At 47.0% G+C, this 72,089-nt stretch overlaps 1 long non-coding RNA gene across 1 annotated transcript; it reads right to left on the reverse strand.

Annotated features, from left to right (window-relative positions):
• Positions 1-4,873: 4,873 nt before the first annotated feature.
• LOC309613644 lies at positions 4,874-45,496 on the reverse strand. Its single transcript, XR_014235829.1, has 2 exons — positions 23,719-45,496; positions 4,874-21,859 (listed from the first exon to the last, which is right to left on the reverse strand). It is a non-coding gene; the product is annotated as an uncharacterized lncRNA (long non-coding RNA).
• Between the last annotated feature and the right edge of the window lie 26,593 nt (positions 45,497-72,089).

A 72,089-nucleotide genomic window follows, 5' to 3' on the forward strand; every position in this document is an offset into this window, starting at 1 on the left:
AAACCAGCCATTAAGAATCCTGCCTGGTCCACAGGCCTGCTCCCTCTTGGGTTCCTGGGGAGAAAAATGAAAGAAAAGGGGTTAAGCCACAAACGCAGGGAACATGCAGACAGGCTGGACAAAAGTTGGCGAGGTTGGGGACTGTTCATTGTGCCGGTGGTTTGTGACTTTCCCTAACCCCCTCCTGGGTTAAATGCAGGGGAGCAAAATGCAAAGCGACACTGGGGCTCTGACACCCTGCAAGGTGATTGTCCTGCCATTTCCTGCAGCTGTGGATCTAAATGCAAGGGAGGGGGCATGTTTGCTGTTAGGGCAAGTACAGGGTGGGGATGGAGACGCCTGGGTTCATCTCTCCTCAGTAAGGGGGTCTCGTCTCTGTGAGCTCCTTCAGGCCAGGTCTGAGGGCTCTCCATCCCGGGCCAACAATTGTGCCGGATTCAACAAAAATGTCATGGGGAGAGCGGATGGCAGTTACCTGGAGCTTGTGTATTAAACTGAGAGGGATGGATTAGTAAGTGGTATTGTGTATTTAATCTCAGACATTTCAGAACTTCTCAATGGCATTTTCTTTAGCAGTTCATTTTCTCTCTTAAAAAAGAAAATGATCTTGTAGAAGGCATCCATTGTTTAAAAATCTAAATTTGATGAACACCCACACATAACAAAGAGATGTGGAGAAGGAGGGTTGTTGAAGCGTTGCTTGTTTTACAAAATCATCAGGAGATGTATCAGTTTCCTATTACTGTTGTAACAAATTACCCCAAACTTAGTGTCTTGAAGCACAAGTTTATTCTCTTACAGTTGTGGAGACCAGAAGTCTAAAGTGGGTTGGGACATATGTATACATATAGCTGATTCACTTCGTTGTACAGCAGAAACTAACACACCATTGTAAAGCAAAAATACTCCAATAAAAAAATCAATAAATAAAGTGGGTTGGCTTGATGGGACCATCTGTTTCCTTGCCTTTTCTGGCTTCCAGAAGCCACCTGCCTTCCTTGACTCATGGCCCATCTGCCATCTTCACACCCAGCAGTGTAGCATTTTCCAATCTCTCTCTCTACCTCTGTGGTCACGTCGCCTGTTTTCTGACTCTGACCCTCCTTCCTCCCACTTGCAAGGACCCTTGAAATTACTTTGGGCCGATCTGAATAATCCAGGTTAATTTTCCTATTTCAAGACCCTTAATCACATCTGCAAAGACCCTTTTTCCATGGAAGGTAACATATTCACAAGTTCTGGGGCTTAGGATGTGAACAGCTTTTGGAGGGGTTCATTATTCGGTTGACCACAGAAGAATTTGCATCTGTCAGGACAGGCAAGATGCTGCTGCAGTAACAAATAACACCCAACCCTGTCCCACACCCACCTACCCCCGGGCTTAATTAAACAGGCAGAAAGTCTTCTCATCAACGTTGTTCCACTTTTACAACCTGGGGAGAGGCCACCACGGGCCACACATCTGCAGAGAGGACAGGTGAACTTCAACCCAGTCCTTGACCTGACTCCACAGCCGTGACTTTCCCCAAACCTGCTGTGTCCTTCCCACTCCCGCCCACGTTGCTCCATTGCTCTTGAAAAATAAGTAAATAACAGAGTCAGGCTGAGCTGGTTGGACGCCCTCTGCTCTATTTTCCAGCATCTGCCACAAACCGTTGGAGGTCCACGTTAGTTTTCCTTAGTGCTGTTAACCTCACCTTCCAATTATGCAAAATGTTCCAGCAGAGCAGCCTTTATTACAGAGCCCGTCTTTGGCTGACATTTGGTGCTGTGGGTCTTGGCCTTGACTGACAAAGGCAGCGACTTCTCACGTTGGCCTCGTTTTCCCTAAAGTGCAAACGACCCCACGACCAGGCATCTGGGGGACCCAGGAGCTTCAGTGGCTGCTGGGCAGGCAAAGAAACGCTTATTAAAAAAAAAAAAAAAAACAGTCAAGGCTGATGAAAGTGTACTTACTTGGCTTCTTCCAAAAAACATAAAGATTGGGAGGTATTACACTTAAAAAGAAAAAAGGTTTCATAGAACCCTGTGGTTTTGGCTTTCTTTTTTTTTTATGGACACTTTAAAGTTCACGTAACCTACTTCGCTTGGCATTTGGGGCTCCCGTGACTGCTCTGTTTTGCCTGGTTTCCCAGTGAAACCCTGGATCTCTCATTCATTCATTCATTCATTCAAGAAGTTATTGTCAGTTATGTGTCAGGCACTGTCCTGGGCTCCAGGTGTAAAGCAGGGGATCAGTGAAGCTCCTGACACTAGGGGTTCACCTCTGGTCAGGGACAATCAGTAACAAGATACAATGTATCTGGAGGGAACCAGGAGGTGGCACGTGCTAAGAAGGAAAGTGAGGCAGGGGAGGGTGGGTTTGGGATGCAAGTGGGCTCCTCAGAGGACGCTGACATGGAGCAGAGACCTGAAAGCAGTGATGGAGGGACACGGGCTAATATGTGGGGAGAGAGTGTATTCCAGACAGAGGGAACAGCAAGTGCAAAGGCCCTGAGGCAGGAGCATGACTGGCATCTTTGAGTAGCAGAGCGTGAACAGTGTGGCCACAGCAGAGTGAAGGAAGGAGACAGGTATACAGAAAAGGCCAGAGAGGTGGGGAGACCAGACCACACCTGTAGGCCACTGTGAGGATTTGGGTTTTATCTGAGTGAGGTGGTATGAGTTTATCCAGAGACATACAGATTTCCAAAGAATTAGTTTTGTGTTTGTGGAAGTAAAGGTAGACACCTTCTCCTGCTTTGTGGTTTCTTTAAAAAAAAACTCAGTATATTGTTTATGCCAGATGGACACGTTGTCCCAAGGGGATTCCAAATTGTCACCTGTTATTTAAACCGACATGAAAAAGAGTATGAGATCTCTTTTCGCATCATCAGAATTTTTTCAGCTATTGGTTCCTGAAAAGAAAAAACCTGCAGTGCAGGAGAATCAGCTACAGTGATTTGTGAAAAGGGACATAAGTAGGCCAGGAATTAGTTTGCCTAATAGACTTCAACTTGAATTAGATGGAAGACAGATGAGTGGGTTTAGGCTGTTATGGAGCAGAAAGAATCGCAGCGTCAGACAGAGCAATAAAGAGGCAAAAATTGAGCAGAAACACGTGTTCTGGAGATATTAGCTGTTAGGCACGTGCCTTTCTCTTGTTGAGGTCATCAGTATGAAATCCAGTAGTATCCCGGGGAAAGAAAATACGGCCACTCACTGTCGGGTGGCGAGGTATGTTCCAGTTCAACAAGTCCCCTTGGTAACCTGGCACGCAGCTTGTACTGCTCAGGTTGGCCAGAGAGACTGAACCTCTGCTTTCCCTCAAGTGACAAGTTTTGGAAAAGAGGCCAGCATCGGCGTGCTGGCCATTCAATACAGGCAGCTCTTTGGCATATTTTCTGTATCTTTCCCAAAACAAAAACTCCTCGCTGCCCTGGGGACTGTCCTGTGGCAGGTACAGCAGGGTCAGCACCGTCTGTCCTCCTTCCTGAGTGTGACCAGTGATGCCAAGTGGGGCTACTTGATTTAGGGCCTCCTAGACGACTTTTTAATATAGATGGTTTTGATCATGACAAATTAGATTGGGGTACCATTTTTCTCTTCCCTTACAGCAAAAATGCAAAAGTTTGACAATATTCCGTGTTGATGAAGCTGCGGGGAAACAGGCATTCCCAGAAGTGGCTAGTGGGGGTGAAATGGTGCCGCCCCTTTGAGGACATTTTAGCGATATCTACAAAATGGACAAAGGCGTTTACTCTTTGAGCCAGCCAATCCGAACCCTGGGGGTTTATGTTGCAGGTATTTGTGTGCAAATACTTACTGATGAAGGTTACAAATCACAATATTGTTTGCAAGAACCAAACAGAGGCACCAAGAGAAATTTGCCACTACAGGATACTTGTTAAAAACAAAAACTTAAACAAACAAAAATGATGAACTGTCCACACACTGAAACATGGAATGGTTAAAATAAAGATACAGGATTATGGTATAAATATTGTTGGATATAAGATCTTGTAAACGGTAAAAAGCAAGATGCATAGCAATATATACAGAATGGTGTTTTTGTGTATATAAGGAGAGAATGTGAGGTTATGTACGTTTATAATGCTTGTGTTCGCATGAAGAACACTGAAGGCTACGCTGGAAACCAGGACAGTACCTACCTTTGAGCGAAGTGGGGTACTCAGAGTGGGGTGAACCCATTAAATGCGTACCCTTTTATGTTATTTTGATGTTTAAGCCTTCTGAATATATTGCCTGGAAACAACATAGGTTGATGGTTTATTAAAGGGTACTTTCTATTTTTGCAGTCAAGGGTGGTATTAGGACCAAAACTGTAGCAGGGGTCAGTGGAGGGCAGGATGCAGGAAGCCCTTGTGTGTCTGTAAATCAGGAAGCAAATGATGACGTGACCATCCTGACACCCCCAGTGATGCCCACTGCTGACCTCTTGGCCAGCCCTGCAGCCTGGTCCGGACAGCCTGGGGATCATGTGGAGATGACTTAACAATAGATAACAGGTTTGACTGTGTGGATAAGAAATCCCACCAAATTTCATTGAAGGCTCTGCAGAGGAAAGTCACGATAATGTTTCAATTTCAGAAGAAAAGTCGATGAGCATGGGAGGGTGACCCACCCCAATAATCTAAAAAAAAAAAAAAAAAAAAAGGTTCTGATGAACCTAGGGGCAGGACAGGAAAAAAGATGCAGACATAGAGAATGGACTTGAGGACAGGGGAAGGGGAAGGGTAAGCTGGGACGAAGTGAGAGAATAGCATTGACATATCTACACTACCAAATGTGAAATAGCTAGCTAGTGGGAAGCAGCTGCATCACACAGGGAGATCAGCTTGGTGCTTTGTGACCACCTAGAGGGGTGGGATAGGGAGGGTGGGAGGGAGACGCAAGAGGGAGGGGATATGGGGATATATGTATACATATAGTTGATTCACTTTGTTATACAGCAGAAACTAACACAACATTTTATAGGAATTATACTCCAATAAAGATGTTTTAAAAAAGAAAAAGATCACACAGCTAGTGAATGACCAAGCAGAAATGAGAAAAAAAAAAGAGCCGATCTGATCCAGAGAGGACGTGATGGGAAAGGTGGAGAGGGAGGCTGAGCCTTTTCTTGGTTCCATCCCCGCCGTCTTCCTGACCCAAGGATGACAGGTTTCCATCTCTAAGCCTCCTGGGCTGAAATTCTCATCTTAGAGGGACAGAAAGGAGCTCAAATATTAAACCACAGATGGCCTGCCATTTTTATTCGAAGTGCTGGAATTTTTCAGGAAATGCCAGAGGAAGGGAGGAGGTCAAGTCAGCTGTGCTCAGCAATCCGTCCTCGCCAGGTTTTACTGAACAAAAGCAAACACGGAAAACGTGATCACAATTCAAAGGGGCAGCTGAGCAGATAGCTTTCACCTGTGGTCCCTCCTGCAGCATCTGCTGCTGCCATTGTGGTTTTAGGTGTTTATGTCTCTTACTAACACAGTGAATGCCTCTAGGAAGGCACCTGTGCCTTCATGCCTTATTCATCCTGGAATCCTCTGTGCCCAGCTTGGGGCCCGGCACTCAGGATGCTCGGTACTGAGGGTGAGCATATGTCCTGGTCTGAGTGGGGAAGTCCCCGTGTGGGCCTGTTTGCCTCCTTAATTTATTAATAGCAGCCTCTTTCACTCTCCAAAGTGACCCAATTTGAATAAAAAATTCTTTTGTCAACCTATCAATAAGGCACAGAACCACCCTCTGGCTGACTTAAACAGAAGACATGATTGTGGGAATGTAGAGTAGCTTTATCAAGAACAGGATTTCTTGTCTCGTGTGACTGAGAAGTCAGTCAAGAGTTTGCCCAGGACAGCCCTGATTTATGCCTGCTAATTAATCATTGTAATAATTACAAATAGTGCTCCCATTTATTTCCACAAGTCTCTTGGGTTGGACAGTAAGGTACATGGTCATTTTAGGCAGGTGTCAGTTACAGCTGGATTCAGCACTCAGATCAAGTCATCAGGACATGTTGGTATTGGTTCAGGGACCTGCTGTGGGCAAGAGGTCCCCAGTGTCTGCATCCTTGCATCCATTGAGATTCTCAGACAAAAGGGTGCTTGTTTTCCAGTAGCTTCCACAAAAGACCTGGGATTAATTCTGACTGGATCACCTTCGGTTATACCCATGGCTGATCCAAACTAAATAAGTGGGAGGAATGGAATCTAAGAGATGCTTGGATCAGAAAGATTTGCGTAGAGGGGCAGGAAGCTCACCCCCACCCCAGGGAAAATTCTGGAATATCTATAGTTTTTTCTAGTACCAAACAAGGTTCTGGTGTGCCTTGACACCTGACAACTTCTATAAACTTTATCCCTACTACATAAGCAAATCTCAACTTTAATTAAAGTTCCTTCCAGCTCTTGATTTCCTGATTCTATGATGCCTCTTAACAAATGCATAGGAAGGTTATCTGAAGGCTGACTTGTATCAATCTCAGAAAAATAACAGTGAAATCTCCAGAGTTTAACACAGATGGCAACAGGCATCCCAGCAGGGGTAGCAAATTAAAATATATATCTATTCAAAAATTTGATGATCAGGAAATTACTTCTTGGATGAGCTCTTTAGTTACTGACTTCGACAAAGGATTTGTTAGTACGGTGAAATGAAAATTATACATTATAATTTGACATTTTCCATGCAAATGGAAAAAGTAGCAGAAAAATCTGTCATTTCAGTTCAAAAAAGAGTTCACCTGGAAAGAGAAGTACACACACTGTCACCTTAGTGGGTGGTTTGTTATGGGTGGTTGAAAAATAGAGATAAAGTTTCTTGAGGTTTACTTTACAAGTTACAGAGACGCTTCTTCCCAAGCCCCGTAATTTGGGGGGTTATTTTTCCTCAGGTCAAACAACTCTAGAGGTAGGCAGTCCTGGGATATTATAATGGCTCCATGATAATATCAGGGACCAGGCTCCTTTTGGCTTTCTACTCCTCTATCTTTAGTGTGAGTCCTGTCCTCATGGTCTCAAGATGGCTGCCAGAGCTCCAGCCAACAAGACCAAATTTCAGAAGACAAACAATGGCAAAGGGCACTCGTCTGCTGACTTAGCTCCCTTTCAAGAATTTTCCTAGGGTTACCACCCTGTAGCTTATGTTTAGTAACCATTGGCTAGATCTGTATACCCAGGATGAAAGGGAACCTGGTAAATGTTTTTAGCTGGGAATACTGCTTCTTGAAATAAAAATAAGTCTTAAGTTAAAAAGAAAGAAGGAAAGAAGGAATATTGGACAGGCAAGCAAGCTCTTACACAAACCTAATCAATCGTGTCTCTGCTCAGTTTTCTCTAATCAGCACTTTTGATTTTTCCTTCCCTCTTCCTCTTTTCTTTTTTTTTTTTTTTTGTAATGTCCTATCTTCCAGTAAAAGCAAACAAGCAGCTGCATATGTCCCTGCCTTACTTCTCTTACTCTTCCTTCTCTCCTTTAAATGTATAAAATGGGATCTGCATTACAGAGACCTGTGATCTTGTCCCTATGAAACACCATGGAACCAACATGAATACTGCAGGAGAACAAACCACCAGAGCTCTGCAATGGAAAACCCTGTATTATAAATCACAACCTCCATTTTTCCACCCCAAATTTTATTTTCCAAAAATTTTGAAATGTGACTACTTAGTATATATATTTAATTCTATGAATAAGTATTTTTTAGTCACCTGAATTAAACCAAACATCTAAATGAACTGTGCTAATTAACTAGACTGTCAATCACAGATTCAAAGCTAAATGTCAAACTTTCTTTCAAACCTCCCCCGCCAAACCTCAGCATCCAGCTCATTAAAGAATTAAATATGTATATTTTCTTTAAAGATTCAACTTTAACATGACAAGATCCATTCAAATATTCTTGAAAGATATATTTGGTCCAGATATATTTCTGAGTCCAGTAGCCCAGTTGAAACCAAATAAATCTTAAAATTTAAGCCACTGTTAATTCATGGTGTTTTAAAAAATGAAGACACAGCTGACGAAGTGCCTGAGGCTGAAAAGTAAGTATCATGGCACTCAACTATCCAGCCTGCAACCGTTCCCATCTTGAGGTGTGCAGACGACTTGACTGGTTTGGAGCCCTGAGCCAGGGAAACCTGATAATAGACCAGCTGTGCCATGGTCAGTCCCTGGGCAGCAACAAGATGTATCAAAACTCCCAACCAGTGACCAACTGGGAATCCAGAGGAGGCGTTTGTATCTTGGAGATGGGGTGTGAATCTTAGCATCTGGGGCAGCAGAGATTGGCATAATGGACTAAGGAATAGAGTCTGGACACAGTAGGGCCAGTGAAAAGGATATGGTGAAGCCTCTTAGGGAGACCCATGGTTCATCCCATGACTCTGCTAGGGATAGAGGCATTACATCTTAGAACTATCGGGTGTTGTGTACAGATGGATGGATGATGGAATGACGGTTGATGAAGAATGGATAGATGAGTGAACGGAAGGATGGATGGATAGATAGACAGGTGAGTGCACCTTCCCTGTCTTGTTCTATGCTTGGCACATGGGAGAGACTCAATAAATACTACTGAATGAATGAACATTCATTCTTATCTTTCCTATTATCTTACCTTTCCTATTCTGAGAAAGCAAAATAGTGAGATAGGGAGACTTGAGCTCTGAAACCAGATGGCCTGTGTTTAAATCCTGGATCTGTCACGATTTGTTGTGTGACCTTAATCACTCAGGTCCCTGGACATCTCCGAGCCTCATAGTTCTCTTCTGTGATGGAGAATGCATTGTCGTATCTGTCACCATCCTCCTCCTCCTCCTCCTCATCAGAAAGATTTGAGAATGAATGTGGTAATGCATAGTAGTGGTTTAGCAGAGTGCCAGGCACCTACAACAAAGTCCCTCAATAAAGGTCACTGTTAGTTTGCACCAGGTGAAATTGTCATCATACTTATCATAATATTGTGATTAATTCTGTTTTCGTAAGAGGAAGGAAAATTCCGTTAGTACTACTACTTTTAATAGTAATAGCAATACCTATTGAATGATAAATATGTGATAGGAACTCTTTTGAGCACTTTATTAACCCATTTAATCCTCAAATTAATGCAGCGAGCTGGGCGCTATTATCATCCGGATTTTACAATTGAGGAAACTGGGGGATGGAAAGTTGAAGTCACTTGCCCAGGTCACATGGCTGGGAAGGAGAGGAGCTTCGATGGCAACCCCGGAACTCGGACTCCAGAGTCTGTGATTTTAGCCACATCCCATGACGTGAGGGTGATGGATCCATTATACAGATAAGGAGACTCAGAGACAGGTGAAGCCACTTGCCCAGGATCTCACAGCCTGGAAGAGGAGGAGCTGGGGTCAGACCCTAGCAGGCTAGCCCTAGTGGGTGCTTCCCTAACCCTTGTGTTGCGGAAGCCCTGGCCCTGAAGGATCTTGGCTAATAGTGGTCAATTGGACCAGCTTCATTTACATTTAAGATGTTCTGAGGGATGGAAACAGAGGATCAATAACAGTTCCCAAGTCCTTTCCATTCGTAGGCATGGCTCAGCTGTCTGATTCACGTCTATACAGCAATTCATAGTGTCAACAAGAGGACAAGAGGACTGTGTGTTTTAGTGACCGTGAATGTCTGGAAGGAATAGGAGCTCATTTCATTTCGTAAGTCTTTGATTCAGTAAGTCCTTTAATTCAGGGTGGCCTTGGCCTCAGGCTGAATTTTCTGATGTTCGTGTTCACAGCTCAAAGTCAGTGCCCAAATACCACCTTGGAAGCAAGAAGGGCTTGTATCCTACAATTTTATCCTCATCTCTGTTGTCATCTGTCATTGATCTTTCACCAGCTAAGGTTTCCCTTAGAGAGTCTCTGAGGTGCTTCGGAAAGAAATTAACACGTGTGCCAGTGTGGCCAGGAACCATGAGGCCTGCTGAGAGTCTGGTCGGCGTCCTCTGCGTTGCAAATAACATGAAAACCCAACTCAACAGAAGAGGAAGGTAATTGCTCTTGTTGCTAAGTGGTTCAGAGCTGAGTGGGTGCAGTAGATTGGATTCGTGTTCCCAGTCCCTTTCCTCTGCCATGTGGCCTCTTGGTGCTTCCCTGGAGAGTGGGCGGAGCTCCATCCTCATCTTAGGGACTTTGGTCTTGGTTATGTGACTTGACCAATGGGATATGAGTGGATGTGACGTGAGAAGACCCCTTAAATATGTTTGTGTGGGATGCTTGGGCTGTTGTCCTTAAGGTAGGGCCATGAGAAGGACAGGCTCTGAGCAACCTAGGAGCCCAGGATAAAGATGTGGAGCTGAACCTGACCTGACGTCTGAAGCAAAGATGCATCAGTTAACCTGCAGATTCACGAGTGAGAAAAATATGGATTAGCTTTTAATGACCCAACAGGATTCTGGGACTATTCGTTACAGGGCTCTGTTAGGTTTCTATTCCTCTCTGAACTGAACAAGAGGCTGGGCAGAATGAAATAGGTTTCTGAACTAAGCCCATAATAATTCATTCCTGGAGCTGAGGGTAGAATCAATGCTTTCCAGTGTGGGCTGGGGATAGACCCCCAAGAAAGTAAAAGGGGTCATGATTTTATTAAAAGTTATGTGAATGAATGCTGGGGAGCAAAAACAACATTTATCTACTACACTGAGTTGATGCTTATAGTTTTAATGCTTCATACTCATAATTTTGGAACCTTCTCGCATTTATTCACAGCCTACTTATTATGGGAACAAAAGCAATCTACACTCCTTTGATTTCTGAGGCTGTGGTTAGTCCAGTCTCTTGTGTAGAATGTATTTTTTCTTACTGTCTCCTTCCTATTTCTTAAAAGATCCAAATAAAAAATATGCACCATAATGTGTATGATGGCAATTATTTAGCTCAAATAATTCCCAAATGGCACCAAGCACCTTAGTCCCGCAGGTTCATTCCTCCTGTTGTTTCATGTGAAATATAGACCTTGAAAGGTGTACATTTGGCTATTTTCAACTTTGGATCTCCATTGACAGAACCATTGAAGTGTCTGTTCTCAGTGACAGAGCGTTTAAATGCTCCTTTCCTTTTCATTGTGTTCAAGTTTGGGGGCAGCGTTTCCCGTTGGCTGAACTTAGCTGCTGTCTTGTCTGTAACCATTCTCTGTTTTTGTTTGGAGGAACTTGAGAACCAGTCTTAATTTGAGTCTAAGTTTAGGCGAAGTTGTGAGCTTTTAATGTCTCTATAACAGGAGACTGGGGTGCAGGATGCAGTCATGAGTCAGGATAGGCAAGGTGATGTTGCAATAACAACAGCAACATTTTGCACGACAAAACTCATTCTCTATGTTTAACAGGGTTGGTAGAGGGGCTCTGTTTATTATAAACTCTCAGGGATCTAGGCTGACAGAGGCTCCACCACATTATGATGTCACCATATCAGTATGTGTTCCCACGATCCCCATGGCACAGCCAGAGACTAAGGAGAATCATACATCAGCTCTTTAATGATTCTACCTGCAAACAATGTCACTTCCTCTCAGATTCCATTGCCCATGCAAGATCATGTCTACACATCACTTCAAGATTTGAGAAAGTGTGACCCTCCCGTGGGGCTGGGAGGGGAGGGGAAGCCAGAAGGTGGATGAGGGCTGGTGCTGTCTACCCTAGTGGAGTATTAGTTGCGGAAAGGAAAGAATTAACTTAAAAACAACTTCACTAATGTGATGGTTTTCTCTTTGACACCTTGGATCTCGGCAAACAATTGGGTTTCTGAGAGGATGGATTAAACAGAAGTACCATTTGAGGTTGGGCTTTTTCTGCACTCAATCTCTTATAATCTTATTTTTGTCTGTATGAAGGCATTAGCATGCATTTTCTGGGCTCTGAGCTAGGATGACTCATTTTCTTTGCCTATTTCCTCATCTCCATGGTGCCCTGGTCTTTGCCAGAACCAAACAGCTGCCCCAGTGAGAAACTGCTGCAGGGATCCTGAATCCCCCAAGCCTGGTGCCTGGTCACGCCTGGTGCCTGGTCACCCCTCCTGCTCATTTGGTGAAGCCCACCCTTAACAAGCATCCCCCTTCCCTGCAGGGCGAGGTGCCAGGGACAATGCCACTTGGAATCTGAGAAGTAACACTTGGGGCCATGCCCAGATCAACTTTTCATCACCTTAGAAAAGAGATGGGCTTGGGACATTTCAATCTCCACTGGAACCCTCAGGCATGTCTTTGTTATTACTGGGTGGGATTATTGTAACTCTGCTGGAGGGATGCACCCCTCCCCCACCTTGGGCTGTGTGAGGATTAGAGAGGGTGAAAAAGCAAAATGAAAATGTCAGATTTCTATTGGGGATTAAGAGGCACTCAACTCTAGCCAAGTTTTTTCCCCTTAAAGAAGGGAAAAAAAAGAAAAAAGAAAACCCAATCCAATTTTCCCATCCGCTTCAACATTCCATAAAATCATAAGTTAAGGGGAAAAAGACATAATTCAGCTAACAAGCGAGGAACACTTTGCCTGAAATGTCACATTTTCCTATGAGTTTGAGGCCAGCAAAGCAAAAGAATTTCTGTTCATAACCATTGTGTGAACAAGGGCTATTTCCAGGAGAGAGATCTCTCCTAAAATTGGGAAACAGAAGAAAATGCAATCTGTTAATTATTCACAATTGCGTCTAACAACTCTCCAAAATTTTGTCAGACATGGTGTGTCGGGCAGCTTCTAAAATGACTCCCATCCTGGTATTATGTCCTTGTGTGATTTCCTCCTTGAGTGTGGGCTGGACCTGATTACTTGTTTCCAACAAGTAGAATACAGTGAAAGTAATGAATGTCACTCCTGAAATTGGGGTTGAACAAATTCAGCCCCATGGGGTTCAGCCTTTCTCACACTCTTTTGCCCTTTCAGCTACTCACGCTGAGGAAGCCAGCTGCCATGTTGTAAGCTCCCTTTGGGGAGGCCCATGCGGTAAAGAAGCAAGCCAGCAGCCAGCAAAGAGCAGAGGCCCTCAGATCAACAACCCGTGAGGAAAAAATCCTACCAACAACCACTAGAGTCAGCTTGGAAGCAGATCCCCAGTCTCAGGCGAACCTTTCGATGAGACCACAGCCCCAGCAGACACCTTGATTGTAGCCTGTGAGAAACCCAGAGTCAGAGGACAGAGCTAAGCCACACACAGATTCCTGACCCACAGAACTGTAGATAATAATGTGTGTTACCTTAAGCTGCTAAAATTTGGGATAACTTGTTCTACAGCAATAGACAACCAATACACAGGGGCCAACTTTAGTGGGCATATGGCCCTGACCAGAACAATATTTGACTGAATTGTTCTGCTGAAAATGACTGTTTTTTGTTTTTTGTTTTTTAAAGATTTATTGATTGATTGATTGCTATGTTGGGTCTTCGTTTCTGTGCGAGGGCTTTCTCTAGTTGCGGCAAGCGGGGGCCACTCTTCATCGCGGTGTGTGGGCCTCTGACTATCGCGGCCTCTCTTGTTGCGGAGCACAGGCTCCAGACGCGCAGGCTCAGTAGCTGTGGCTCACGGGCCTAGTTGATCCGCGGCATGTGGGATCCTCCCAGACCAGGGCTCGAACCCCTGTCCCCTGCATTGGCAGGCAGATTCTCAACCACTGCGCCACCAGGGAAGCCCCAAAATGACTGTTTTTAAAATGAAATGATCTCAATTTAGACTGAAGCAGCTATTCGCAAAATTGCTAGGTGTGAAGACTTTCTTCAAATGAAATCCTACAGAAAAATCCATTTGTTAAACAGAGCTGCTCTGGCTGAACTGGGGGTGGGTTTCCATTTAACACCCCTGCCCCACGTTATGCCCTCGGAGGACCCTCCTGTCAACCTTAAAGTTGCCATAAGAACCATAGGTCAGCCAGTTGGGGCAGCCTCTTCCCAAGAATACTTGGTGACAGGAGGCGACAGTAGCTATAGACTTTGAGATAAAGCAGTTCTCCCCCCCGTTCCCCCTACCCCTCCCAGCATAGACTTGGGTAAGCGCCCAGGAAAGCCAGGAGGAGGGAAAGCTTGTGTGGGATCTTGAATGTACAGGCCTTTCTCCTTCCTCCCAACTCGCCCGACTCTGCCCTCTGTTCCACCCCCAGAGATAGACCCACGTCGCCCTCCAGAAGCCCCTGCTACAGTGTAGGGCAACATCACTCCACCCGCCATCCCACCAAGGAGAAGCGACTGGTAGAAAGCCAAAAGAGAAAAAGTCTCTGATGACGGAATTCCAGGCTCACAGCAGGCTGGGGGGAAGGAGGGGCGGAGATGGGTCCCCACCCGCCTCAATGAGGAAGATTTAGGATTCTGTCAGTCCAGGCCCGGAGATGGAGACAGGGTGGGGCACCAAGTCCCCCGCTGCATCTCTCCCTGTGAGTGTCAGACCTCCCCCCTCCCCACCGGCCTACTGCTGCCCAGACCTGCGGGCCCATGTAGATCCCAGCATGGATCAGACCTGACCATGATCTCCTGGTTCTGTGCAGCTGGACGATGTCCAGGTCCCTGCGGGGAGATGGCCGCGCCTGCAGTTCCTTCCTGAATCCTGATTGATGATCAATAGAGAAATTACAATGAGACAAGCGCCGTGGGCAGGAGGGCATCTTCACTCCCCAACAACACTGCAAAAAACTCCAAAGGGATCCTGAAAAGTGGAGGAGGGGTGAGCCTCCGCTAAGTGGGATCAGCGCGACAGCCCACGCCTCTGAGGTCGTCTAAAAAGATGTGCAGACTCACGGGGACGGAGATCATTTCAGGGCAGAGCAGACGAGACCCTGGGCGTGGGTTGAGTGCCCGTGGCTTCGTTCTTTTTTGTTGTTGTTGTGCCATGCGGCTTGGGGGGATCTTAGTTCCCCCACCAGGGATTGAACCCAGGCCCTGGCCAGCAGTGAAAGTGGCAAGTCCTAACCACTGAACCGCCAGGGAATTCCCTCTTTTTTTTTTTTTTTTTTTTAAGTATTTGACGCATGTAGAAAAGCGTTAGGCAACAAACCACTCCACAAAAGACATCAAGCTTTACACATACAGCTGAAGCTTCTCATGTAACCATCCATCGTCACATTTCCCTCCCTCCCTCCCTCCGAGAACCACCCCCTGAATTTGGTATTTGCTATGCTCATGCTTATCTTTTCTACTTTATGGCATTTGCATGCACGCCTGCATTTCCTGTTTATTTTAACCTCTGTCTAGTATTTCATGCCATTGCCTCCCACTGATGGACATCCACTGTCACAGATAAAGCTTCAGTGAATGTTCTGGAGCCTGGGTCCTTGTGCACGTGCTTAAGACTGGCTCTAAGGTGTATGTGGATAACGGGAAGGGAGTCACTTTTTCAGGCTATGTCTGTGCAAACCAAGAAGAGATGGAGAATAGAGGTGGGAAGCGAAAAGTGGTCAATGGTCAATCGTGGTTTACATCTAAAATATTTTCTTCCTTTCCTTTCCTTTCCCTTTCCTCCCCTCCCCTCCCTTTCCTTTCCTCCCTCCCTCCCTTTCTTCCTTCCTTCTTTCCTTCCTTCCTTCCTTTCTTTTTCTTTTTCCCTTTTGTTCTCAGGCCAGAATCTATGCCCTGAATCCCCTACCTTTTTTTTTGGATAACAGTACCTTGATTTTGTTTGAGGGAATTACTTTCTCCACCAACTGGGTGGCACCTTGGTGGGTCTGTGGATCAAGACTGCCTTCCCCTCTCCCACCCTGGCTACAGCTAGAAAAATCAAGCACTCTCTCACATGGGAATTGGATCTGAGGAGAAGAGACACACATTCCACTATTGGCTGGAACTCACTGTGGTGCCCTGAAAAGACTGCCCATCAGTTAATTTCCCCTAGAACTCCAGAGCTGACTCGGTTTTTATCTTTCTTGAAAATGTTTCTTCAGATTTTCCTTCCAGTCTGTGAAACTTCCATAACTTTGTTTCACTTAGGTTGGCCAGAGCTGGCTTCTGTTTCTTGTAACCAAAGGTCCCTGACTATGCATGGAAGATGTACCGAGGGGGCAGGTGGAGAAAAGGTGAAATTTGCTCACAGGGGAGGCTGGGTGCTGTGGACATTACCTCTCTGCCTCCCCACATTGCTTTCCCCTCATCGTGGGGAGATCACCTCTATACATTATCATTTGGAAAATCCACACTCCCATTCTCAATCTTGGTTAGTATACCATGTTAGGACCTTTTTGTTCCTTTCCACAGGGCAAACTCTCCTGTGTCCCAACACTAAGGGGATTTCTCTTTCCAAGGTCACAGGTACATAACTGGAGAAGTCAACCCAGGTAAATAGGTTCAGAAGGATAGTGAAACTTTGATTCTGTGCATCCCACTTCGGTTTATAAATCTGTTCAAGTCACACGATTTTTGTAATGAACATTTTGGAGGCTACCCAGAATCCATTGCACCACCTTTTGGTAAACAAACCCCAGTTTCCCTGGGAAACTATCCCGCAACTCTCACCCAAATGGCTTGGCCAACCCTTGGTGTCAGGTGGACTAAGACGGCAGGGCTTTCCTTTCCTGATGACTCTGACTGATTCAGGGATGGACATGTAACAAACTCAGGACCAATGAGATGCAAAGAGACTGTTGTCGTGGCTTCTGGGACTGAGGCAGTGACCCTTTCCCACTGGACTTAGTCTGTCCTACAGCCATGACAAGAGATTCTCTAAGAATGGACCTAAGACATTATTTGAGCATCTGGATCCAGCTGTGCCTGAAACTAACAAACTACTCCTTGCACTTCTTAGTTATCTGATGTTATAAATTCCTTTAATTTAAAGTTATTTAACTTGAGTTTTCTGTTGCATGCAACCAAGTGTCCTGACTGATACAGTCTTTCAGTTATATGTTTACATTTAAAAAGGGGTGTCCAGTATCTCAGCCCAGAAGGAGCAGTGACCATAGGATTGCAGACACATGGCAATGGGTTGTAGAGGGTCTCTGATGACATATCGAATAGCTGGTCTCTAGATTCAGCTGGTTCTGCAAAAAGGATCCACAAGTTATCAATTCTTTCCCTTCATTCCTCCAGAAGGTGTCCTTCTGTCCCTTTAAGATAGAGGAATAAAGTAGCTTTGTGTGGTTTCAATTAGGTCTACAGTTAAGAAATTGCGAGGAAAAATTAAAGCCAGAACCATTGGAATGTGATGATACAGACCCTTAAGAATTTTCCAGGAGAAGCTGACCTCATTCAGGACTTTGATGCTGGATTAGGTGCTCTGGTACCACTCAGAGTTTAAGAATGCTGGATCCCTGATCTGCTAAGGCCTCAGACAAATGGGGAGGCAATTGCATGCAGAGAGAGAAAAGTATCTTTCTAGTCACAAAGAGATTTTTCATTGTTCTGCAATGGATGATTATCTAAATTGGAGTGTGGGTATTTTTGTTGTTGTTGTCTTAAAGGAGTGAAGGTTCCCACCAGCCTTCAGGATTCACTAATCACCAGGTGAATGGACACGTGCAGGATGGCATCTGGGTCTGTCACAGCTTCATTGGATTACAGGTCATGCCCTTTGGTCTGGTTCACCAATTTTCCTGAGTTTCCAGGGCTGATGAATCTTGTTCTCTGGTCTCCATTAGCTGCACATGACATTTCTCTTGAAAAGACCTTCCTGTTTACATTCTTATTTAAATCAAATTTTGATGGACACCGGCTGGCTTATTGACCAGTGTCTCTGACCCTGGGTCAAAGCAGAAAATGGAATTGCCGAGAAATGTTACAGGGGTCCCGGCCTCCAGGATTAGTACCCTGAGCACAGAACCCCCATGGTCAAAGGGCTTTGGCCGGCAGCAGAATAAATCATGGTGGTAACTCCTGGGTCCTTTCTGAAGTCGTATACCAAGGAGAGAGTACAAGCTTGGCAGTTTTCAGAATTTGTTCCAAAAGGCAGAATTAAAATGCAGATCACGCAAAGGACTGAGGTTCTACAGGTGAAAAAAAAGCACAGTAACCAAAATAAAATGCACACAGTTGAACTCTTCAATTTACAGATTTAACAAGTTGTAAATGAAACTTTAACTAGTAAATGACTGTGTATTAGTCAGAATGGCCTAGCTTATGCTGCAGTAACAAAAGATCCCCAAATCTCAGTGGTTTAAAATAAGAAATAGTTAATTCTCATAAATGCTGCATTTCCACCTCTGTTAACAGCAGGGATTTCTGCACATTGTTTTCATTCAGGGACCCAGGCTTCATCTCGACAGGTGTTTCTATTAAACCACCATGGCTGGTGGATGATAATGTGGCTAAAGGGAATGACTCAAGAATAGCACACACCACTTCTACGCACGTGTCACAGGCAAAGCCAGTCACATGGCTGCACCAAACTTCAAATATGGTGGGGAAGTGCAATGCTATCCAGAGGAAGGATGCCCTTGTATATTTAGCAAATAGCTCTGATGACCATCACACCCCATCATAAGCAGCGATGTGTAGCTTTGCTGGGGCATGAATTTGACTGTCCTACAGCAAAGCTGGTGGGTGAGACAAGACCCCTTAGCTGGTGAATAAGGCTGACCCACCACTCAGCATCTGGAACCCGGAAAGGGCTGAATTTTTCTCCCATCTATGTTGTGTTCAAGTAAATAATAACTGATTAAAATTCAGATTCCTGGTGAACAATGATCTCTGAAAGGAAGTCCAACCTCCAGTCTGTTGCAACTTTGTTAATTTAACATTTGTTAAATAGAGTCCGGGGTGTTGGATGAAACAGATTCAACAGAAGACTGCCAGGGAAAGTGAAATACACAGGTTGATTACTCACAGGTCCTGGAGGTGGTACATGGTACATGGCACACCTGGAGGGGCCACCTGGGGAGGTCAAGGCAGGATGCAGACAGAGCGGGTACAGCAGGACCTGGGGCACGTGCCTTTATTAGGGTGCGCAGGTAGAGCGCTGTGGGGTTCCTAGACTAAGGCCAGATTGGTCAGTTTAAACAAAAAGAGCAGGGTTTTGGTAAGCTTCGGGGCTGTGAGGGGGTGGGGGGATTTGATCTAAACGGCGCATAAGAGGAAGGCTCTAGGCTGTGTTTATCATAAGGGTCGTTGGGGGAGTCGTATCAGGAACTTACATTTACTTGTGATTCTGCAGGCTGTCATATAGGGCATGGGGGAGGGGCCAGTGTCCATCCAAGGCCCCTGAAGGCTGCTTGGCCTCACAAAATGGATGCTAAGGCAGCAATATTATGGAGCAGTTGATTTCTTATTCAATTTTTTACCTTTATAGTCTATAACTGTGTTCATCAGATAGTTTCCCATATTTAGATGAATATTTGTTCGGATGTTTTAATTTTTATTTTTCCATGATAAGACCTGGATCCTGGCTATTGTTTGGAAGAGGGACTATTTTATAGAGGTGCTGGTGACCACGTAAAATACTATATACACTTAGTAGATCTAATTAACAGAATAGTGTGATACCAAACGGAATAAATAATACCAGACGCGTGAACTTGAGTGTGAGAGCTAAAAAAGGCTTCTGTGATATTTGTGTATAATAATGTAGTCTTTCAGGGGATGTTCAGTATTATGGAGTAGTTTAGCTAAACTCTCAGCACAGCCTTTGAAGTTGGAGAAGTCTAAAAGATGAATGGTCTTAGCCAGGAAACGGCTCTTTTGGAAAAAATGAAACAGTGAGATGCAAATGCAACAAGATGAATGAAATGGATGAGGCCACACATTACAGGCCGAATGGAAACAGAAAACAATTCATGAAACTGTTTCAGTGGGAAGGCAGCCTGTGACTAGCTGCATTTTAAGGGGACCTAATCTTGGCCACAGAACTATTTGCAAATATGGGAGTTCCCAGTGGTCTCTGGAAGTTGGGATTCACCCGCATGTTGAGAGACGAGTCTGTACAATCAGGTGGCCTGGGCACTTTGGGGCAGCTCAGGTAAAACAGATCTCTGTCCCTGTGGTCTTCAAATACATATGTAAATTTTAAAGTTTACTGTGAACAGAAGTCCCTAAGGGTTTAAAAATGTATTTTGGATTGAATTATCAGTAGTACTCAACTCATGAAAATAGTATAAATAAAGAGCAAAATGTGATGATTTTGAAACATTAAAAGAATATTTATATTGGAAATGCATCTCTTCAAAAGATGAATAGAGAGCATGGTGGAGTGTTGATGAGAGGGACCCTGGCCCACATGCCAGCGTGCTTAGTTGTCCCTTTTTTGATGCCTAGGAGGTAAGTACACCTAGAGGTAAAGCGCCATGGGAAGGGTTTTCATGGCTGGAAACTATGCCTTTCTTTTGCAAAATTCGAGAAGGAGTATTGTGAAGGGGGGATGGGAGAAGGGAACAGACTTGCTGACAACATAGCAAGAGTGTTCTCAGGCAGATCAGTTTAGGCAACAGGAACAGTTAGAAGCTTTTGAACCATCCCTGCCCATATATATACCCCTTGGAAAGCATGGTGGAGCCCTAGGTATGCCTTCCTCTGTCAGGTAATCTTTGCTCCACTCAAAAAATTATTGTTCTGGCTTCTTCTCTCTCTGCTCAAACTGTAAGTGTCGAAATTCTGTGAGCTGTATTTGACTCTTTCAGGATCATTGTCTTACTTGTGTCCTCATGGCAGTGCTGTGAGGTGCCCAGGAAAGGAACTGTGTGTTGCAGAGAAAGTCTAGTTTACTATGCCCCTGGCACTGAACTGTTCCTTCTTTCCTGCCTCCCTTCTCTCCATGACCCCATCTCTCCTCCACTTCCCTCTTCCTTCCCCTCCATCTTTCTATTTGTCTGCCACCTTGGTCATCTTCTCTCTCCCTGTCTTCTTTCTCCCTAAACATTTCCCCAGAATTGTCATGAAAGCTATTTGCATAAAACCATTACAAAGGGGGTGAGAGTGACATTTCTTTATGGGCCTGGGTCGATAGCTTTGACAAATGAGGCTGATATCAGGGAAAACAAATTGTTAGTGTTCTATGGAAATTTCGCTGTGGGTATTAAATATTTGCATGAGGTAACCAAGCACTCTAGGGGTTAGGCAGATGAATTCCATTCCAAAACCACTAAAATGAAAAGCCAACTGCAAATTAGGTTTGAAATGGACCTGCCTGTCCTCAGAGATTTCTCAGTGACGAATGGATTAGTCCCCAAGTGGAACACAAACCTACTTTGCTTTCATAGAAGCAAAGAAGACTAATAAAGGCTGTGTCTCTATGCAGCTCTGAGTCAACCGGGGCTCCGTCAACCTCTGTTTAATAGCCTGATGCTTCTCAGCTGAGCTTCTTAATTAAGTCGCAATAAGAGTTGGCCCTTAAGAAATCCCCAAACACCTGAGTTCTTGGCTTAATACCCTTTACTAGTGGTAGTGCCAACAAAGGCTTGGAAAGAGCATTCACCAGCCCCTGCGATCTCCACTAGGGCCCCACCAAGAAAAGATATGAAGTAAGAATAAAATAATCATTATAAAACTGTTTCATCTTAATTGTATTGACCTGAGACATACACTCCAAATAGAACCAGGATGCTCTGCTGAGGCATCTGCAAGACAAGTGTCCTCCACCCATCATTATAGCCCCTTATTAAACATATAGGGCTGGGGTTACTCTATAGTAACAACTGCCCCCAAATCTCAGTGGTAATCAATTCAAAAGTTTGTTTGTTGTGTATTAACTTCGATGCTTATTTTTTTTCTCATGTGAGGTTCACTGAAGGTCTAGGTGGCCCTCGAGGGCAGTGTCACTGAGTAGACTCAGCCATCCGGGGCTCCAGCTTGCAGCACCGGCTGCCCACATCATAGTGCAGGGCAGAGAGCCTCGGAGCTCCTGCACCTGCCGTGAAATGCTTCGGTGAAGTGACACACGATGCCTCTTCCATCCACACCGACCATCTCGAGTGTGTCCCACCGCCCCACTTAGCTTCAAGGGCGCGGGGAAGCGTCATGCCTCTGTTTCTGGAAGTGAAACCGTGGGTAATCATTAGTCAAATCCATTTCACCTGCCTTCACTAATCAAGGACTTGCCTGTCCTCCAAGAGGCAAGTAGCCTAAACAATAAGACGTTTGCTCAGGGTGTTTTCCAGGAACTTGGAGTCAGCTGTGCTTAGTTTGAGCTGAGCTGGTTAAGATTGGACCACGGACCCTCCAACTGGGCATGCGCCAGTGTCCCCTTGATGACCTTCTGACGTCAGAGGACTGAAAGCTCCACCCTCGGATTATGCTGAGTGCCTTCATTTGTGAACACGAGTCCCATGAAGAGGCCCGTGGTTTAGTGACGCCTGCGCAGAAGGACATGATGCACCTTTTTCCAATCACCTTCCCCCATGCTCCTCGCACGCCCCAGGCTCAGCCCGCCCTGCTGCTTTATTCCCTGACCCATAAATACCCCAGCCCTTGGCCTTCGGGAGGTGGATTTGAGATTGGTCCTTTCGTCGTCATGCTTGGTTGTCTTGCAGATAAGCCATCTGCTGCAAACCTCGGCGTTTCAGGGTTTGGGATTGCTGCACATCAGGCATAAACGAACCTGGTGCGGCAGCGGGAGGGGAAAATGCTCATCGGCGATGAAAGCTTCTCTCAAATCCTTTTCAAGCCAAATAGTCCTTTGCTATAGAATTCCAGAGCCACTAATAGGGAACTGAACTTTTTTTTTTTTCAAAAGAAAACAATTTTTTGACTTTTTTTCTAAAAGCGATGCTAGGATGGGAGTGAACCCCTGGGTCAGTCTGTGACCACAGAGGCAGCCTGGGGTGTCCTGGAGAAGTCTGCCCCATGGCACCTCCACCGCTGTCTGCAGTGAGGAGACCAGAGTAGCTGACCCAACTGCCCTGGGAATCCCAGCTCAAGGCCCCACTCCCTCACCAAGCTGAGTGACTTGGGCCGCCTCATCTTCTATCTGTTGATACCTCGATTATTGCCTGGCTCCCCCACTAGGGCTTGTCTTCATCTCTTTTGCTGTACCCCCCATAAGTATCTTTTAAATGAGTGAGTTCCCCAAGCCTCAGTTTCCCTCTCTACCCCGTGTACATGCTATTAAGAAGAGTTGCCTTGACGGGAATTAAAAAATTTTTTAAAACGCTTTGCAAACAGAAGTCCTATGCAGGGGTGCGTTGGGATCACTCTTAACTCTGTGCGTGAGAGTTTGTGCAGACAAGTGATCTTGATTAGAAACCAGCTCATGTTTCCCTGCCCTCACATAATTTTGCTCAGGAAACAGATTCTTTTCAAGCTCTGCAGCTTTCAGAATCAACATTCCGTTTAATGCCGAACCTAGCCCTTCCCTTTCTAACTGACTGTGGGAGAGTTCAACTTGTTACTGGGCTCAAATCCCAGGAATTTTTCTGCTTCTCTGTTCTTTGCTCTGTCCAACACCTCGTCCCTCACACCCACTGCTTATACCCTGCTCCCCGCTGGCCCCCATCACGGTAGCACCAGTGGCTGTCCCTGTCATTAGGGCCACATGGCGCTACATCCAAAGGAGAGCTCTTTTTGCCCCAACATTCCTAGCAATAAACCCCAAGTAGCTTTTCTAGGGGGATGGGCAGGTCACAGGCCCACTGCAAATTGAGCACTGTGGCCTGGGGTGAAACGCTTAAATTTACCTAGCTATGTAATCTACCCATTTATTGACCAAGTGTGTACTAAGGAGGTACTAAGTTCTAGGCAGTGTTGTAAGTGTTGGCAAAACAGTAGTGGAAAAGAGTTAGAAATCCCGGTCCTTGTGAATTGGATGTTATAGCTGGTTGTTAGTTTTCTATGGCTGTTTTAACAACTCACTATAAGCTTAGTAGTTAAGACATCACACAGTGATCTCTTACAGTTCTGGGGGTCAGAAGTCCAGAATGAGTCTTCTCATAAAATCAACGTGTCAGTGGGGCTGTGCTCCTTTGCGAAGGTTCTAGGGGAGAAGCTGCTTCCTGGTCTTTTCCGGCTCCTGCATTTCTTGGCTCAGGGTCCCTCCTCCATCCTCAAAGCCAGCAGTGTGGGTTGGGTCCTCCCATTGCATCTCTGACCATGCTTTCGTCATCACGTGTTCTCTGCCATTCTTCTGCTTCCCTCCTCCGCTCTCAAGGACCCTGTGCTTCCATCGGGTCCACCTGGAAAATCCAGGACAATCTGCCCACTCCCAAAGTCAGTTGATTAGCAATTTCAGTTCCCCCTTGCCATGGAAGGTCACATACTCGCAGGTTCTGGGGATTGGATTGTGACATCTTTGGGGGGCGTTATCTGCCCACCTCGCTCCGGCACACTCACTCTGTGAGTCCTCAACCCCTTCCATATATCGACTTCAATCCTGCCAACAAGACTAGTCTCATTTGACAGATCAGGCAGGCGGAGGCGTATTTTGCCCGAGGTGACACGGTAGGCGGTAGCGTCTGCCCCAGAAGCCACAGGCTCGAGCTTGCCTCATGCTGCCTTTGACTAAAGCAAACAAAACCTGCTTCCCATCACACCAGCAGTTTGAATTTCAGCAACTGTTTCAAGTTAAAGGGGTAAATCAGTGGGAATAATCTCCATTTGGAGGTTGTTCAGGAGGGAAAAAACAACTTGTCCAGCTCTGGTCCTATCTCTAGTACAAACCTGGGAGGGTACTTTGAATCCACCCATGTATTTGTTCATGTGACAGATACTTATGGAGCACTTATGTGGCAAGTACTGCTCTAAGCATAATGTGTCCTAACTTAAGTAACTTTCACCACAACGCTGGAGGCGGGTGTCCTGAGAAAGGTCCCTCCCCTTTTACAGAAGTGGAAACTGAGGCACAGAGAGGCGAACTCACTGCTTCTCTCCCCTCACCCACTCTGTGCTGGCTACACCTCCTCCCCGCCAATCACAGTACAAAGTCACGCCTGCCTCAGGGCCTTTGCACAGGCAATTTCCCCCTGCCTGGAATGTGCCTTCTCTGGGTCTTGGCCTGGCTCTCTATTTCTCATCAACTATGTGTTTGTGACAGGGCTGCTCAGAGAAACATTTCCCAGTGCCTTTCTGAAATAACTCACCATACTCCTATCACAGTCACTATTACTGTTTTTATTTTTCTTTGGAAACACATAAACCAGCTGACAGTAGACTCTGTGTTTGCCTGTATATGGTCTGTCTCCCCCAGGAACTGTGAGCCCCATGACGAGGGCTGAGTAGGTTCTATTTATGTTCTGCTCTATGTGTCTGGCACATAGTAGTTACTCAGTGCACACCTGCAGCGGACAAAGGAAGGAGTGAGGGAAGGCAGGAAAGAAGGAAGGCCTAACCCCCCAATGTGATTGCATTTGGAGATGCGGCCTGGAAGGAGGTCGTAAGTGTGAGGCCCTCATCCCATAGGACTGGTGTCCTTATAAGAAGAGGAGGAGACACCAGAGCTCTCTTCCTCCTCATGCACAGAGGAAGGACCATGTTCCTTCTGGAAGGAATGCTCCTTCTGTTCCTGAGACAGGCAGGGTCCCTTGAAGGGGCAGTTCAAGACCTCCCTCTGATTTTTGCCATGTAGCAGAGAAAAAGCAGAACACTCCTCAAACAGCAGAAGAGAGGGGGCATTACGGTAAAAATGCAGACCTCCACGTTTCTGCCATCTTAGATGAAGAGGCAGAATTATCCGTCCTTGGAGAGGAAGAAAACCTTTTCTTTGTTCTCATCTGTTTTGGGGCGTGGAATAGCGGCCGCTCTTTCTTCCTCACCAGCTGGGGAGTTAGTGAGGGCGGGGATCTCTTAAGAGGGAAAAGTATTTCTCTCCATTCCTGGGAATCTCAGTCAAAAGGAAACTCCCCACTCCGAGGCCTGTTTCATACCTTCTCTTGTCCACACTCCGGGCCCTGGGCAGGCTTGGTCTCAGCACGGGTACCATCTAAAGGGCAGCCCCAGAGCCATACCTACGAGAGTGACACCATTGCCTCCATCTGTGACCACGGACCTTCCAAAGTCTCAGTTTCCTCATCAGTAAAGGGAGACTGCTAATTCCTCGTCTCCCGAGGTTGCCGGGAGGGTCAGTGGGACCTAGCAGGCCACGGGGGCCCAGCAGATGTCTCCCTACAGGAGTGAGGCCCCATGCAGCCAGATCTCCCTCTTTCTTGAAAGACAGCTTAGAAATCTGGGTGTTTTATCTGGAGTCTGCCAACTAATTTAAAAATTCAATAGCCTGTGGTCTGGGTTCAGCCTGGGGCTATCAGTTTTCTGAACTGAGCGCAGGAGGAAAGAACGTGAACTAGGAGTTAAGATGCTTGTATCAGAGGCCCAGCTCTGCCACCTCCTAGCGGGGTAACTTTGCCTGTCACTTTGCCAAGACTCGGTTCTTTCCTGTGACTTGGGGATACTAATGACACATTTGTTCAATGGTCAATGGATTGCTGTGACATTCAAATGAAAGAATGTGAATGAATGGACTTTGTAAAGTGAAATTCATTCATTCACTTAGCAAGTAATTATTGAGGAGCTATTCTAGATCCCTGGGTGCCAAACAACGGAGGAATAATTGAAGGTGGGCACTCTGTACCCTACACATTTCCATGGGCCAAATCCTGGCTTCCTTACCCACTAACTCTGGGAGAGTTAATTAATAATAATACTTAAAGGGTTATTGCCAAATTTTAATGAGTTAATATTTGCACAGCATTTACATGCCCAGCATAGAAAAGTTGCTCTAGAAGCCTTTGGTAACAAAAGATTTCTTTGACATGAACAAACTAAGAAGTTGAATTGCCCTTTAAGGAGGCAGCTGAATATCTTACCTTAAAATATATCAGAAGAGGTAAAAGAACAGAGCAGTACACACCAGTATAACCAAATTCTTTAAATATAAAATGAAATTTTAGTCATTAATCATTAGCCATTGAAAACGCATATCTAGAATGCCTTAATTTACTAGGGTTACAGAGTAAAGGTTAATTCTACTGCCATCAGAGCATCTGAGGGTTCGTCTTATTAACTAATTACACAAGTGATATGTGCATATATTCCTTTATTAAAAAATAATGAAAACATTTAGATGAGGCTAAAGTTCCCGTTGATATCTGATGTAATTCTGCCATAACGTGTAAGGAAAAAACCCAAATCGCAGTAGCTTAAAGCAACGACGTTTATTATCTCTGCTCAGATCTACATCCACGACAAGGCAGTGGGCATCGCCACTCCACGAGACCCTCACTTACAGACCCAAGGTGGCAGTTTCTCAGTATCTAGAATGTGTCACCACGGCAAGAAAACAAAACACATCCTGGATCACGGTGACATCCCCCCCAGAGTGACACACACTTTCTGTCACATTCCACTGGCCAGAGCCAGGCACACGCCACCCCCAATTCACAGAGTGATGAAGGTCAATCCTATCATGTACTTGACCCACCACTTACCTTGGGAAAGTTGCTTAATTTCTCTGCGCCTCAGTTTCCACATTTGTAAAATGAGAACAGAGATACACGGGTAATGTAATGTAATATAATACTTATAATATGAAAATATACACACAAACCACACGTTTGTTTCCATGAAAACTCTGAGACACAGTTTTATCGCTTTTGGCCTGAGGCTACAGCACAATTTATAGAGCAACCAGTGGGTGGATACTAGGTATTTCCTCGTGCAAGCAAAAGAGGGGCTATTTGCAATGGGCAGTTCTGGCCCTTGTGCCCACTGACCCTGGCGATCTGGTGTCACAGGTGACATGAACCAGGGCGCTCAGATGCTTGAATGGTGACACGTCTGGAAACCCGGAGTCTTTCTTGGCCCATCTAGAATAAGCGTTGTTGGCTTCTCAAAAATTGCAGTTTATTTTCGTTCACTCCAAGAAACCGAGTATTAATTCATCCTTGAAGAGCACGTGTCTTTGGAATAGCCTCCCCAGCCACTAATATTCACTTCCCTTTTGATAACTTGTCTCTGCATTATTAACATGCAACTCCATGCTCATCCAGCCCACCCCAAATCCCCATGACAGTCAATCATCATCTGATTGATTTGATTTTCTTTTTTTTAAAAATGAGCTTTAATTGAACCCCTAAAATGTGTTTACTCTGAATGCATTAAGGTTATACTTATCAAATCGGAACTATATTACCTCCTTAAATTACCTTGAAAACAAAATCAATAGTTTATTTAACCAGAGTCAAGAAAAGACAAAGAAAAGGGGAAAAAAATGCCCTGAGGAATTTATGTAATAAGTTTTACTTGGAAAGAAACAATGTGGATAAACTTGGGGAAAGAATTTCAGGGTAAAGCAAAGAATATGGTTAGCTTGGAGGAATAAACGGGCACCTAATTTAATATTGTTCATTTCTGTGCAGTTTCTTACAAATAGCTCACCAGGGTTTGTCAAGTATAGGTTGCTTTCTGAGCAAGCCATAGGAATAAACAACCTTGTGACATTTTTTAACAGTCACAGCAGTTGGATTTAACACAGGTATTTATAGCATTTCTTTAATCAAATATGAGATCATTAAAAAACTGGGCTTCTTATTAATGCCTCCAAATTGAACTCGGGGTGGGGGGGAAATTTGATCTAATTCAGATACCTCTACCTAAGCACCCTGTGTGTTTTACATTTACAGTTTCTCAGGGTTTTCTGTCCCAGGTCACAGCTCCTCTGTATTGAGGAAAAATGACAGTTCCCCGTAGAGTGACAGCCAATATCCTCTAAGACCTGAGCCTTTCCATCAACTAATCTGCTGGCACTTTGAAAATATCCTATGGCAAGCAGGAGGCACCTTCTTCCAGAAAAGCTGATGAACATCTCCTGGGGGATGGACGGGTGGATTGAGTCTAAACACAAGAGGAAACCAGAGGGATGGTTATTTCGCCAGCTTCCAAATGTCTCCAACTTTATTCCCTTTTGGATCTGCATGTACTGGTCCTGCAAGTCCTAGAACTCTAGAGTTAGATGAGAATTAGATGAGAATTGGGAATCCTGGAGCTCAACTCATCTTCATTTGCTCATTTGTATACTTTCTCATCAATCGTTTCCTGAGTGCTCCCCGGTGCCTGGCCTTGATCCGGGCTCTACGCTGGCAGTGGAGTCAGTGAACAGAGTAGCTGTCGTCTCTGCCCAGCCTGAGAGACAGAAAAGAAAACAAAGGGCCCACAAACAGGTAATTTCAGGTGGTGATAAGTGCCACGAAGCAAGCAGGACCGCATATTGTGCTGCAGTCCCTAATATCCAGAGTCCTGAAGCTTCCATGTTTCCCCTCATTCCAAAAACTAGATTCACAGACTTGTTTCACCTGATGACCTTCCTTTATCTTTCCAATATAGCTCCTTCTTCTTCTTCTTCTTTTTTTTTTTGCTTAAGTTAACTAGACCCAGTTTCTCCTGTTTGTGACCAAAGCGCCCAATGGATTCAGAAATGGAGAGTGTTTGAGAAATAATCAAGAGTTCTTCCTGACAAGACTGTCCTCAGAAGAACTGCAAATACAGTTGAAATCAGAACACTGTGTGAGAGAAAGGTCAGGACTTTCCTGTTCAGAGGAGACATTTGGCAGGGTTTTGGCTGCCCTGCATGTCAACTGAAAAAAAGAAAAAGCACAACTTGAGAGTTGTGAATTGTTTTACTTGGGGCAAAAGGAGGACTATAGCCCCGGGGACAGCATCTCAGACAGCTCTGAGAAACGGCACTGAAGGAGGTCAGCATGTGTGTGATTTGGGGAAGGGGGATGCACGCAGTCAAGCACACGTGTTGTCAGAGACTTGCTGCTAGTCACAAGGAGCAAGTGTCTCAATGATTTTAGAGCTTTTCTAGATATGAGAAGACGAAAGAATCTGGGCTCATAAAATCTCCTCTTGAAAATACCTAATTATCTGAAGGCCTGTTCTGCCAGTTTTGCCCAGGGTACAGGGTACCTCATTCCTGATCTCCATCCTGAATTCCTCCCAGGGGGTGTTGAAGGTCAGCGACTGCAGTGGCTTGTGACTTAATCCTCCTAGAGGCAGATGGAACTTGGCACGCATATCTAAACACACTGCCTGTGTTTGGGGGAACTTCCCATCCTAGCCGCCATCCCATCGCGAAGGTGGAAGCTGGAAACCTGCAGCCTCTCCTGCAGGTAGAGCAGTCACATGCAGCACCCACGTGGAGACTTCCCCCCGCCCCCAGGAGCTCCTGATGTAGAGAGCAGGGTTTGTGACGATTCTGTTCTGGGGATGGGGGCACCGTGACTTATTTCCAGAGGCAGCTGGGACCAAAGTGCTGGAATCCAGCTCTCGAATACAGTGCTCAGGGTCCACACTGCAGAGCTCCACAATGTGAGACATTATTCCCGGCTGCATAGACTCCGAGAAACCTGATTTGCTGTCCTTCCCAGAGAGTCGCGGAGCCACTTATTAAATTCCTTTCCTGCTTAAATAGAGTGGACCCCAGCGACCAAGCCCCCTGACAGATGCGTGGTTAGGACCTTCTGCTCTACATGCCCATCCTTTCCAAGTCGGAACAGCTGGTGGCCCTCAGAGCCACCAGCCAAGTGTCTGATGGGGAAGAGCCTTTCCTTGTCGCCTGCCAGCAGCAGCTGACAGACTAACAGAGCAGAAAACGTTTTTTGCTTCACAATCTGAAAATTGGATTGTAAATCAACAGCGAGCCATCTGTGAACACGTTCCCACAAATGCTAAGTGTTCCAAGTTGGTGGACAGCAAGTCCCTGGAGAGTTCTCAGTATGGCTATTAATAACAACGAAGATGGATTCTCTGGGGTGGGGGCGGTGGCAAGGAGGGTGATGATAAAGTCTCTCCTTACAGGGATTAGGCTGAGTGGGATATATACATACAGATAAATAGATATTGCTTAGCCCAGTGCCTGGAAAATATAAGTGCTCGATAAACATAGAATTGTAACATTACTGTTTTGCTGTTGCTAATTGCAAAAGAGAGGATCTCAGGGTCTTTAAGCCAATTTCCTCTTTCTAAAAGTCCGGGAAGTCTTTCCCCCGACCTATTCAAATCCCATTCTGGTTTTGAGCTCTGGAAGTCTCTAGGAAATCTATTCTGACCCCAGCGATCTTCTCTTCTGACATCACGTTATTCCTTGTCATCAGGGTCTTTAAGAGGGCTGTCCTGGACATCTAGATCCTTATTTTTTTCCATCCCCTGATTTCCCAGCCACATGAAGGGCCCACATCAACATCTGACCCCTGGTGAATCCTCCGAATTCATCCCTTCCATTTCCTTTTGCATTTAAAAATCCACGTACCCCCTCTTACATTTTTAACACCTAATTTTTAAACATACATGTAAACCATTGCATCAGTAATATTTAATGTTCATATACTGAAAGAAAACTGTTAGATCACTTTTCAGGTATGTCCGGTGGAAACTCAGGACCATAGTGATTTGATATCCACCATCACGGATTTGAAAAGTACATGAGAAACTCGGCTCTACCTGGTGGAAATTTTACATTATTCTGTTTTCTTTCAAACTTGCCCTCTCCTTGCAGGATTTGATGGGGATGTGTCATATTTTTATGCTTGGAAATTTTTCATTGATCATCACTAACACAAAAAACATTTACAAATGTCTGTGACCATCACACTTCAAATGTTTAATACATGACTATTACAATTGTGAGTAGTGCACAATTGATTAAAACAATAACTATTGTGGGTGGGGCTGTTTTTCAATTAATTCACGTATTCATGAATGAATACTGTTTTGTAAAGAGACAAGTTTCAGCATCAATGCTATCCTCCTTTAAAAAAATTTTTTTTTAGTTTCATTGATGTAAGCATGGTGAACCTTGATCATATAAATAGATGGGAATTGACAAACTTCTGTTATGTCACCCAACCCTTTGAATGCCTTCCACGGAAATAGGCTGCCTTGCTTTCTGGCTTTTGAATGAGTTTGCCAATGGGTGGAGAGAACCAGTGGGAGATGAGGAAGTGGGGGGGGGTCTTCATTCCAGTGGATCCCCCGGTGGTGTAGCCCCAGCTGCCTGCATCCACACCAGGTTACAGCTCCTGGCTGGAGGCCCCACCCTAGAGAGCCCACCAGTCTTCAAATCCCAGATACCTCCCTCCGCTCACCTTGCCTGGGGCCCCACTCGTACCAGCCAGGGCCCTGCATTAGCCTTTGTAATTCCCCTCCATCCTGCTCACAAGTTTTAAATAGCACCTATGTGGAACTCCCCTCCAATTAGCCAGTGTGAGTGCCATCTGATTCCTGCCGGAATCCTGACCTATCAATCTTTCTTTTATAAAGTAAGAGAAGGGAATTTGTAAAAGAGGATGTGGAAAAGAAGAACCCACAGGGAACACACGTCAGTCGAGGGTCTGGAAATTGATTCTCTTAAAACCGTCTGTGCCTGTGAACCCTTACAAAGTCACCATGTGCCCCCGGGGGTCTGAGTACTCCAATTTGATGATCGCTGATCTAATATCTGACCATCTGCCCCCTCTCCTCGGCCCCATAATTACAAGAACCATGTTGAGAACCAAAAAGTCATTAAAGAAAGCTGGTAGGTGTTTCAGCATCCGGACTAAAGGATGCTGGGGGATGCTAGGTGGCCATGGTGTGTGCGCTCCCATCGACCTCATAGCAGGGAAGCCGCTTCCCTTCTTGAGATGATGTTGGCGGGGAGAGGTTGATCTCAGGAGGCCAGCCTCTCTGCAGCCTCTCCACCAGCCTCTCTGCAGCGCTGATTTAGAAATCCCAGAGAACCCATTGAGAGTTTTTATTGCAGCGGCGGGCAACTGATCTACAATAACATGTAAAAAGATAGGGGTCCCCTGTTAACGACAGCAGCTGCTGTTTAAGTTGAGATTAGAGTTAAAATGTGTGCTGGATCCACCTGCTAGCAGGAGAGGGGTAGTGGGGAAGGGGGACGGGGTGGTGATTCCACGCTTCACATCCCTGAAGGTGGCAAGAAACCCCAGGGTCATTGCCGAATAGTCTAGGTGTCCTCATCCCTAGGAGAGGGAAGGCTCCCGGCAATTGCTGTGGGTGTGTTTACGTTAGCTGCCAGTGGGTCTTTTCCCCCAGGGTCATTCAGATGTAAACCAACCTTCCTTCCTTCCTGTCCTGGATTTTGGTGCCCAATTCCTCACTTACACAAGGAGAGAGGCTCAGATCTCCATCCATCTGGGTTGTCACCTGGTCTTTGTAAGGCAAATGAGGTAATGGATGTCCACATTCTTATAGCACTTGGCTGGGAAGGCAGGAAATGAATTCAGCCTGTTTCCCAGCCTGTTTCTTCTGCTCTGCTCAGCTGCCTGATGTTCTCTGAGGCCAGGTTGGGGTGGGGTGAGTGGAAAGGAACCCTGAGTCCAGGCAGGAGCAGATGATCCTCCTGAATTAAATCAGGGGCTGTATGGACTTATCTACACTACCAAATGTAAAATAGATAGCTAGTGAGAAGCAGCCGCATAGCACAGGGAAATCAACTCGGTGCTTTGTGACCACCTAGAAGGGTGGGGTAGGGAGGGTGGGAGGGAGATGCAAGAGGCAGGAGATATGGGGATATATGTATATGTATAGCTGATTCACTTTGTTATAAAGCAGAAACTAACACACCACTGTAAAGCAATTATACTCCAATAAAGATGTTAAAAAAATAAAAATAAAAAATAAATCAGGGGCTGTTGGGGAGAAAGCGGGGAGGGAGATGATACCCACCATGTCCCCTGCAGGGAATAGGTGTTCTCACCTCTTGCTTGGGTTAACTGGCTCAGTCGCTTTGTGGTTGGCCTTGTTTCTGTTTTCAGAAAAAGAAACTGAGGCTCAGAGAGAGTCAATAACTCATCCAAGGTCACACAGCTTGCACAGGGCAAGAATAGAATGCACACACAAGAACGCTCTTCGATCCATTCAATGTTTGTTGAGCTTTTTAAAGGGACAGTCATTAGAGAAACAGCAATGAACAAAATCAACAAAGCCCTGCCCTAATGGGCTGTGTTAAGAAGACAGATGAGGAACAACACACAGCCCATCAGGTGGTGATCAGGGCGGTGGGGGAAAGGAAAACAGTAAAAGGTATCCTTGGGAGGGGTGTCCTTTTTAATCAGGTAGTCAGGGAAGTGACAGCCAAGCATCGACCTGAAGGAAGTGGAGGTATGAGCCAAGCTTTTATATGAGGAAAGAGAGCTCCAGGCAAAGGGCACAGCAAGTGCAAAGGGCCTGGGGCAGGACTATGTCTCACATGTTGGAGGAATAACAAGTAACTGCTATGTACTTCCTAAGAATCCCACAATTCAAGGGTATAGTAAGTAAGTGAGGGGTGGTGGACGGAGTCTGCCCCAGGTGTAGGCAGTAAGGCTCCTACCCACACCCCCATCCCTTAAAATGCTAGTGCCCACATTAGAAAACTTGGGAGGGCTGAGCTTGTCCTGTTCCTTGTTGCCTCCCCAGGACTTAACATCTTGGTGTAGAATCCAGCTTTTTTTAAATTGAAGTATAGTTGATGTACATTATTATGTTAGTTTTAGGCGTGTAAAAGTGATTTGACATTTAAGTACATTAAACGCTCACCACTGTAAGTCTACTAACCATCTGTCACCAAAGTCATTACAGTATTATTGACTATATTCCTTATACTGTGCATTACATCCCTGTGACTCATTTATTTTATAATTGGAAGTTTGTACCGCTTAATCCCCTTCACCTATTTCACTCATCCCCCTCCCCCTTCCCCTCTGGCTACCACCAATTTGTTCTCTGCATCTATGAATCTTTTCTGTTTTGTTTGTTCATTTGTTTTGGTTTTTAGATTTCACATATAAGTGAAATCGTACGGTATTTGTCTTTCTCTGACTTATTTCATGTATCATAATGCTCTCTAGGTCCAGCCATGTTGTCACAATGGCAAGATTTTATACTTTCTTATGGCTGAGTAATATTCATTGTGTATATATATATATATATATATATATATATATATATATATATATATATATATACCACATCTTTATCCAATCATCTGTTGATGGACACCTGGGTTGTTTCCATATCTTGGCTATTGTAAATAATACTTCAATGAACATAGGGATACATATATCTTTTCTAATTAGTGTTTTTATGTTCTTCAGGTAAATACCCAGAAGTGGAATTGCTGGATCATAAGGTAGTTCTATTTTTAATTTTTTGAGGAAACTCCTTACTCTTTTCCATAGCAGCTGCACCAATTCACATTCCCACCAACAGTGCACAAGGGTCCCCTTTACTCCAAATTCTCACCAACGCTTGTTATTTGTTGTCTCTTTGATAACATTCTGACGGTGTAAGGTGATATCTCACTGTGGTTTTGATTTGCATTTCCCTGATGATTAGCGATGTTGCACATTTTTCATATGCCTGTTGGGCATCTGCATGTCTTCTTTGGAAAAATGTCTATTCAGGTCTTCTGCCCATTTTTTAATTGGATTGTTAGGGTTTTTTGACGTTGACTTGTATGAGTTCTTCATATATTTTGAATGTTAACCCCTGATCGGATATACCATTTGCAAATATCTTCTCCCATTCAGTAGATTGCCTTTTCATTTTGTTGATGGTTTCCTTTGTTGTGCAAAAAGTTTTTAGTTTGAAGTAGTCCCATTTGTTTATTTTTGCTTTCTTCGTTACTGTTGCCTGAGGAGACATATCCAAAAAAATACAGCTAAGACTAATGTCAGAGGTTACTGCCTATGTTTTCTTGGAGTTTTATGGTTTCAGGTCTTACATTTAAGTCTTTAATCCATTTTGAGTTTATTTCTTGCGTATGGTATAAAAAAGGGGTCCATTTTGATTCTTTTGCATCTAGTGGTCCAATTTTCCCAACACCATGTATTGAAGAGGCTGTCTCTTCCTTGTTGTGTGTTCTTGCCTCCTTTATTGTAGATTAATTGACCAAGTAAGCATGGGTTTATTTCTGGGCTCTCTATTCTGTTCTATTGATCTATGTCTGTTTTTGTGCCGATACCATACTGTTCTGATTACCATATCAGAGAGCATGATACCCAACTTTGTTCTTCTTTCTCAGGATTGCTTTGGCTATTTGGGGTATTTTGGTTTCCATACAAACGTTAAGATTCTTTGTTCTAGTTCTATGAAAAATGCCATTAGTATTTTGATAGCGATTGCATTGAATCTGTAGATTGCTTTGGGAGTATGTTCATTTTAACAATATTAATTTCTCCAGTCCACAAACACGGTATATCTTTCCATCTGTTTGTGTCATCTTCCATTTCTTTCATCAATGTCTTGTAGTTTTCAGAGCACAGGTCATTCACCTCCTCCGTTAAATTTATTCCTGGGTATTTTATTCTTTCTGATGCTAGAATTCCGCTTTTGTCGAAGGCATAAACACATAAGAAAAAGCCAGTTGTCCTCGGAGATCTGCGAGTATGTGGCCAAGTGTGAAGGAAGAGCTTGATGGAGAAGGAGAGCTTGATAATAAAATGCTGGACTCACCGGCAGGGTCCAGACAGGGCCACCTGCTGGGGCTGGACTAGGACAGACGTGATGTGTATAGTGGGATCAGGGCCACTAGGCAGGCTGTCGCTGTGCCATGGTTCCCTCCCAGTGGGCTTTACAAAGCAAGTAGGTGTCCGTGCCTGCCCTGCTTGCTCCCACTCTGCTGTGCTGGACTCACAGAAATCCTCTGAGCATAGACGCTCCAGCCCTGGTCTCTGTCCTGGGCGAAGTGCTGGTTTCTCCAGCTTACTGCCCACCTGATGCTGTGCTGGTGAGAACAGCCCCTCACTTGAGCAGCCAGCGAGGATAGACAGCAAGCAGGGGCCTTGATATCCGGAGGCCAGGTTCTGGTCCAGGCTCCATCAGCAGCGAGCCGTATGACAGTGGCTGGGATGTGCCACTTCCTGAGCCTCATCTGTGACCCAAGGCTCTGGATACCTAGGAGGCATCTTTAACACTGATTTCACAGGAGTTCAGATATCTTTTTCCCCTAAAGACTACTCTGTTCTAGCACCGTTGGAAATTCAGAGCCTTGTGGGACACGGTCCTTATTCAGGTGATGGGAGTCATGGGCAGGCAAAGCTACACACTTATGTGCAGAGAACTCTTAAACCTCTGGTTAAACAGCTGCTGTGCTCTCTCCATCTGAGAAGAGTGGGAGGGGAAGCAGCAAAAGCAGTGACGACGTCTATTTGCTTTATGAACCGCCTGTCATTGTGATTCATTTGCCAACTCATTAAAGTCTCACAGCAGTGTAGGAGGTAGGTACTTTCATCCTGCATGATTCGCAGGTGGGGAAACTGAGGCACGCTGCCCCAACTTCTTCGTAAGCTTCTCAGGAGCAGATTCTCACCATTCCTGGTTTCCCAGGTCTTTCTCCCAGGCCTCAGGGATGGTCCCTTACATTCCACCACACCCCAGGAAGCTCAACCCTAAATACTAATTTTTTTTTTAACAAATCCACAAGAATGTATTATGCATCTGATTAATCTTGGACCCCACAGAGTGGTCTCCAGGAGGAATCATACTTATTCCAACAATGGAGTCATTACCAAGGTAATCATGGCCTCCTCCAGGATCCTCAGAGCTGGGGTGAGAACCACAGGAAAATCTGTCCCTTTATGCCACAGTCATATCTTACCTGGGTCTCTCCTGAGCTGAAGCACATTTCCTTCTCACTAACCGTGAACCTGAATCACCTCCAGACATTTATAAATGCTGAGCTCACCCTCCAGGACCAGCTGGATGGGCAGGCTACCTGCACAGTTTCACGGAGCCCCACACTCAGAAGGGCCCTTGCTCAGTTTAATGCTCTGCTATTACTGTCTTGAAATTCTTAAGAATTTTTGGACACAGGGTTCTGCATTTTTATCTTGCATTGGGCCCCAAATGTGATGTAGCTGAACCTGCTACCTTCCAAGAAGCAAGGTTTGCCCCCTCTCAGGTTTTGAGAAACACAGGCTCCCCAAGTGTCTGATCACTGGGTGTGTCACTGGAGGGTCCCACTCAGTGGGATTCACAAGCACCATTGACTTGGCTAAACAACACAAGTCTTACTACTGCTCAGCTCATACCCTGAGAGCCAAGTCATGATTTCAGTATCTGAGCCTGGTGAAAGATAGAACATCGTCAGAGAATGGCCAAGAGGCTCCTGATTAGTTTCTTCCGATCCCATCCATTTCTTCTGCTTCAGGATGGGTTTGATCAGGGTGTCACTGAGCACTGGCTGCTCTGTTGATAAGTTTTGGGCTGGGGCAGTTTCTGTTTAGTGCCCCCGATTTTGTCTATACTTGAGTAAAATGATGCCTCCCTCCTTTGGGGATGGACATCCAGGTTGGCTTTCCCTACAGTCTCATTCAGCTGAGGCCCCACTCGTGACCCCAAGGCCGTCATCCTCAACCATCCAGGAGCTGCCATGAGAACCCACACCCTTCCACATCACAGACCCAGGAATGTCCCCCAGGTCGCCCCCCCCCCCCCGGCGAAAGTTTTGCGAGAAGGGTTTGAGCAACTGTAATGAGAGTGAGGAAGAGGTTTCTTAGCACAAAATGAAACTGCGGGGCCCCTTGTTCAAAGATTATTAGGAATTTTAAGACAGAATTAAACCAAACCCGAGCCCTTCTAAACCCGGGTTGTAGACCCTTGACGCCAACGCTGTTTCCAGGGTCCTGTAACTCATCGCAAGGTGAAGCCAGGCTGTGGGTCTTTTGAAAGTAATTACAAGCCTCATTCTTCATTCATCTCTATTGCGTGAGTCCCAGACAGTCAGGCCACGTGTAGCTAATCAAAACCAGAGCCCAAGGCTGCCTGGTGTGATCTCAGAATGCATCCACGTGTGGAAATAAGAATAACTGCCCCCCAAAGATGTCCATGCTCTCATCCCTGGACCCTGGTAATACCATGAGATTATCCCGGGTTATTCGGGTGTACGCTATATAATCACATGAGCCTTTAAAAGCAGAAGAGGAAGACAGAGACTCAAAGTTCCAGAAGGATTCAAGGAAACTGAGGCCAGGGAGTTGCAGGGTCAGGTTAGTTAGAATCTTGGCCCTGGGGCTGCTCTGCTTTTATTAAATCAGCAGTCACATTAATCATCTCATAAGTGAATTTTCCTAGAAGGTGATTGTAAAACAAGATATGCTGTCACAGAGAGAAACCTAAATCGAATTGCGCTTATTGTCAAATGGACCCTGCTTTTCAAACCCACTAGAAAGCTATTATCCACCAAAGACCTACAAGCTGTACTTTGCCCATGGAGATTTGTAGCTGTGCTGCCCAGGGCGTTACTCTTTATAATACACAATTACATGTGCACTAATGCTTGCGTGTCTGTTTCATCACACAGTGAAATCCACATGTTTAATTTTCCTTGTCTGCTTATCCAAAGGAGGACTATTGGTGGGTAATAAAGCAAGCAAATTGCCACCTTTATCTATGATCTCAGAGCAGTGTCTTAACCGGTCATGGCCCTGTTTTCTTTCACTAGTGAGAATTTAGAGTAACCGCCATCCCTATCTGAGGTCACACATAAAACACTTCATGGGTGACTATAATTAAACCAGTTCATAATTCTCCCCATCTCCCAAACTAACCCTCCCTTTATGAAGATACACTGTTAGGCACTGGGCGTTAGTATAAATCAGACTATACACTTAGGTGTAATTAAGGGGGGAAATGGGTACTGCACTGCAAAGATGAGCCCTATTTTGCCGAAATAATTCCATCTCTATGTCAGCATGCCAGCCCAGGGAGGCAGCATGAAATACAATTATCTTTCTTATGACTTAATGGGAGGTTATGCTGTTATTTTTCATTATCATAACTTCTCAAGTCATATAAACAGATTTTCTTTTTCCCTAATGCAATTACAGTCCTACATATGAGACAGCTTATGTCTAAATTAAAGCTCAGGCAAAGTTAACCATAAGAGTTTGTTTTAGATGATCCTGGCATTTCTATTTAAAACATGCACACAGTCCCCACTCCAGGAGCTGAGGAGTTTGAATCCAACCCTCTGAGGGTGACTGCAGCATCTTTTGCTCTTGAAAAGCAACTGGTACAGCCCCTTTGCTCCAGCTCTGTGCCCGTCCTCTCCTGAACGTCCATGCCAGGCTACAGCCGTTTCCCCTACTTTTAACGTTTCTGTTGCATATGCCGATTTGTTTGACTTGGTGAAAGATTGACTTTTACAACCCTCATAAAATCCCTCCGCTGCAACCCAAACTCAGCCAAAAAGTGCTTGGGCAAAAACGGCCCAGGTGTATTTCAGATCTTGATGGACATAAACACACACACACACACATACACACACACACACACACACACACACACACCAGGAATGATATTTTTTTAAAAACTGTTGTGTAGGAGTCCCTGAAATAGAAGAGCATTCTGGCTCAGGCAGGTAGATAGAACCAGACGGGCGTTCTGCACAAAGGGAACTCACGGGAGGAGGAAAGGGGGCTTGTGGGTGTCAAGGGAAAGGTCCCCTGAGGTTAAACCAACAAGGAGGTGGGGAGTGGTGTGAGGAGCCTGAAAAGCCCGATTATCCAGCCAGGACCAGGATGATCACGGCGAGAGATGCCACCAGGGTGGGGAGGGACACGGAGGAGAAAGGCCGTCCCAGACGGTGTGGTTGGAGACCGGCAGGGACTGCAGAATCAGGAGGTGGAAGGTTCTGAGACTTATACTGAGGCCGCACCCAGGTCCCTGCTCAGTCATGGCTGAGTGACTTCCCAGGCTGGGGGACATCTGAGTCCCTGAGGCCCCTTGTGTTTCCCGGGGGGGACCTGAACTCCCGAAAGGAGCCAGGAGTCCGCACCTGCCTGCAGGAAACCTGGAAAACTTAGGCCAAATTCTCTGAATCAGAAGACCGTGGGTTTACTGAGAATTATGGGGAAAAAAACATGGCCAGAGAACACTTTGCAGACCCTCCAACCCCATGAGTGTCTGAGCTGGTGAGTGAAGTCCTGACCTAAAGCTGGATCCACAGCGTCTGCCTGCCTTGGACACACACACAGGCTCACAGGCACACATGCATGCCTGTTCTCACACACACGCTGCCATTGTTTGTACAGTAGTTCATCCATTCATTCTACAAGCATTTATAGAGCGCTCCCTCTTGCCAGGTACTGCATTATGTTCCAGAAAAACTCAGACGAACAGAATCTATCAATAGTTGCTGAGCGCCCGAAACTCCTGGTCCACTTGGAGGGCAGCTGGGAGGAGAGATGCTGTCTAAAAGTAAGGAGACAGCCACAAATCCTAGTTTTGCCCAATGACCTCTGTCTGCAATTCCCCACCTGCCTAGAGACTGAAGACCACATCCCCTGCACACAGTAGGACAAGCCCATTTTGACAATCCCCTTTCTCCTCCCCCATCTTCCTGAAAGTTCTGAATCATTCCCTGCCCCCTCTCCTCTCTGGACAGCCTTTCCTGTGGCTTGTTTTAATCACTTTTTGAGTTAAAAGTTAATATTTAATTAACCAAGTCATTACATTCAGCTTACGTTTGACTCTGGGTATTTGTACATCTGTGCATGTCGGGACACCCTCCCGCGTGCCCCTACATCTGTCCCCTGCCTCTTTCCCACAGTGCCGCTCTCCCTTCCTTTGGGGCAGAGAAAGAAAGGAGGCTGCTCTTGAGCGGGTTCCCTTGGGGTCAGAGAAGCAGGGAGGATGGGTTTTCCCTGGAGGACACCTGGCACCTCTCCATGGATCAGGAAGAGTTACTCTCATCTTGTAGTTAATAGCGAAGGGCATTTCTTACTGCATCTCCACTATCCATTACAGAACCACTGGAAGGTTTTAATTAAATCAAAGCCATTCATTCCATGTAGAAATGGGGTGGGGAGGACAGACTGAAGACCACTCACCTGGTGAGAGAGGTTCTCTCAGCTGTGCTTGCCCCACGTGTGGAGGAGAGAACACATCACAACAGCCTGTCTGGGTGTGTAATTTAGTGTCCTCATAAGCAACTTGAGAGGAGATGGTGGCGGGAAGGCTTGGCTGATGGCACGTTGGACATTTGCACGTGAAGCATCTGCCTCCTTCAAGCCAAGTTTACAGACATAAATGCACGATGTTGGCAAAACTGCCATGGCTGAGGGGTAAGTGGGAAGGGCACACATGTATTTCATTTGAACTTAGTACTTTTCCCTGAAACTCTAATATGATTCTAAGTATTGGCTGATCCACGAGTCGATTGTAAAGTGCCTGGCCTGGGGGAGGACAGCGTGTCCATGTGGTGTCCTGTGTGTCCATGTGTGTGCGTGTCTGTGTGTCCATCTGCCCAGGATGCAACACACATTCAACCACCATCCCCAGGACCTGGGTCATGCAGAGCTGTAAAGCCAACCCCAGAGGATGCCCACGAGGCCTGGAGTGCACCTGCTGATTGGATTGTCATTTGTAGAGCACTTTGGATAATTATCTCAATAATATTTTACCATTCAGTGGCCTAATATTTGAAGGCACCAGGGACAGCCACTGTTAGGTGGTCCCTTTGTACCCATTATTAAGTGCCAAGCATCCCAGAACGTTTCCCAAGGAGTGGAGCAGGGGCTACTGAGAAACATAAGGATTAGAGAATCATCTCCACAATTTAGGGTAGTTCAGGGACCACATTAAATACCTCTGAATCAGGCAGCTAAAAAGTCATCCTCTTCCACTCTCTGCCAGCCTGGGGGTTGGCCTATCCCACACCCCACATCCACCCTCAGCATACAGGCCCTTCTGCTTACCATGGGAGGACCAGCAAATCTGGTATCTCCTGACCCTCCACCCAATGGCAGAGGGTAACTCAGACCTGGTGTCCCCCCAGCCCTCCATTCAACAATGGAAGGTGAGCCAGGCCCACCTTCTTCCAACCCTCTACCCGTGGCAGAGAGTCACCCAGACCCCACAGATCCTGTTCTTCCACCCACCAGCAGAAAGAGGCTAGGTAGGAACTTCCCTTCCTGATGGCACCAGCAGAGATAGAGTTGAAAGCCCATTGGCTTGTCTATGTCTACCAAAAAACCTCCTGGGATTTTTAGTAGAAGTGGCATTCAACACATAAATCAATTAGGAGAGAATTGACATTTTCACTATGTTGAATCTTCCATGCTATAAAAGAGGTTCTTTCCAATTATTTAGTTCTTCTTTAATTTCTTTCATCAACATTTTGTAGTTTTCATCATGTAGATCTTGTGCATATTTTATTAATTTTATACTCAAGTATTTCATTTTATTTGGAGTAAGTATAACAAGACTGCAGCTTTAATTTCAGTTTCCATTTTTTCATTGCTAGTATATAGACATGCAATTGATTTATGTGTATTGGTCTTGTATCCTGTGACCTTTCTGAACTCACTAGTTGTAGGAGTTTTTTTGTAAATTCTTTGGGATTTTCTCTGTAGGAAATCACATCGTTTGCAAATAGAGACAGTTTTATTTCTTCTATCTGTATATGTTTTATTTCTTTTTCTTGCCTTACTGCACTGTCTAGAAATTCCAGTATCATGCTCAATAAAATTGGCGAAATGGACTTTCTTGCCTTCTTCCTGGTCTTAGAGGAAAAGCATACAGTCTTTCACCATCATGGATGACATTAACTATGGAGTTTTTGTGATGCTCTTTATGAGACTGAGGAAGTTACCCTCTATTCCTAGTTTGCTGGGTACCTTTATCATGAATGGATGCTATTTCTTCAACTAAAATGATTCTTCTTTTTTAGCTTGTTGATATGTTTGGATGATACTGATTTTTTTTTTTTTTTTTTTTGACTGTTGAACCAGTCTTGCATACCTGGAAAAAAATCCCACTTGCTTATGTTATAAAATTCTCTTTATACATTGTTGTATTCAATTTGCTAATATATTTGAAAAGTCTGTGTTTAAATTCATGAGAGATATTGGCCTGTAGTTTTCTATTTTTGTATTGTTTTTGTCTGATTTTGGTATCAAGGTAATACCAGCCTCATAAAATGAGCTGGCAAGTGTTTCCTCTTCCATTTTCTGGAACATCAGAAAACTTTTTGTGTAAATTTGATGTTAATTTTTTTTTAATGTTAAATAAAATCATCCAGTGAAACGATCTGGAGATTTCTTTTTCAGTAGCTTTTTAATTACAAAAGCAATTTCATAAATAGTTTTAGGACTATTCAGGTTACCTATTTCATCTTGATTGAGTCTGGTAGTTTGTGGTTTTGAACGATGGGTCCATTTCTCTAAAGTATGGGACTTATGAGCATAAAGTTTTTCATAGCATTCCCTTATTAGCCCATTAATGGCTATATGGTCTGTAGTGATACTCTGTTTTATTCCTGGTATTAATGATTTCTTTCTTCTCTCTTTTTATCTTTGTCAGTCTTGCCGAGAAGTTAGTCAATTTTATTGATCTTTTCAAAGAAGCTGTTCTTTGTCTCACTGATTTTTTTTTTCTGTTGTCTTTGTCTTCAATTTCATTGAATCCTACTCTTTTCTTTGTTATTTTCTTCTTTCTGCTCACTTTGGGTTTACTTTGCTCATCTTTAGTTTCTTGAGGTAGGAACTTAGATTACTGATTTGAGATCTTTCCTTACTTCTAATGTACGCATTTAGTACTCTAAATTTCTCTCTCAGTATGACTTTAGCTGCAGCTCACAAATTTTGATATGTTGTAGTTTCATCTTCATTCAGTTCTATGCATTTTTAAAATTTCCTTTGAGACTTCCACTTTGACTCATGAGTTATACAGAAGTGCACTAATATTCATATGTTTGAAGATTTTCCTGTTGTCTTTCTGTTGTTGATTTCATTTCTGGTTTGATTCCATTATGGTGAGAAAATATACTATTTGTGATTTGAATTCTTTTAAATGTGTTAAGATTTGCTTTATAAACCAGGATGTCGTCTCCCTTGGTAAACGTTCCATGTGGGCTTGGAAGATGTGTATTCTGTTGTTGGATGAAGTAGTCTATAAATGTCAATTAGATCCAGTTGATTGATGGTGCTGTTCAGTTTAACTATATCCTCACTGATTTTCTGTCTGCGAGATATGGAAATTACTGAGATAGGGTGTCAAATACTGATATGTTAGATGTTGAAGTCTCCATCTATGATTGTGGATTTATCTGTTTCTCTCTTCAGTGTCATCAGTTTTTGCTTCCTGTAATTTGAAGCTCTGTTGTTTGGCACACATACATTTAGAATTATTGTATCTTCTTGGTGGACTGATCTTCTTATCATTATACAATGTCCCTTGTCATCTCTAGTAATTTTCTTTGCTCTGACGTCTACTTAATCAAATACCAACATAGCCACTCCTGCTTTTATTAAAGTAATGTTTATATCACACTTTCCATTCTTTTACTTTCAGCCTACCTATGTTATGTTTGAAGTGAGTTTCTTGCACACAGCATGTATTTGATTGGTATTTTTTAATCCATTCTGCCTCTCTCTTTTAATTGATATATTTAGGCCATTTACACTTTAATTACTGATGGGTTAGGGCTAAAGCCTGCCATTTTATTTTTTATTTTCAATTTGTTCCCTCTGTTTCTCTTTTCTTGCCTTCCTGAGGGTTTCTGAATGTTTTTTAAAATTTCATTTTGATTTATTTATAACGTTTTACTGTGTTTTATTTTTGTATATTTTTCTCAGTGGTTGCTTAGGTATTACAGTGTGCGTGTACACAACTTAGCCTACTGCTATCAATGTTTTAACACTGCACGTTAAGTAAGAAGCCTTCCCTTTACCCTTCCCACTTTAAAAATACAATTGTCTGAACTGTTTCATATGAGTAGCACATCATTGATGTGATTATTTTTGCTTCAACCATCATATATGATTTAAGAAACTCATGAAGTGAAGAATAGTCTACTAATACCTATTTTTCACCCATCCCAATATTCTTTTTTCCTTGCTAAAGTTCCAAGAATTCTGCTACTGGTTTCTTTCTGCCTCTCTAGTTATATTTGAAGTGAGTTTCTTATAGACAGCATAAAATTGGGACATGTTTTTAAATGCACTCTGCCAATCCTTGTGTTTCAATTGGTGTATTTAGATCATCTACATTTAATGTAATTATTGATACGATAGGGCTTAAGTGTGACATTTTTTGTTTTCTTTGTTCTTTCTGGTTTCCATTTTTTTGATCTTCTTGTGGGTTACTTGAACAAGTTTTAGTATTTCATTTTGATTTATCTATGGTGTTTTTAAGTATAACTCCTTGTAGAGATTTCCTTAATGGTTGTTCTAGATATATTGATAACTTATCACAGTTTACTAGTATCATCACTTTACCAGTTTGAGCAGAGTGCCTGCCTCATAAAATCCAATGACACACTGCAAGTAGAGTGTTTAACACAGGAAATGGCAGTAATAAAATAACAATAATAATAATACCCAACCCTTATTGAGCGCCCATTATACAACCAGGCACTGTTCTAGGCACTTCCTATGTATTAGCTCATTGAATCATTACAATGATCCAATGAGGAAGAAAACATTATTGCACTCAATATACAATCAGGATGGTAAGGCGTAGAGGGATGATGTAACTTTCCCAGGATCACAGGGCTAGTAGCCCAGGGACTAGAAATTGAGGGAAACCCTCACTGGCCCTAGCCCTGAGGGAGCTAGGAGCAGGCGAGTTACTGTAGGAGAGGGTTGCCATGTGGAGCTGAGGCCACAGGAAGAGGATCTCAGCCACTGCCACATCATGACCCAGAAAGGGGATCTGCCCACGCTGTCTCCTTCCTGTCTAAGCTGCTGCCTCTTCCTAAGGGCCAAACACAGCCAGAAACCACAGGGTAGGAGAGCAGGGGTGACCCGCCTGTGGAGGTGAGTCTCTCCCAAGGCACAGAGCAGCGCTGAGGAGGGGGAGGAGCAATGGGGCGGGAGAAGCAGGGCAACCACCCCGCCCTTGCTGTGGTTTTCCAAATGGTGCCCCTGCTGTTAGAGCTTCTGGTTCCAAGAACTTGTCCTTGGTGACCCATGGAGGGTGACCAGGGGAGGGAGGCCTCTGAGCTTCTAGACCCAGGTTATAGCACAGCCTTGAGGAGCCCAGCATCCCTCACTGGAGAACTCAAAGGACCTTAATAAAAATCTCCATTCCTTCAATTTATCTGAATATATATTTGGCACTGACTCTGTGCCAGGCACCGTGCAAGGTCCTGGGGATGGAGCTGTGAGTAACGCAGGCCCACTTCCTGCGCTGGTGGAGCTGACCCTCCCAAGGGGAGAACTGGGCAATAAATAAGGTAATTGCAGGTGTAGTAGGGACTATGAGGGAAATAAAACAGGTTATAAAACACAGAGAGTGCCTGGGGCGGGGGCGCCACCTCAGATAGGGCAGTCAGGGCAGGTGTCTCCAAGGAGGTGACATTTGTGCCAAGACTTGACAGAGAAGAAGGAGCCCATCAAACAGAATCTGGGGAAACATTCTTTCAGGTTTAAGGAAGAGGAAGTGCAAAGGCCCTGGGGCAGGAACAAGCTTGACTTGTCTAAGTGACAGAAAGAAGCCACAGGCCTGGAGAGCAATTGAGAGGACTGGGAAGAGGTGGGCAGGGGTCGGATCACACCCGCCCCATAGGGCTTGGTGGGGAGTCTGCATTTTGTACCCCAAGCCATGAGAAGCCAGGGGAGGGTCTGAGCAGGTGAATGACAGGGCTGGGACTCAGGTGAGCTGAGTGCCTTGCGCCTGTCCATCTGGAGTGGGTGCCCCTTCAAACCTGTGCCCTGAGCACCTCCCTGGTCTCACCTAGTCCAGGCCCTGTGAGTTGTATGTTTGGATTTGAATTTTAGAAAGATCCTGCTGGCTGCCCTGGGGAGAATGGAGGGTGGGGGCAGGAGGTTGGGGGTAAGTGAGGAGACTCCTTAGGTGGCCGTTGCCGTCCCTGGAATTTAAAACTAGCAATGATTTTTGTTATGGGATCTGTTGACAGGGGGCCCTCATACACATCCCCATTGGGTGGATGGTTCAGAGACAGGCTGATTATCTGACTTGGGTCTTGGGCTGCCACCAACACATCTAGCAGGGCCCTGAAGGTGAAATTCTGTCTATAGAAGTGGTCTCCAAAGACTTTTCTACCAGTCTATTGACCAAGAAAATTGCAAATATTTTTCTTCCGACTTCAGCAGAGCTAAGTCTTTGCTCCGCTGAAGCTTCAACTGTTCAAAGAAACTCTCATTGTTCATGCCGGAAGATGTTATATAAATCATTATCCGAGGACTGGCATTGGGCCTGCCTTTGTGAAAATATCACCTGATTCTTTTCCTTTAGATCTGTGAATATAGAGGCAAGGGGAAACAGAAAGAAAACAACAAAACACAGCTCCCCCATCCTGAAAGAAGCAAGAAATCACCAAAGCACAGCCCCCTCCAGCTCCTGTTTTGCCTGCTCTCCACAACTGGAGATGCTGGATAGAAGTTCAGTGATTCTGGCAGGCTTCAGAGGAACTGTCTTTGCATGTGCAAAGGCCCTGGGGCAGAAATAAGAAGGCAGGTGTGGCTGGAGCATAGAGAGCCTGGGAAGGGAATTGAACATGAGATTGGAGAGACAGGTCCTAGAGGCTTTCATGGGTATGGTAAGAAGTGCCAGCCAGCCATCAGGTAGGGGGTGGGCCTTTAGCCTCTGTCCACTGTCAAAGGGCATTCAAGTTTAGAATATTGTTGCTGGTAGAAAATATAAAGATTTTCTAGGTAAGACTTTGCAATGAACTCTTAAATTGTGGTGATGATACAATTGCAAATCTGTGGTCTTTTAAGATTCATTATTAAAATCATGACTCAGTCTTCCAGCTGCCAAGAGTAGATGATGAGTATGAGGCCAAGGAGCTCCTCGTATAACAATCTGTATTAATGATCATGCATATAGATGTTTCCCAGGAAGCTTTCTAAAAGAATTTGCAGCTAGAAAGCAATCAGAGCCCAGGGCTTACATTGACAGTTTGGCACATGAGAACGTGGTGGCATTTAGAATGGGCTGCGTGGGGCCACGGGGGCAGGGAGGTTGTTTCCAGGCCATAAATACTGTGGTGGGAGTTTTGTTTCCAGGCAGAACTTTGCAAAGTGGATGTGACCTTAGAGAGGGCAGCAGGGGCCACGTTACGTGGGACCCCATGGGCTGTGGTAAGGTTTGGGTTTTATTTTAAGGGAAAGAGGCGTGGGTTAGGGGGTTTTAAGCAGAGGAGGGACATGCCTGTCTTAGGTTTCAACATGACCCCTCCATCTTCGCGTGGAGGAAGAACCGTCAGGGGTGAGAGCCGAAGCAGGGAACCTCGGAGGAAGCCAGGTCAACAATCAGAGAGGTGATGCTGGGGCCTGGTAGAGCCCGGGTGATGGTGAGAAGGGGCCAGGCTTGCTGTGTGTTTGGGGGATCAAGGTCTAGAGAAAGAGCAAGGGCATCTCCTAGAATTTTTACCTGAAATACCAGGTTGGTGATTGAACACCGAAACTTCTCTCTTGGGATCCATAATTGTTTGTTGGAGAATCTGTGGTCAAAATAGGCTAAATCTTAGGCTTGGGTTATAATTTTGCATTGATGACTGTTGATGGAAATGAACAAAATATGCTGGTCTAAGAAAGGGAGCTGTGGGTGTGATATAGACAAAGAGGAGAGCAGAACAAGAGAAATCGTGGATGGTTGAAAATATATCTGTGCATGTGTGTATACTTGTACATGATAGGCATATAGGTATATAAATTTCCATATGTATTGATTGGAAATGACAGAGCTCAGATTTGAACCCAGAACCCATGTTCTTAACCACCGCACTGTTTAACCAGTCTCTTGGTTTCATTGATATGGAGTTGTTTCCATATGAAAGATTATCTTTCACTGTTATGAGTAATGTTGCTGGGAATGTCTGTACTCATGCATCCCTGCACCCCGAGTAAGCGTTTCTGAAGCCAAATTCAGGGAGTAGATGCGTCTTAGAACCCCTCACTTCTGTGGCATCTGGCAGTCCACCCTTTAGATCAGTGCCTGAGAACCTTTCCTGTTCCAGTAGAGCTGGGACTTCCTCTCCAGCAGCTGAACTGGCCTTTGAAGGCGGCCAAGCTCCTTCCAGGAGAGGGGGAATGGGAAGGGGGGATAGGCCTTCTGAACCTCTAAACAGACCCAGGTCAATTATGATGCCCTCCCACCAAAGGTCACATTTTCTCACAGCTGGGTAAGTCTGGCATGCAGAGGTGGAGGTCTGGGGAAAATTGTGTCACTGCTGTTTTCTGCTTATCCATGCCACAGTTCTGATGGTTCTCTGGGCTGGAGACTTCTACATCAAGGTCACCCAGGCTTCCTTACAGTCCCAGGGGCAGGGGAACTGTCATTCCCCCTAATTTGGGGCTGGTTGGGGCGCAGCAAGAAGAGGGACTCCTCCTGTTTCCTAATTGTGATGGAGCAGTGGATGAAGTCTTCTTTCCCTGCGGAGAGAGTAACACGGGGAGGGTCCAGATCTTCGGTCCTTTGTCAGGAAGGCTGTGGCAGTGGTGGACTCTTCCGGGACACCAGTGGACAGGTATTACAGGCTTAATTCAACCCAGATGAATCTTTGGGGGCCAGCTCTTGGCCAGGCCTGGGATACTCAGAATGATTCACAGCTCTTGCCTTGAGGGACAACCAACATAGCTCTAGGTTCCCTACCATCAGCCAGGCACATGCAGTTGTGCTGGTTTTGCAATAACCCAGTGCCTCCTCTACCATTCAGACTTTTCTGGACTGGACTTTGTGTTTTTACGCTTAAATAATTTTGTTTTAAAATGGGTAGTATATCCTGACTGCGAAGAGGAAACCAATATCCACTGAAATAAGGAGAAGGTTGGTGTAAAACCAAGTACAATGAAAACAGTTATTAATCTTCAGCAAGTTCCTCCCTCCCATGATGGCTGATATGACTTTATTTATGAGAGTGAGAAGAAGAGAGGCATTAAAGATGCAGTCGCTCCTCTCTGAGACTTTCTCCTTGACCTAATCAGTAGGTTGGAGAAGGGGAAAAGAAGAAATTTCTCAGGTGTGAGTCACAGGCTTTTAACGTTGCGACCACGCTTATATAGGCACCATATGGTGGTGGCTTTGGTGTCTATGGGTTAAGGATACACTCAGACCCCATACCCTAGAATATTCTGCATTGCTTCACCATGACTCATTTTTCCCGAGTGTCCACACCAGGTAGAAATCTTTCCTTTTAGAGATCCTCTTAGACTGCCAATTTCAAGTGGGGCCCCCGAAACTAGATTAACATCCCCCCAAACTCTTTGTCTTCGAGAATTTCCTTAAATGAGAACACTTCAATGTACATGGAAAGGCCACATACTAACTCTGTGACCCAGGCCTGGCCAATCACTCGTCCCCAAGTTCTCAGCTCTGGAGGCAGGGGAGTGAGGGCTGACATAAGGGCAGACCCACCGGCAAAGAAGGCATCAGGCAAGGCCTGGTGGGCCACGCAACAGGATTTGGACTCCATTCTAAGAACAACAGAAAGCCACTGACATTCTCTTAGCAGGTGAATCATATCTGCTTTGCGTTTTCAAAGGCTCCCTCTGGCTGCAGTTGGAAAGGGACCTGGGGACAAGATTGGAATCAGGGAGACCAGGTGTCCTAGTGGGAGATGATGAGGGTGCTGCAGAGGGAAGGGGGGGGGAATGGGCAGGTTCTGTTCTGAAGGTCAGCAAGGCTTGTTGATGGATTACAAGTGGGAGGGGCGGGAAGGAGAATCAAGGACGACTCTGAGGTTTTTGGCTGAGCTCTTGGCCAGAAGGTGGTGCCGGTTACAGATATGGGAGACTGGGGGAGGAGAGACAGATTGGGGCGGGGGGAGGATGGACAGTAAGGCATTGTCCACCGGGCCAGTGGCTGGTCAACTTCCCCCGAACTTGGAAACACCCTTTACAGGCTACGCCTCATTGAACAGAAATCCTGCTGCCGAGGACAGAGCTTTATTGAATCACAAGTGAGAGAGTCAGGAAAGGACAAGTTCTGGGTGGAGTCTCTCTCAAAGAGGAAATGGAAATGACCAGGACTACTGAGGGCCACTGTTATACCTGCGACCCGCCCTTCCCCAGGGCACCTCTCCTCGGTTGAGAAAGACTGGAGTAGAATGTTCTCCCCGAAGCTTCTGCAACCAGAGCCAGCAGAAGGCAGAGGGAAAAAAAAAATTTACTGCATGACTTTTCTGATTTTTCAGTCCAATGTTCATTACTGAAATTCCAATACTGCCTCTTCGACATCTGCTTTAATTGATTTTGGGTTTAGGAACCAATTTCGAGCCTTGGCTTTTTGGTAGCTAAAACTGGCAGTTACATTTGACTTTATTTTGTAATAGCCAAGGGTCAGGGATGGTTCCCCCTTTGCCACCACCATGAGGAAACCTTGTCTGAGAAGCAGGTCCTGGGAATCCAGTGGATTTTTCTGGATTGAGTTGCAGGCACGGCAGTTGTTGCCAACTGACAGCAGTGAGCACGTTCCAACGTGAGGAGGGGCATCAAATGTAATTGCTCAGGAAACAATGGAGTCCATGGGCCCATATGTGGCCTCCAATTTCGACTGTTTGTCCCCCAGGCCTTTTGCCCTCCTGCTGGGGAGAGAGCTATTCGAGGCAGTCGGTCTGATGGGGTCCAGCCTCCTGTGGCCTTTAAACAGGTGTTGCCAAGAGCTGGCAGCTCACTATCTGATCCAATGACATTGTGGGCATTCCAGGAACACTTGGGGGCCAGATGAGGGCTGTCACTTAAATTCCAGCCTGGCAGGTGGACACCAGCGGCTGAAGGTTGGTACAAGACACACGTGCTTCCCCACCTGTGGCCCGAGCTCATGGCCCCCGACCCCCTGCCTGTCCAGTCTCTACCTGAAACTGCCCCAGCCCTGCAGCCTCTCTGCCTCCTGTGAACACGTGCAGGATTTATTTATCTGATCTCTTCAGCTGGAGCCAGAGGTTGCAAACTTTTTAGAGGCCAGGGGGTGGAGGTAATGTGAATTAGAGAACTGGGGACAACAGGGCCTGGGATGGAGTGGTGAGTATGTGCCCCGTCTAAAGCAGCCCTTGGTACACCTCCCCTAGCCATCCCATATGGGAAGGGGGATGCAGGAGACAGGTCTTCCAACTTTTCAAGCAAGGCCAGAAGTTTGCTTTGATGCAAAACTTCTCAGTTAAAAAAAAAGCTGACAGCTAATTTATAAATGTGTCTCGATAAAGACATACTTTAGCTCTCTCTAAACTCTATAAGAAGAAATATAACAACCCAAATATGGTGATCAAGGTCACTTAGCCTCAGAGTTGAAGAGGCAGTAGGGAGAGGTGGGGACTGCTGTAAATGGGAGAGTCCATGGCCCATCCAAAGGGCCTCACAGTTTCTCAGCTGATTGTGACCACACATCTCTTCAAGAGAAGACAGAGACCTAGACCTTTATGCAAACATCTTCTAATTTTTGAAATATGGGCAAGTAATTCCAGTTTCGAAAGCATCATAAAATCCTAACAAAATACTTCTTGGAGCCTCCAGACTGTCACCTCTTATTTAGTATTCAAAGTCGCCTGTGGTCCCTGCATTGAGAGTGGGTCCCTACCCCGCCCCGTCTGCTGGCACATCCCAGGCTCTCCCTGCTGAGCATTGTTCGTTAGCTAAGAGACATGTCTGCGGAGCCCCTGTCACCTTGGTTCTTACCCAGATTTCCTTGATTCCACTGACCCCTCCCCCAATATTCTTAATTACAAGAATAATACAATTACACTTTAAATAACACAAAGCCCTTCACTCGCCACCCACTGCTCTCTCCTCAGCCCAGGGGCTACGACCACTTTGTTTCATGTGTGTTCTCTGAGAACAGTCCCCTCATTTACTGACAGACAGACAGACAGACAGTAGAGGTAGTTGTATTATATACGTACTGAGAAGAGAAGCAAGCAGACTGAGTCATTAGACAGCGATGGGGGCTCTCCTGAATGGGGGGTCCAGGGAGGGCCTCTGTGAGGAGGGGACATCTGCAGAGACTGATGTGAGAGAACCAAGTCATGCAGATAATGGGGAATATCCATCCAGGTAGTGGGACCAGCAAGTGCAAAGACCCTGAGGCCGGAGCGGCTTCCATGATTTTGAGAAGCAGCAAGGAGGCCTGTGCAGTTGGGGCAGAGGGAGTGAGGAGGGGGAGTGGTAGGAGTTGGGGTTGGAGAGAGGATGGGGTTGAGGGTGGTCACATCACGTAGGGCCTTATGGGCCATTGTGAAGACTTTGGCTTTTATTCTATGCAAGAGGTTAGGCCACTAGAGGATTCTGAGTGATGATCCCACTCAATGTATCTAAGGGCCCCTGGCTGCCAAGCGGAATACACAAGGTGATGGAGGCCCGAAGACTTGGACAATAGTCCAGGTGAGAGATGACAGTGGCCAGACACAGATTTAAGTCAAACCCTGGGTTTACAGACTCTGGCTTTATTCTCACGGTTCCAACCTCCCTCCCTCTACCTTCCCAAAGAATTCCTGCCATCACAAAATCTAGTTATTTACCTATAATTAAAACCAAAACAAAACATACATGAGGAAATCATCTCAGTTCTCCATCCCCAGCAGTGCTCCTGAGCCTTCTCAGAAGGGGAGGCACTGCAGGCATTTGGTCTGAAGGGGGCGCTGTGTGCAATGGCTCCCAGACACAATGGCTTCCATCTTTGAATCTTCCAAGTACCAGACACCCTCTGAGTCCCAGTCAGTACTGTTTGCTCTGAACTTTGGAGTATGGTGTCCATTCGGCATTCTCCAAGTGCACTGCAGGGACACACCAGTAGAACCTGGCATGCCCTCAAGTATCATTTATTCCACTATTTGTTCTTTAAAGTTTTAAAGAAAAATGTGTAAAACTAGCACATCAAATCCATGCTTCCACAGACAATATTGCTTGGTTGGAGGCTCAAATTTTACAGAGTGAGTCCATTTAAAGAAGAATATTAAATGATATTCCAAGTAGTACATTAAAATGGCCCCAAAACAACAATCATGAAGGGAGTGTGTATGAATGGATGACGCTTGGGAAATGCTGAGTTTCTGGCTAGCAGTATGGTTCTGGCATTGGCATTTAAGCCCCATCATTGTGGTTGGAGGGGGCCCTCCCCAGCTCATTAGAGTCATAGAGAGAGGTGTCAGGGTGACCTTACCCCCAGCCCAGCGTGGTGGGAAGGTTTGGTCATGGAAAGAAATTGGGTCTGTTTTTTTTTCCACACATCCTTAGGCGAATGCTGGAGAAAACAAGTTTTGGTTGGCTGGCCTGGTTTCATTAAAAATATTTAAAACTGGCTTCTTTCGCCCTTCATGGTGATGTCTTCCAGGTGCTTTACCTCTCATCTAAGCTGTCCTTCTGCTGCAGGGCGGGGCGGTGGGAGGAGATTAGATCATATATTTTTGTGTTAAAGATGTTGATATATAAAGCTTGGTAGTTACAGCATCTTAAATAAATCAGGTTAGTGTCCCAAGGGGCGGCTTACCATGTGCCGTTTATGCACGAATGCCTCTATCATTTAAGAGGCTGGTTAAACATTGTAGTTTAAGAGCAGATTAACAAAGCTCTCCACAGCCGGCAGATTTGGGCAGGAATGAGTGCACAAGCAGACACAGGGAGCTGCCGGGCAAGAACACCCAGCAGCTAATTGCCTCCGAAATTAGTAGGATGGGAAAGTAGGAGCTTCAGACCCTGGTTTGGAACAGATTGAAAATAAGAAACGGTTCCGCAGGCTGTTTTGCTTTTCGCCAACGCAGCATTTGGGGCTGCTGACTGCAGGTGAATTATTCACCAGGTGGTGGCCTCCTGCTCTCCAGGAGAAGTCCGACAGGTTGGGTGGGCGGCCAGCTTTGTCCTTTTTACCACATAAGGTGCCGGAGAGAGGATTCAGCCTCCCTGATGACCTAGCAAAGCCTTTAGCAAGCAGTGATTGGTTCTGGTGTCTGAGGACCCCACGGCTGGCTCATCGGGGTCCAGCAAAGCTTTCCCTTCCATCAGCCAGTCAGAGGGACACCAGTCTAGGCCCTAAGACTTTCCTTCTTTTCCTTTCTGACTTACTTTGTCTGGACTCTGCCATCCAAGCCCCAAGTACCTCTTACAGACAACAAAAACCCAAACTCAAGACTAGGACCGTTTCAGATCACAAGAAGTGACATGGAGAAATGAGTCACAGGCTGGTAGGGACAGAAAGGGAATGGGAGGAGGTGGTTTACCTTAGATCAGATGCTCAAGGAAGATTTCTTGGAGGAGGTGACATTTGAGAAGAGACCTATATGAACTTAGGGAGTCACTTACAGTGATATCTGGGGAAGGCTGTTCCAGGCAAAGGGAACAGCAAGAAACAAGAGCCCTGATGCTGGATGAGTCTGGAAATGAAAAAGTTCCCGTGGGGCTGAGGTGCAGTGGGAGGGGGCTGGATCCTGCAGGACCTCATAGACCAGTGTGAGGAACCTGAACTTGACCTTGAAGGCCACGAGGAGACATTAAGGAGCTTTTGGTGAGGAGGTGACATGGCTTGTTGTCCATATTAGAAATTCGCACCCTCCTGTTACCTAGGAGATGGAGGGAGTGACAGGGGAGGTGGGGAAGTAGACAGAAATAGAAGGGGTGACAGGAGGGGGGGGAGGAGGTAAAGGGGGGTGGAGGGGGTGACAGAAAATGGAGAGGTGGGTCTGACCAGATGTAGTAAGGGGCACTTCCTCCTCATACCAGTTAACCATTAACTCTCTTTACTGAGCCCTAATTATGGGTGAGGCATTCTTCCAAGTCCCCATCACAAATCACCTTGTTTGATCCTTAAACAGCCCTCTAAGGCAGGGACTATTATTATCTCCAATTTATGCAAGAGGGGACAGACGTGGAGTAATTTGCCTGAGATCTTTTAGTAAGTGTCATTGTCAGGATTTGAACCAAGGTCCTCTTGCTGTCCTCTCCTCCAAGGAGCCACAGCCACCTGAAATCCGAGACTGAGGATCCCCATAATTCAATATTCAGGACCCTGGGGGGCTAACCAGAAGCTAGTTGCTAAGCAACCTACTTGTTCTCAGTAGATCATGGGGATAGAGTCAGAGCAAAGTCGTTGGTGGTCCCGGTTATCACATGGTCAGGATCTGACCAATTAGAGTATCCCATTCCCCTGACTATAGTGATTGGCTTAGAGTTGTACATGTGACTCAGGATGGTCCAGATGGAGTCAGTTCCAGGACTTTGACATCAGTGTTCAGATAGGTACCCTGGTTCCATCGGGTGGCGGAGATGAGAGGCCATTCCTTAAACTCCAGGAAAATGGCAGGCTGAGGGTGAAGCTGACAGAGGCAAGGTGAGTTCTGACAAAATTCTGAGAGTGCCAGGATTGAGCTGAGCTTTATTGAGCTAATATAAATTCTCTTTTTCTGTTAAGCCAGTTTGAGTGGATTTTCCCATCACTTTCAACCCAAAAGTGCCACGGCTGGAAGTGCTCTTATCTGGGCCGGCTTCCCAAGCAGGATCCCCTGTGCTCCAGGCTTGGATCACTCCCACAGAGCCAGGCAACCCCAGAGAAAGGAGTGCCTCTCTTTCCCTCTAGTTCCAGCTAATGTCCCCAGCATGTCTGCATTGGACCAACTTGGGCACATGCCCGTGTCTGAGAGCCATGGTGACACCCTTGGCTCCAGCCACGGCGGAACACACAGAGCAGCCAAGCCTGGACACCTGGTAACCTCAGGCACCAGGAGTGTATGGCCAGCCCCTCTGAATCACATGCAGAGAATACGTGCCAAGAGACTGGGCAGTGGGAAAGTAATAGTTAACCTGGGAGCTACAGACCATGGGCATCCTGGAAGAGCCTAGGAGTAGGCGGGCTTCCTGAAGCAAGAGCTGGGAAGGGTGGGAGAGTGGGCAGGATTTGGTGGACAGAGGCAGGCTCCGCCCTCTCTAAGCACCAGTGGTCACACACAGAGTCCTGTCCCCATTTGACCTGCCATACTGGGGAGAAAGGTCTTTTCTCCTGGCAGAGAAGAGGCAAGACGGGCCCTGGAGGGAGTCTCGGTGGGGGAAATGGGAGACCTGGCCTCTCATCCCCAGCCCAGACGGACTTGGGAACATCATAGTTTTACCTTTCTGAGCCTCAGTTTTCTCGTTTGCAAAATGGGAGCAATCGGCCCCTCTCTGGACCTCAGGCTTCCCTCTTCTGTCAAACGGGGTTGGGGGGGGGATGCGGTTGGAGAACCTGGCTGGTCCTGAAAGTCTCTCGGGGCATCCAGACCAGCCTGGCAGGGAGACCCCTCCGGAACCCATGTCAGCAATTCTGAGTCTGTGGACTTCTTCTCAGCTCCCTGTTGGAAGAAGGTAATGAGCTGTGTTAACAGCCTGATTATGGGGGCCGCGTTTGGGTGCCTGCCGCCCCAGAGGAAGAGGGGAGATTCTCAGCTGGAGAACTGCTAATGTGATGATGTGGTGGCTTTACGAGCGCATCTCACAAACAAGCTGTGCACGTAGCACGACACATGAGGGAAGAGTAAATATCCACGGTGAGCGGAGGAGGGGAGGAGAGCACATCCGTGGGGCTCCAGGGAATCTTTCAGAAAGAGGGAGGAGTGAACAGTAAGAAGCCCCTGCCCCGCCCATGACTTGACTACCTGGGACACAGGGAGTTCAGGAGGTGTTGGTCCCCGTACCCTACAAGGCTGCCCATTATCTCTCTGCATCTCCGGATGGGAAGTCTCCAGCTGCTACTGGACAGCCCCGCTTGGCAGTCTGCGGACACCTCAGATTGAGCACGTCCCAGACTGAGCGCTGACAGTCCCCACAATGACCCTGCTCCTCCCGCAGGTGTCTCCTTTGCAGTTGATGGCGAGTGCCCAAGAGAATGGGAGAGAAGAGCCTTAGCTAAGATGCTAAGGCCACGTTGAGCGCTAAGGCGGTGCCCAGTGGAAAACATTATCCACAATATTTAAAACAACCTGTTATAGCAGAGGGCGGGATAAATAGATAGAGCACAAAGGATTTTTAGGGCATTGAAACTGCTCTGTGTAATACTATAATGGTAGATACATGTCACCATGCATCGTCCAGACCCTTAAACATACAACACCAAGAGTGAACCCTAATGTAAACTGCGGACTTTGGGTGACAATGATGTGTCAGTGTAGGTTCATGGATTGTAATAAATGTCCCGCTCTGACAGGGTAAGAGAGTGTCATGGACATATATACACTACCAAATGTAAAATAGATAACTAGTAGGAAGCAGCCGCATAGCACAGGGAGATCAGCTTGGTGCTTTGTGACCACCTAGAGGGGTGGGATGGGGAGGGTGGGAGGGAGGGAGATGCAAGAGGGAAGAGAAATGGGAACATATTGTATATGTATAACTGATTCACTTTGTTATAAAGCAGAAGCTAACACACCATTGTAAGGCAATTATACTTCAATAAAGATGTTTAAAAAAAAAAAAAAAATGTCCCGCTCTGGTAGGGGATGTTGATAATGGGAGAGGCGGTGCATGTGTAGGGACAGAGGGTAGATGGGAATTCTCTGTACTTTCTGCTCAATTTTGCTGTGAACCTAAAATGTTCTAAAAATATAAAGTTTACTAACTTTTTAAAAAGTAACTGATTTAGAAGGATACACTCTAAATTCATAATTGTCTCCAAGGTGAGGAAATGGGACATTCTGGGAAATAAAAGGGACTTTATCTTTAATTCTTATCGCCTTTATTAAAAAAGAACTAGAGGCACACGTTGGATAAAATGTTCATAATCGTCCATTCTGGGTACGTTGATCCACATGCATTTGTTCTTGATCTTTGTACTTTTATATCTATCAGCCACTTCTCATATAAAAATATGACAAAATAAATAACCTGTCACGGCAGTGGGCCCAGAGAACCCAGGAGATGGGTGGGAGGCCTGAACCAGGGTGAGGGTCTGGCAGTGGGACACAGCGGGTGGGTGGAACCAGACAACACTTTTATCCAGAAGGTCGGGGAAGAGATGTGAGCTGACCTCGAGGTACAGACTGGCGGCCAGTGGGGGACATGGAGCTGCTCCCTGAAAGCCTGTCATTTGGTTCATTTTCCTGAGGAGGGAAGGCTCTGTGCAGGTGGCAGACTCTTAGTAAAAACTATGGGGGACCATGGGTTCCTAACCCCATGAGTTAGTGCCTGTGGGCCCATCCAGGTGAGGGATGGTGATTTCAGCTGCCTAAAGAACTGGTCCCTGTCCCCAAGACAATACTCACTGCTTCCTGAGAAAAACAAGGGAGAGAAGTGCAGTTTCAGGCTCCCTGGGAGCCTTACGTGCCACAAATCTGCTGAACCAGAGGCCCCAGCAGGAGGTGATGCAGTGAGGTTTCTCTTTCTTTTCCTTCTCGTCACCCCCCCAGGTGCTGATGCCCCGAGTTGGAGTCGTTCCTCACTCCCTCCATCCCTGTCTCCTCCTTGGTGGGTGGCCCTAGGATGCCCATTCCTGAGCCTCCTCACTTCCATTCTTCTGTCTGCAAAATGGGTTGCAGTCTGCAAAGCAGGCTGGGAAAATCCCCACGATGCTGTGAGATGTGACCCCCGTCCCAAACGCTCCATAAACAATTCGGGATACAAAGTAAATACTCCGATCTCCTTTGGGATAATTAGATCCTGGTCACTGATTTATAATAAATAGGAACAACAACAGTAATAATGCAATTTTTTAGAAAAATTGCCAGCACCTGGCAGGAATATTAATGTTTCATCTCTCCTGGGAGTTTATTCTGGAGTCAGTATGCTGTTGTGCTAGATTCAGTTTGATTATTCTGCAATCTGGACCACATCGACTTGCTCACAGAGGCTCTGAAACCTAGCAGCCACCCCCGCTTCAATCCCTATTCCTCCTTCCTTCTCAGGTTTTCTTGGCTGTTCTTGAGCTTGTATTTCTGCACTGGAATTTGAAGATGATTTTACCCTGGAGTTGTTCTGCCTGAGTTCAAATCTTGCTTCCAATATCTCACAACCTGGGTCACTCACTGCCCACCTTGGGCCTCAGTTTCCCCATCTATAAATGGTGGGCGGGAAAAATACTACTGAATCGGACTTTCAGGGATGGAGCTTGAGTGAGATCTCGTGTATTCAGGTAGTTGGAATAGTGCCGGGCATGTGGTAATTGACAATAAATGGTAGCTATTTTATTATCATCATTATTAGAAAAATTAATGTGAGACTGGAGGACTCCAGTCCTGTTTGCCTCAGACAGACTTCTTTGGGGCTGGTGAGTGTCATCCCTTGAGATCAGACGCCCCATATAATCCCTGTGCACAGGCTGTGATCCTGCAATATCTAGGCTCCACCCCCATGTACACAAAGGGCAGCAAAGCCCAGCCCACTCTGGCCCATGCACGCCCTGCTCGTGCACACACTTGCACACCCAGTGCACGTGTAGTCTGCTAAAATATCCCAGCCCCTGGGGTCGCAGTAAGTCCTAGCACCACCACCTCCCTGCCCTGGGTAAGCCCTGGACAGAGGTATTTGCTCGCCTTCAGGCTCCTGGGGCTGGGTTTGAGCCTCCTCGGTGCTCTCACCCCGGGCCTCCTGGAGTGGCCATCCTCCCAGCATAAAGCCCAGCCCTCGGGATGGTCCTGACTTCTCACCCCACAACCTGCCCTCCCTCAGGTGTGCAAGCACAATTGGGGGCGAGGTGTGGATTTGTACCCAGGCGTGATGGAGGGATCTCAGGGCCCTGGAGGAGCTCTGAGGGAAGCCGACATCCTCCCTTCCCTCATCCCCACCCCCCTCCCCACACTCCTTGCCCTGCAGCTTCTCCTCCTCCTCCTGCTGTGTCCCTGCGGGTCCTCTCAGCTAGGGAGGAAGAAAGCAGCCTGACGGATGAGTCTGCATTAGATGCTGCTCATTTGTATTCGCCAAGCTGGGGGTGGAGCACTAGTGGGGTGTCAGCAGCCCCTGGGGAGGAGGGCGGGCTTCCTGGGGTCGCTAATCTGTCACAGGTTGCTTTTCGGGGTGTGCACAGGAGGCTTGCCCTCATGAGACAAGGGGTGCGTTCTGGAGAGAGGCCTCCACCCATGACCCCGTGCCTCCTGGGAACTTCACAGGTGTCATGGATGGAAAAGAATGAGGATGCCACTCCCCCAGGCACCACTGCATGTGAAATCCTAAGCTGAAAACCCTCCTCTGGATGGTTGGAGCATCTTGACCTTGGCTGAGGCATGTCCCACCTCTCAGACTCACTCTCCTGCTCTGAGATAAGGAACCTCAGTGACATCCATGATTTCTGTGTTTAAGTGTCCATCCCTGTCCACCTTTGATTTCCCTCTGTGGACCAGGCCTCCCTCACACTGAGCCACTGTGTGAACTGGGCAGGGCTGACCCCAACCCCCAACACTGGGGTGGGCGTGTGACCTAGGAGTGGCCAAGCAGACCCATCCAGCCTCTTGGACACTCAGATCGGCTGTGGGATGGACGTGTGACCCAAAATGGACCAATGAGGGCCTGCCCTGGGGCTTTTGCTGGATCTGGTGGGAAGAGACTCTCTCTGTGCGATGGGGCTGCTGGGCTGGTGGGACGGAAGCTGGGAGCTGCTGACGGTCACCTTGGTCACTCCATGGAGACAACCTTCTTGAGAGTGAAGCCAACTCAGAGAAAAGCAGAGCCCAGACACGAAGAGAGACTGAGTCATGACTGAATTGTTGGGAGTCCCTGGATCCAGCTGGGTCAGAAGCCCAATACACCTGACTTTCATTACCTGAGACAGTAAATTTCCTTTTTTCACTTAAGCCCATTTGGATCGAGTTCTGCCACTGGCAACCAGCAGAATCCCAACTACTAGAACCCAGAGTTTGCTCTGGGGACATCTAAGTGGTGGGTCCAAGCAGACCCGCAGAAGGGGGCTGCTGCAGGAAGGCTGTGTCCTGGGTGTCTGGGAGCAGGCATGAGGATGGGGCAGTGCTGAGTTCTCTCCCCCACCCCAGGATGGCCCCGGGCTCAGGGGGCCATGGGGAGCTGAGCAGCCAGCTCACAGCCCTCTTTCCATGGACCACACGGGTCCTGCCCAGTTGACGCTGCCAAGCGCAGTCAGGTGGTTCTGGACAAAGAGAGTCAGAGGAGGCTTCCTGGAGAGCAGAATCTGAGTGGGATGAGGAAGGAAAGGTACACGGGACACGTGCCCGCTTGAAAAATGGATGGCTGCCCCATCTGACGCTGCCACCCGTCCTCTGTCCTCCTTTCTTTTCTCCACAGCTCTGTGGTCATGATTACATGTAACTAGTAAATTCATGGACTTCTGTTTTGTCTCTTCCCCCAAACTAGGCTGGAAGTTCCATGAGAGCAGGGATCTCCATCCACGGTCTTCACTGCACAGCCCTAGCGCTTTATAGAAATATGTTAATGGGAGAAATGAACTCTCCCTTCTGGGCACAGCACCCTGATTGTCCTTTGGGGAACCTCCATCCTGCACTCTCTGCTCATGAGCTTTGAGTGGGGGGAGCCCCACACCCATTGCATGAGGGTCCATGACCCAGGCCTGGCAATCGGCATATCCAGGACCACTGGCTACACCTGGGCAGGTGGTACCTGCGGAAGGGGCTGAAATTCCTGCCCCCCAAGCCTGTGTCCTCACAGGACATAGGGCTTCTTCTTCCAAGAGAAAGGGGCACCCTTTCTAACTGATGCCAAGGTACCTCAGGGGGTAATCCTGGCCATGAACAAATCCCCTTGACCCCAGTGTTTGGGTCAGAGATGGGCATGTGACCAAGTTGGTCCAACCAGGTGAATTCTGAGAAATCTGCAGATGCCACCAGGAAGAGAAGGTCTTCCCTCTGAGGTTGCTGCGTTGGCAGGTGGCATCTCCCCCGAGTGAGCGAAGAGGGAAAGAACAGTCCTGGAAGGCTGGGAGAAACTGACTAGAGTCCCCGCATCCAGCCCTACCTGAGGCCCACCCCATCCCTGGGGCTTTTTAGTTCTATGAACCCATACATTTTCTTTTTGCTTACATCTCTTGGAGTTGAGTTTTCTGTCCTTGCAACTTTAGGACCCTGTCCGACCTTGGGCCAGAGTAGTGGTACCCACAGGGTAGCCGTGAAAATTGGATGAGAGCTGCCTTTGAAAAGCACTTTGTTGTTTTTAAACACTTTATGCGTATGAAGGGCTGCTGGAGGTGCTGGTGGCTCCGACCTCCCATTCCCTAGTGCTACCCCCCCACCCCCGCACAGGAGTCCAGACCCCTTCCCAAGACAGCCTTTGTCCCCTCCCCAAAGGGGGTTTCAGTTACTCACAGCAGCTCTCTTTCAAATGAGTGATTTTCTCCTTTCCTATTTTTCATCTTGAAAAAGGACAAATTGAAGCACTTAATTTTCCTCCTCCAAACCAATTAATGTGGACGTGCTCAGCGCCAGTGCTGGGCTGTGAAAGACAAGTCATTTATATCAATTAGCAAAACACACATGAACTTTATGGCTGTGTGCAGACTCCAGGGGAGGCTGTCCTTTGAGAAGGGAAGCCCAGTGGGGAAGCCAGGGGTGAAGACCTCATCAGGAGCACGTGGAAGGTGTAGGATTTGGGGGCCATTAGGGTTGTGTTGTGATGGCATTTGGGTCCAGCCACTTCTCCTTCCCTCAAAGTCCCCACGGAATTTCCAGACACAGCCATACCTCACTGTTAGCAGAGGTTTTGTTCCCAGACCTCAAGGTGGACTCCATATAGACAGGCTGGAATGTCAAGTCTATCTCCAAAGTGTGCCTGAACGCTTATATGCCTTCCTAGGCCAAGCCCCATCATCTGTCACGGTGCTCCCGGATAATCACAACAGCTCCCGCCCTGGGCTGTGCTCTGCTCTCTGGCCTGCCTCAATCCATGCCCACCCCCTTCAGTCAGAACAAACTTTTAAAAGTATAAATCAAATCATGTCACTCTTATACTCTGAAGCCTTCAGTAGCTCCCTATGGCTCTTAGAATAAAATCCAAACTCCCGGGCTTCCCTGGTGGCGCAGTGGTTGAGAATCTGCCTGCCGATGCGGGGGACACGGGTTCGAGCCCTGGTCTGGGAAGATCCCACATGTCGTGGAGCAACTAGGCCCGTGAGCCACAACTACTGAGCCTGCACGTCTGGAGCCTGTGCTCCGCAACAAGAGAGGCCACGATAGTGAGAGGCCCACACACCGTGATGAAGAGTGGTCCCCACTTGCCGCAACTAGAGAAAGCCCTAGTACAGAAACGAAGACCCAACATAGCAATCAATCAATAAATCTTTAAAAAAAAAAAAAGAAAAAAAAATCCAAACTCCCCATTGTGGCCCCCAGCATTTTGCATGGTCTGGCCCTTGCTGCCCTCTCACATTCATCTCCCCCTCCTCTCCCCAGTTCACCCCCTCCCCTGCAACCACACTGACCTCCTTGCTGTTCCTCCGACTCACCATGCTCGGTCTTGCCCCAGGCCCTTTGCACTTGCCATTTCCACATCCCTTCCTGGTGGCTCTTTCTCATCCTTCCTGTCTCAGTTTAAATGTAACTCTCCCCCTGCCCCAGGCTGAAGTCACTCTCCTTAGCTGCTACTTATCCCTTCTGCATCCATTCAAACAAACATTTAGGGAGCACCACCGCATAGCAGCTACTGTTCTACGTGCTGATATTACAGAAGTAAGCAAGGTAAACACAACTGCCTGCCCTCCTAGCACTGTCCTTGGCACTCTGGGGACTGGACGAGACATGGGAGAGATTTGTTGTCTCAAGGAACTTCGGGTTTCTAAATGAAGTCCTTATAGAATTAGGTATGGGTGAGTCAGGCAGAGAAACAATGTTCACAGAAATTAGATTAAACAAAGAGGACAACTGGAGCCAGCCGCTAAGGCCTGACCTGGGCCCTGTTGACAGAGTCTTGGCAGGAAGGGGGCAGACACCACACCTGGCCCGGAGAACATGCTGAGGGAAGGCTTCTGCTTTGGGTGTTTGGTTTCTGTTTTAATTGATGTGAAAGGGATTCCAGGCAGGGACTAGAAAAAACTCCCTGCCCTCTTGAGCTGACGTTCTACTTGAGAGGAAGACAAACAGCAATGGAGATATGTAAGAAAGATGTCAAACAGTACAAGGTCTATGGGGAAAAAAATAAAGGACAGAAGAGGGTGAGGCTGTGTTACCAAGTCCAAGTTCATACTGCTCACCGCATGGCAGGCCAATAAATCAGGAGACAGTTGCTGGGGCAAGGAACAGCAACTTGATTCGGAAAGTCAGCAGACCAAGATAGCGGACTAGTGTCCCAAATAACCATCTTATCCGAGTTAGAATTCAGGCTTCTTTTATACTAAAAGGGGGTGTGGTTGGTTGTTGCAGACTTCTTGGGGCTGGAATCCTTTGTTCTTGCGATCAGGTCACGATGTTCCTATAAACCTCCAACAAGACAAATGTTACTCTTTGTTTTGCAACTTTTATCTCTAAATGAATGAAAAAGTGTTACACCTTTAAAGGTCAGAGCCTTGAGAATGGGCTAGACTGTATATTTCAGGCTCTAGGCAACATTCTTAACTTGTAGCGAAAGCAAAAGAATACAAAGGTTAAGGTAAAAGAAAGATCCAATAAGGAGTCTGATTTGTTCTTCCCTATTACAGCTGCAGTGACAAAGTGGGAGATCAGGGCGGGCTTCACAGAGGGGGAGACATGTAAGCAAAGACCTGACAGAGCTGATGGAGGGAGCCAGAGGATACTGGGGAAGACCTTTCCAGGCAGAGGGAAGAACAAGGACAAACCTTCCAAAGGGGGAGCATGTCTGGTGCATGGGAGGAAATGTGACTGGAACAGAGGGAGCGAGGGGAGCGTTCCAGGAGCTGGAATCAAAGGGGCAGGGGCATGGGGCAGGATGTGCGGGCCCTGCGGGCCCTTGTGGGGACTTGGCTTTTGTTGTGAGTGAGGTGGGAGCCATGGAGGGCTCTGAGCAGGGGAGGCATAGCCTGACTTGGATTTTCGGTAGATTCCTGTGGCTGTGAGTAGAGCATAAACTGTAGGGGGTGGGGAGGGCAGAATTAGGCAGAATGTTGGTGGGGTTACCACAATTATCCAGGCAAAATGCTTTAGGAAGGAGGTTTGGGGTGGGTACGGATGAGGTGTCTTGACCTTGATCCTGAATTATTCTTGGGAATTAGAAAGTAGGTAGGGGGAGGTAGAAAGAGGCCTGGACTCTCTATGAGTTTTGAAAAGCCCTCATGGGATCCCTGCTTGGGGTGGTGTGTGTCTGTTTCTGCATTTACTCATTCTTTCACGTTGGAATTCATCCATTTATTCCAGACCTATGGGAGGCTTTGAATCCAGACGCGCCTGAGTTCAATTCCTGCCTCCACCACTCCCTAGTCGGGTGTCTCTGACCTCCCCGGGCCTCAGTTTCCACATCTGTAAAATGGGGAGCACGCAGTACTTGCACCTAATGGGTTGCTGGGAACTCCCAGTGAGATAGTGCATGAGGAATGCGTTTATCCCAGCAGGGAGCAAACCTTTAACACAATGGAGCTTATTTTTCCTTCCTCTCTCCCACCCTCCCAAATGTCCATCTTTCCTTCCTCCCTCTTGTCTTTACCTCACTCGATTAGGCTATAGATTCCAAGAGTGCAGTGATTTTTATCTGTCCTGCTGTTGTTGTTCAGTGTTTTATCCCCAGTGCCTGGAACCTTGCTTGGCACAGAGCAGGTGCTCCATAAACATCTGGTGAATGGATGGATTCCCTTCAGTCCTGAGCAGATGGGAAGCACCCCTGGAGGGAGAGCGGCAGGGTAAAGTCTAAATTCCAGAAAAGCAAATCAGAGTGGGGGCGACAGACAAGTCTACGGGGACCTTGTTCTAAAGTCTCAGAACCCCTACAAACGAGCGTTGATGAAATATTTGATGTCTTCTTCAGCTCATGTGCAAGCTGTAGGTCAAATTTATGGGCCAGAGAGAGTTGTATTTTTAATCTGCTCTATGTAATTTTTATTACCTTAGGGCCCATTGTGTAATCAATATACTCTTTATATAAATATATGTCCAGGAGCATATTTTTATTGTTTCTGATATTTATGAAGATCTACCAAGGCCTCTGTGCCTGGGAGTGTGGCAGTGCTGGGGGATTGGGGGGAGCTCCCTGGAGTGGGACAATCACAGCCAAGTTAACAGGAAGGCTTCTGATTTAAGGAGCATCCACGGGGTCCTGAGTCAGCCCCCCACATGTGTGATGTGATTTCACTGAATCCTCAGGGCAACCCCAGGGGGAGGATCCTGCTACTATTTCCTTTTTTTTAATTTGAGAAAATTTTACTTTTTATTATCATTAAAATTAAAACAGCTGTTACTATTTCCATTTCCTCCAGTGGAGGAAGCTGAAGAGCAGAGGCTCTGATGATCTTCCCAAGGTCACGCAGCCCTTAAGATCAAACCTGGACCTGACCCCAGACACACCCTGACTTACTCCAAAGCCCAGGCTTTGAATCAGCTTTTGTCACGCTCTTGGGCCAGATAACTCATTCCAAACAACCTCCCAAACTCTAGAAAGACAAGGATTTATCCACGTGAGTAAAAGGTTTAAGGTCTGTTCCGGCCCGTACGTTAATTGTGCATCATATTTATGGTTCCAGAGAGTTATCTTTTTAATGTATATGTGTATATTTTTATCATACCCGGGGGCCCTTGATACAATAAGTGTTTTATAAGACTTGGAGGATAATTTTATTCCTTTTCAATATTTACAGAGGTTCAAAGTTGTAGCTTTGCCTTTAAGTTATATTGTGACATAACGTGCTCCTATCTGCGACTTGTTTGATGCTAAGCCCTTGGTTGGGAAACAACCCCCAAGAAGAACATTGGGCCTTTGGTGGGTGCGAGTAGTGTTCTGATGACCCTAGAGGGAGGCGGTGTCCAAGGGCAGAGCCTGGGGAGGAGGGAGGACATTTAAGTGGAAATACAGCCTCAGTGAGTGGGCCAGCAGGGCTGCCTCGGGGCTCAGAGAAGACCCCCGTTCCTGCGAACCAGGAACTGCAGAGCAGACTTGGGGGAAGAGGCAGGAGTGGGCCGGGCCTTGAAGGGCAAGTGGGGCCTCAGGAGACAGAGGAGCTGGGGGCAGAGCTTCCCCAGGGAACCATGTGACAGTTGCCATCGTGGAAAGGTTTCCTTCCCTCCCAAGATGCTCTGGTTGATGTCCCCGAGCTCTCAGGAACTCAGGTTTCACTCTGTTATTTCTTCCATAAATCTTCCCCAGACATTCTTGGATTGGAGACTGAAAGGACAGAGCATAAATCCATGGAGGGATGGCGATGCTCTTTGCCCAGAGGAGGGAGAGTCTAATGAAGCCCTTGTTCTAACTCAGCAGGTGTCAGCGGGGGACCAGGGTGGGCACTGGCTCCTGGCTGGCTCTGGTGGAAGCTACTACCAGGGAACTGTGTCCTATAATTGGACAAAAGATTCCCACCGTCAGGCAAGGAGGCCAGAGGGGGCGTACGTGTGTATGGACGTCTGTGTGGGCATGAATGTGTGTGTGTTTGTGCAGGCTATATATTCATCAAGTCTTTGATTTTTTTCGGGCAATATTTACCAAATACCTACTGTGTACTTAGGATTGCACTAGATCCTTAGGATTCAGTGGTTAAAATGGCAGACAAGAGACAGACAACACTAAGTAGAATCGTCTAATAAGGTATAAAGTTAATTTTAGGATGTCATGAGTAAGGAGGGAAATTAACCAGGCAGTCTTTTGAAGGTTAACGAGGGAGCGGGGGCACCTACCCATAGACGGGAGGGTTGTGGAGGCTGTGATGATGCTGGAGGATGCAAACCCGTCCAGATGTTTACCTTCAGCTCAGACCCTTCTCATAGCTCTGGGCGCTGAGCTCCAGACACCAACTCAACATCTCCCCCGAGGTCCATTCTGACCCCAGGACCATGTGGCTGAAGGGAAGCTCCTGTTTCTCTTGCTCTCAAAACTGCCCTTCCCCCCGACCCCCGCAGTCTTCCCCAGCTCAGTCTGTGGCCCCACTATTTACTAAAAGATGGAAGGAGCTAGCATGGGAAGAGCCAGGGAAGAAGCATCCCAGATACGGTGTGCAGTAAGTGCAAAGGCCCTGGGGCAGGCAAGACCTTCCTGGAGTGGAAGAATAGAGAGGAGGTCAGGCACAGCCAGGCCAAGGTGACCCCCCTGGGAGGGAGGGAGCCAGGCAAACCACCACCCTCCCCGTCCTGCTGGCCTCCTGCTGGGGCTCCCCACTAGCGGACCAGACACGAAGCCAGAGCAAGAGCCCGGTGGTGTGGGCCACCTCAACCGGCCTTGCGGGTCACAGAGCAGGGGGAGGAGGGGAGAGTGGACGTGGAGGACAAAGGGACCACGGGTGGCACAGGCCTGCAGCCAAGGCCAGGGCCCTGGCATTTATTCTGAGTTAGGTGGGGAGCCACACGGCGCAGTGAGCGGAGAGATGACAAGGTCGGATTTGCATGTTTGAAGTGTCATCTCACCGCTGTGGGGACAGTGGACTATAGAGGGCCACTGAGGCCGGTGGGGAGGCGTCTGCAGGGTCCAGGGAGAGGTGACGGTGGCTCGGACTACCTGGGGGCTGGGAGGGGGGCCTGTCCTGGAGTCAAAGCAGAAAGGCCACACTGAGGGCTTCCCGGTGGCACAAGGACCAGGGATGGGCTCAGGCTCGTCTGGAACGTGAGTGGCGGCTCAGTCGCGTCGCGCAGAGAAGCAGCCTGGACGCCTGAGCAGATGGGGGCGGGGTTGCGACGTCATGAGACGGTGGGAGTCAGAGCCGGAGCCTGACCGAGAGCCCCTCTCGCCCTGTGCCTCCCGCGAAAGTCCACCTCTGGCCTCGGAAGGAGCGAAAGCAGAGGGTGAGGCGCCCCCCGACGGCTGCGCCGGGGCAGCGCTGCCCTCACGTTTATCCTGCCGTCCAGCGGGAGGACACGCGCTGGGGCGAGAGCAGGCGTCCTGCTGGAGCAGCGACGGCTCCTGAGAGGTCGCCTTTGCCTCCCGCCCTTGCCTGAGAGTCACCAGAACAGGCCTGGACCAAGCAAGACTCCACCTGCGGAGGGACCGCAGGCGGACCTAGGTCCTCCCTACGGGGCCGCACTGGCAGGGCCCCCGCTCAGCCCCAGGGCCCGGCAGCCTCGCCGAGGGCCGCCCCGCCCTGCAGGAAGGTGACCCGCTGCAGCGTGGACTGGAGCCGCACCGTCCGCCTGACTCGGGTTCAAACCCCAGCCCCACCCCTTGCCGCCGTGTGACCCGGAGGAGTCGCCTCCCCTCTGAGGACTCAGTCTCCCCATCTGTAAAAAGATGCATCTGATGCTTTATCGTCAGAGCCTCAGAGTCACTTTGTCAACGTGTGAGCGAGCCGCGTCCGCCGCGCGGGTCCAGTCTCCTTGTCTGGAGTCTCTCCGGTGGAGCTTATGGGGAGGGGGAGCCCCCAAACGCTGCCCTCACAGCCTCACCGCAACCTTCCCTGAGCCCACAGCCCCCCTGGGGACGAGCCTGGCCTCCCACTCAAACCCGGAGGAGACGCTGGGCGGAGATGCGAGCAGAGCCGGCATTTAGCTCCGAACACACTTGAGTGCGTGGCCTCCCTCTGGCACTCACTGGCTGTGTGACCCGGGGTGGCTGTGTGACCCCCCCTCCAAGCCTCGGGGTGCTGCTCTGTGAAACGGGGATGATGGGAACATCGACCCCACAGGGTGGAGGGGGCCGATGTGTATAAAAGCGCCTGGTACACAGCAGGCACTTAGAAACAAGCGGGTGTCCTGGTCCTTCCCTCCTGCCAGGAGCCCCCGTGGAGGCAGAAATGAGAGCAGAGTCTGCATCTGCCCTTGGTCAGTTACACGAGGTGACACAGGAGAGTGAAATGCACCTCCTGGCGGTATTAAGGGCTCAATAAGAGTGTTATTCAGAAGGAGATAAAGTGGCTTGGTCGCACGCTGCAGCAGTGAAGGAGGTGAGAAGAGAGTGAATTCGGGGTACGTTCAGAAGGAGGGCCGCGTGATTGGACGGAATGTGGAATGTGTGAGAAATGGGGAGTCGCTGGTGGGATGTGACAAGCCAGAAACATACCTGCTCGCTTTACTTTTGTCGTTGACAACTCCCAGAACTGTACTAGCCCTGAGCAAGAGCCCCAGGGGGGTCGGGGTTGGGGTCCCGGCAGGGGCAGGATGCATTTCCTGCTCACCCAGCTGTATGGACCTGCGTTCAACCCACAGCCTGACTTACGCTCATACCTGTGGGACAGGACTGTCACTAGGGTGGGGACAGAGTCCCTTTCTTCCTTGCGTCCCCAGCACCCAGCCCAGCCCCAGCCCCGGGGTGCACACACACTGTCTCCACGTGGCACATCCCAGTGAGGGGTCTGCAGGCCACATCCCCCCAACCCCAAGACTGAGAGGTGGCGCCACCCCACCCCCGGCAGCTGCCTGGGGCCCAACAGCTGCCAGGTAATTCCTCAG

Source organism: Balaenoptera borealis (assembly GCF_965194805.1).
Source record: "Balaenoptera borealis genome assembly, chromosome: 16".
Taxonomy (NCBI): Eukaryota; Metazoa; Chordata; class Mammalia; order Artiodactyla; family Balaenopteridae; genus Balaenoptera; species Balaenoptera borealis.